This window comes from Eulemur rufifrons, chromosome 7, assembly GCF_041146395.1.
Source record: "Eulemur rufifrons isolate Redbay chromosome 7, OSU_ERuf_1, whole genome shotgun sequence".
Taxonomy (NCBI): domain Eukaryota; kingdom Metazoa; phylum Chordata; class Mammalia; order Primates; family Lemuridae; genus Eulemur; species Eulemur rufifrons.
Window position 1 is genome coordinate 15,044,210 of NC_090989.1, and position 72,089 is coordinate 15,116,298.

At 38.6% G+C, this 72,089-nt stretch overlaps 1 protein-coding gene across 3 annotated transcripts; it reads right to left on the reverse strand.

Moving 5' to 3' along the window:
• Window positions 1-13,666: 13,666 nt before the first annotated feature.
• BACH1 (BTB domain and CNC homolog 1) lies at window positions 13,667-58,118 on the reverse strand. 3 transcript variants are annotated; one of them, XM_069475003.1, is made up of 5 exons: window positions 58,081-58,118; window positions 35,261-35,556; window positions 30,701-32,044; window positions 28,083-28,289; window positions 13,667-17,293 (listed from the first exon to the last, which is right to left on the reverse strand). In XM_069475003.1, exons 2-5 carry the CDS (start codon window positions 35,492-35,494, stop codon window positions 16,859-16,861), a joined length of 2,220 nt encoding a protein of 739 aa, XP_069331104.1. In that variant the 5' UTR covers window positions 35,495-35,556; window positions 58,081-58,118; the 3' UTR covers window positions 13,667-16,858. The 3 variants fall into 3 exon arrangements, with proteins under 3 accessions (XP_069331104.1, XP_069331105.1, XP_069331106.1); XM_069475004.1 differs by lacking the exon at window positions 58,081-58,118 and adding an exon at window positions 57,270-57,313; XM_069475005.1 differs by lacking the exon at window positions 58,081-58,118 and adding an exon at window positions 44,500-44,539.
• Between the last annotated feature and the right edge of the window lie 13,971 nt (window positions 58,119-72,089).

Here is a 72,089-nt window from a genome sequence, read left to right on the forward strand (position 1 = left end):
ACTACTTACTATGATAAATAAGGCTGTGATGAACATCTTGATACAAAAAGGAATTCTTAGGATTATCTTTCAGGATGGATTCCTAAGAGTACAATTACTGGGTCAAAGATTATGGCTAGTTAACAAGGTTTTAAATAAAATGACAAATTGCTTTCCCAAAGCTTGAAAACTATTTTAAATACTACCTTCCTTGTGTGACAATGCCTATTTGACTACCCCTCATTTTTTTACATGTTTTCTAATTTTATATATTTTCTAATTGTTTTTCTACTTAACACTTTTACATATTTAATGAGAGAATAATAATAATACTTGTGTATCACTTAAATAGTGTGTATGTCAGGGATAGTCTAAGAACTTTACATGTACAAACTCATTTGGTACGTAAAACAATTGTGAAATTTAGATACTATCATTATTGCTGTTATTATCCCCATTTTATGGTGAAGAAACTGAAATATACAGAGATTAATGAGCTTGCCCAAAGATATGCATGTAACAAGTGGAGGAACATTTTTAACCCGTGCAATCTGCCTCCAAAGTCTTTTGAGTCTATGCTTCCTGAATACTCTTGTTTTCCCTTTTCTATTCTGTGAGTCCATGACTGTTTTTCTTTCATCTTTTATAGTTTGGTGTTTTTCTTCTTGAGTATTGTTGAATTTTAAATATTAAATATATTAGCCTTTTAGTGTTGTTTGGATGACTGTTTTAAATCTTGAGTCCAACTTATTTTCACTTTTACCCTTAATTGCTAACATCCAAAGCACCCTTCCTGTCTGTACCCACCAAGGAAAGGGCAGAAGAAGAGACTTGGCCCCAGAGGGCCTCCCTGTCATCCCCTGTGTCCAGGATAGAGCATCACCCATCTCCCTGGATCAGTCACTCCAGCAGGGAAGCATCAGGAAAGAGCAAAATCTGGCCCACAGGGACTAGCTGTAAGGACCTACTGGGACTATGGGAGTCAGAGGAGAAGGAGAAGGATTAGAAGGAGTCCACCAGATCTAGAAAGAGGAAACAAGATTGGTCTTTGGAAACCAGTCTCACATCCTGCTATGGTCTAATGCTTATGTCCCTCTCCAGAATTCATATGTTAAAATTCTTACCCCCTAAGTGAAGGTATTTGGAGGTGGGACCTTTGGGAGCTGATTAGGTCATGGAGGTGGGGGAGCCCCCATGAATAGGATTAGTATTCTTATAAAAGAGGCCCTAGAGAGACCCTTTGCCTCTTCCACTATGGGGGGACGCAGGAGGAAGGCACAGTCTCTGAATCAGAAAGTGGGTCCTCAGCAGACACTAAATCTCCTGGCACCTTGATCTTGGACTTCCCACCCTCCAGAACCGTAAGAAATAAATTTCTTTGTTTATAAGTCATCCAGTTTATGGTATTTTGTTATAGCAGCCCTAATAAACTAAAACACACCCCACCCCAGATTCCTCTCTCCCTAGCCCGATGTTACACAATCTGCACGAGACATGGAGATCCCCAAAACAGTTTTGCAGGAGAAAACAACGTATGTGGTTGGACTATTTAAAGAGCAAATTGCACATCCACACTCATACACCGCACCCTACTTATGCAAACTCACTCTCTCTCTCTCACACACACACACATACCAGACACTACGCACGTAAACACACATACACATACACATACACGCACATGCCCTTCAGTTTTATCTGTATATACCTTACATAATTCAGAAAGAAAAAAGGAAGTAATTATATAGTATCAAGCCAACAGAAAGGGAGCCCTGACTATAAACCAACGTGTTTTCCCATATGCTACCATGGCTGTTTGATTATTTTTGATTTCTCCTTTTTAAATATGCAAAAGATTTTTACTTTTATCTACTAAAATATTTCATATAATTTTATTCCCATTATTTCTACATTTAAAAATTACTGGCATCTTTAAAGGTTTGATAAAGATTTACTTGCATTTTATCTTTCTATAATTTGACTTTTTATCACTTAACTATAACATATCTGAAATTTTTTTGATGGTAATGTGAATGAATGCCTTATCTCCTGTCCCTTACAAAAATATCGTATTAGAATTTTAATTGGAAATACATTTATTTGGCTAGAGCTAACATCTTCATGGTGTCCCTTTGTTGTGTACTAAATTGTGCCTGCCTCTCACAATTTATATGTTGAAGCCCTAACCCCCCATGTGATTTTATTCAGAGAGAGGGCCTTTCAGGGAGATAATTAAGGTTAAATGAGGTCAAGAGAGTGGGGCCCTAATTCCATTGCACTGGTGTCCTTGTAAGAGGAAGAAATACCAGAAAGCTCTCCCTCACTGCACGTGCACAAAGGAAAGGCCATGTGAGGACACAGCGAGAAGGCAGCCACCTGCAAGCCAGGAAGGGGGCCCTCACCAGATGCCAAATCCGCCAGTGCTTCCATCTTGGCCTTCCCAGCCTCCAGACTGTGAGAAATAAATGTTTGTTTTTTATAAGCTACCCAGTCTGTGGTACTTTGTGATAGCAGCCTGAACAGAGTAAGATAAAGTGGCTTAAACAACAGAAATTTATTTCTCACAGTTCTGGAGACTGAGAAGTCCAAGATGAAGGCACTGACAAATTTAGTGTCTGGTGAGGGCTGCTTCCTCGAAGATGGTATCTTCTCACTGAGTCTTTATGTGCTGTCAGGGGAAGGCAGCTCTCTGGAGTTTCTTTTACATGGGCACTAGTCCTCATGACCTAATCCATCCTCATGACCTAATCACCTGCTAAAGGCCCCACCTCAAGATTCCATCACCTTGGGGGTGAGGATTTCAACATGAATTTGGAGAGCCACCAACATCCAGACCATAGCACCCCCAGTCTGTGGTATTTTGCTATGGCTGCCAGAACAGACTAATTCACCCTCTTTCCACTCAGGAATTCAGTACAGCTCTCTATTTATTTAAGCTTTCTTTTATATCTCTCAAAAATAGTTTTTCAATTTATTTTAAATAAGTTCCAGCCATTTCTCACCAGTCTTATTTCCAGAAATGGCTATTTTGCTCTTATCATTATATATGAGAAATCTTTATTGGATATTTTCTAACAAATTGCTGATAAATAGAAAAACTGCTCATTTTGTATATCTTAAATCTAGCCACTTTATTGAACTATTATATGTGATAAATTAATGCAAAAGCTAAGGAGGAAATGGAAAATAAAATAAAACCAGAAATAATATTAAAGCATATTGGTCTATAAGGTTCTATGTAGGTAGAAGTGGGTCTCAAATCTCCTCTGTTATTCAAAGCAAAAAAAGCAAAGGAGGAAATATAATCAGTTCAAAGTTACTACAAGTAGTTGCTGCAGTTGGTCACTCTTCCTGCTTCTAAAGTCTTTCCTACTACTGAAAAGCAATTTTTCTCACACAACATCTTAAAGATGACACAGATTCTTCACCAAAGAGACTATTGTGTTCTTTAACAGGCCATGACTTAAACATGCTGACCCCTTCAAACAAAAGATTGCAGTCTGTTTCCAAAGTTTCTGGTCATCTTGGAGTTCCTGGCAAAAAGGGAGAGATTTGGAATCTTAACCCAAAAGAAAGTCATGCTAGATACACACATTACACAGTTTTTCTGCAGCAACAGGTTTCTCTGCAATTTGAACTCACAAATATTTGACTTAACCTCTAGAGAGGGACGTTTGTAGAAATTTCAACTCATCGCTTTATCAGAGCAGTGTGTCCACATTTCATTTGCTTTTTTCTGTGATGATGCAGTTGATGAACAGTCTACTAACTCCCCTGAAATCACATCTATGCTCCATCATTTCCCCAAAGTGGAAAGCCCAATCCTACATACATCATGCTCATTGCCTGAATCATTCGGCAGTCTTCCTTATTCCAATGTCACTATTTCATTATGAGGAATGTTTCCATGGAGATGGGCAGCACATCAGCTCAGCAGTCTTCGGAGACTTCTCTAGGTTTGCATCAGTTGTGGTTCCTAAAAATGGACATAAATCCCTCTCCTGAAAGAATGCAGCAGCTAACAGATAAAAATGCACAGCAAGATCTATTGTACATCATGGTGACTATAGTTAATAACCATGTATTGTACACTTGAAAGTTCCTAAGAGAATAGATTCTAAATGTTCTCATCATGCAAAATGATGTAAGTATGTGAGATAATGCTTATGTTAATTAGCTTGATTTAGCCATTCCATGATGTATGTATATATCAAAACATAGTGTACACCATAAATATGTACAATTTTTATTTGTCAATTTTAAAAAAATACACAGCAATATAGGAGTCAATGGAGAAACATGCATAATTTTTTTTCCTTATTTTAACTCAATACTAATTCTATATATTCATTAAATTTACTCAACTGCATCCCACATTCACCCTCCTAAAACCAAATTAATTTGTATTTTATTTATAATTTCCTATTAAAAGCATACTGTTGTTTTTGCTTATTCTCGATACTTGTAACAGTCAACACAGTATCCCATAATTTTTAAAGTAATTAATACTAGAACCATCATGATTTTAAAACCACATTAGAACAGATGAATGGACAAACAAAATGTGGTATATCCATATAATAGAATATTAGCCATAAAAAGGAAGAAAGTTCTGACACATGCTACTACATGGATGAACCTTGAAAACATTATGCTAAATGAAATAAACTGGACACAAAAGGACAAATATTGTATGACTCCACTCATATGAGTTACCTTGAATAGTCAAATTCATAAAAACAAAAAGTATATCAGTGGTTACCCAAGACTTGGGGAAGGAAAGAATGGGGAATTATTATTTAATGGATATAGAATTTCAGCTTGGATTATGAATATGTTCTGGAAATGGATAGTGGCGCTGGTTGCACAACACTGTAAATGTACTTTATACCAATGAATTACACACCAAAAAATGGTTTAAATGATAAATTTTATGTTGTATACATTTTCCCCAATAAAAAAATTTTAAAAATAAACCCATTGTAATATATAGGGAGTTCCCTAACCTAAGCCTTGTCATTCTACCATCATAACACCATTACATACAGTTTTAGCCATATTCCTTTAACTAGACCATAAGATATTGAACAACCTTGTGAATAATCTTTAAACATTGTCAAACCATCACCAGGAAGTCTGTACAATTTACTTCTCAACTGATAGTCTTCTTTCTTCACACAGTTGTTGAAATTAAGTTTTCACAATCTTTGAAATATTTCTCTATAAAACTTTAGTTTTATTTTCATTTCCTTGGTTATCAGTTGAGTTCGAAGATCTCTTCACATGTTCATTGGCCACAGCAGACCAAGTGTCTCTACACACACTGTCTCTGCTCTTGTACCTCTCACTTACGAACTCATCTCATCCCACCTCGCTGCAAGCTCACGGGGACCACCTCATCACAAATGGAGATGTTTAATCCTTATCTCTGTGGCCTTTCTCCTTACACTCTCCTTCCTGACACTGCTCTTCCATGTTACTTTTGTCTGCAGATTTTCCTTCTCCACTGGTGCTCTTTCTTATCTCTTTTGTGGGTTTTTTTCCCTAACCATCAGTATTCCTTTGGAGTCTGTCCTGGGCTATCTTTTCTGTTCACTGTACACTCTTCCTAGGCAAGCTCTTCCATTCACACAGCTTCAAAAGTGGGTCACATGTTAATGGCATGAACATAAAGCTTTGGCCCAAATCTTCCTCCTGGGCATGAGTCATATATCATTTACCACATGGATGTCACATGACATGTCACAGCTGCTGTACTCTGCTCACTGAACTTCAGCATCTGGCGCCTCAAGCCAGCTTTGACCTTGTGTTCACCATCTCATTGAATAGCACCATTTTCTACTCTGTTATTCAAGAATGAAACATGAGACTCATCCATGATTCTTCTATCTTTTTTACCAGCACTTCTTCCCTACCTCAAATCAGTCACCTCCCCCATGTTTCATGAATCTGGCTGCCATTTTACTTTCCCACAAGCACATTCCTAGTCCAGCCACCTTGCCCTCTTCATTAACTCCAGCCATAGCTCCCTACTGGTCTCTCCCATCCCACTCTTCCACTCCACAGTCTGCTCTCCTCGCTTTTACCAAAGCAAACTTTCTGAAACACAAGATTGATCATATCATACCTTTCAAAAGTTTCCCATTGTCCTTAAGATATATTCCAAACTCCATAATATTTCTAAGAAATTTGGACTCTTCTCATCTGTCTCCCAGCTCATCATATGTCATTCCTCCAACCTGGAGCCATCATCTCCCCCAATCACAACAATCAACCATGCCAAACATCTTTTGGCTCTACAAATAAATCACAAGAGGCTCTCTCTCATCCCTCAACTTTTGCAGATGCGATTTCCTTGGCTCAAAGCTCTTCCCTAACCCTCCTCAGCCAGCTTCCTGCTCATCTTACAGATCTCTGTGGGTTGGCCACTTGCAATCCCTCCTCAGCTTCTGCACCTGAGGTTAAATCTCAGCCTCTTTCTTTTGAAGCTACCTCCCTCCCTGCCAGGAGCCCTCTCGTATAGCAGCCCTTTGGAAATTACCCCAGACAAATAGTCCTCACTTGGGTTCCACATCTAGTGGCTGGAACCCTACAACTCTGACCCCGACCCGTGCCAATCCCACTTCTTCCAAAATGCTGCTCCGTACTGCTGCCGCAGGTGTTTCATCCAGCTTCTATCCAGGCACTTTTTGTCTTTTTTCTTTTTTATCAGTAAGGTGCCAGTCTTTTGTGTCCCCCCAAACTGTAGGTGACCTCATGTCAAGGCTTTCTTACTGGGCCTCTCATAGCCTCTTTCACTAAGATTAAGATTAGAGTCCCAGAGCCACCACAGCTTTATCTAAAGAAATTCTCTATCTTCCCCAAAAAACTCCTCTTGGTCTTTTCAACCACGTTTGTAGGCTGGAGGTGGGTGGTTACCTAGAGATTCCAAATGCATTTCTTGGCCAGTTCCTTTTCAAACGCTGCATAGGAAATGAAGATGAACTTTAACAAGTTGGAGGAACAGAGGGTACCTCTGTCTGAAAGGTAATAAGAAAAGAAGGCAGTGACGTGTAGCTAATGGCCACTGTATCACATGGCACCATTCTATATAAGAAGAAGATGAAAGCCTATTGCATGCTAGCTATTATGTACTAACTGAGCCTTCTAATAGAAACTTTTCCTTACATTATTTCATTTGATCCTTACTACAACCATACAGGATTGGTATTTCCTCCATTTCTACTTATAACATAGTCAAAAATAATTTGCAAGGTATAACCAATTAAAATTCGCTTCTCCCCCTTCAGGTCTTTATTCAAGTATCACCGTCTCAGTGAGATCTTCCATTGCTACCTTATTTAAAACTGCAACCACTATCCTTCTTCTGCACTTATTTTTCTTACGTCACTTTTCATCATCTAATATATGGTTTATGCTTCTGTTTATTGCCCATTTATCCCATTTGGTGAAGGCAGAGATTTTTGTCTCTCTTTCTCTAAAGCATCCCTGGAACCCAGAACAGTGTGTGGCTCCTCCCAGGTTTCATAGATATTTTTGAGTGAGTAATAAGCTGCCTTCTAGAGGGAGCAGACCCTGCTCCATGAAATGCCCTTCTGTCCTGCTGAGTCCTTGTGTGGATTTATAAGTGAAGATGGTGGAAAGCCAAGCTCAGAGTCTGAGACTGGGGAGAGATGAACTGCTCCACGTATTCCAGGGAGAAAAATGTGGGGCCCCTAGGGGTAGTCAAGGAGTGGTAGGGAAGAGAGTGGAGCCAGTGGGTGGCATGAAGCTGAAACACAGCCTGGGCTTGGGCAGCCTCTGAAAATCCCCCAATAGGAAGGGAAGATCTTAAGACAGGGCTATCTAATAGCATTCACTTGCAAGCTGTCTGTATTGCTGTGCTATAATACAATAGTTCCCAAAATCCCAATAAGTCTACTCTACTCATAAATGTCCAGTGCCAGAGGTATATGAATTATTTCTTTATTTACCTATTTATAATATTTATTTTGGTGAAACTCAAAGAAGTGGTCAAGTTTCATGTTTCTATCAACAATGTATAAAACATAGAACAAGACAACTAATAAGCAGAATGAATTTAATGGAAGCAAGCGCTTCAAACAAAGGGACCATAAGATTCCAGAAATCTTCCCCCATCCACTGCCCCAAACTAGGGAGAGCATGAAAAAAAAAAAAACAACTGTGTGTGTTGAATTGATTTGGATTTTCACAGGGTGTGAATGGAAGTTTGAGTCAGTCAGTCTTTGACTTCAAGGGCCAAAAGATCCCAGATGAAAGGCAAACATATAAGGAAACTATACCTGAGAGACACTAAGTGATTTTCCTGTGGCTACAGAGTGGCTAAGCATCAAAACCAGGTGGGAACAGAGCTGTCTGAGCAGGTAGCAGAAGCTCTCAGAATGGTATGGAAGCCTTCTTGGCAGATTAGATTTTCCAAAGAACCTTGAAACAGACCTCTCAAATGTCAGATGCTGAGCATAGTGGTTGAGATCTTCTAAAAACCAGATTAGAAGCTCAGATGAGACCAAAACATGGTGTGTGTGTGTGTGTGTGTGTGTGTGTGTGTTTTTAAAGAATTCTTTCCTCTGAAAAATTTATTTTAAAGGTAATAGTAATAGTCCTGTGCCCAGCATTTAAGGTTATCATTTAAATCAAAGCAAGCAAAGCACAAGCATGCCTATGTCACAGAGGAAGATTCTTTGAGATTAACATCCTAAAGCAAAAATATTGTCAGTTTCCGAGGTAGACCAAAGAGGTATTACTTTAGAAAGATTAAATTATAGTGGCTATTTTCATATGTAACAGCACTCTGAGTATTATGAATAGGATCTCCTTGCAAGAGATTAATTTATCACATGAGAAACCTGCATGTCAAAATGGTATCTAGACAATTATTTAGGTCCAGTCTCCTGAAAGAAGGAAATTAACCATTTAGGAAATAGCTGAGTTTCTGGACAATGATTAAATGGAAACTAAGAGGGGAGAGGGAAAACAGTGACCACTGAAAAGATGGCTATTTTTATAGGAAAAGGGAATGGTCTGTACTCCATTTTTAACATCTTTTCCATGATCTTTTCATTTATACCTCAGGAACAATGTAGGTAATAGAAAAGAGGGAGAGGAAAAAGAAAATGTTTTTGCAGTTAAGTACAAGGTCAGACTTTGTTTTTAAACCTGAACGTATGTTCCCACTAGGGGTGGAGTGTGCGGATGAAAGGGCAAGTTCATGGCTTTCATTGGGGCCTGCTCCTCTTCTCTAGTATCTTGCTGTTTCTCCTCCTGCAAACATTTCAAAGCCTCCAGACCCGCAGCCTCCATACAATTCTCTCCACATTCTTCTCTTAACCTCCTGCACTCTGGCCCTGGGGGAAGATCTTCCCTTAGCCTGTTTGCTTATCAGTCCCTGGACAGGTGGAGCGCCCTGGCTGATTGATAAATTTGGGAAGAGTAACTGGTTGTCCCTGCCCGGCACATTCTTCCTCTTGGGATATGTCTGTCTCCAAACAGCACCGGCTGCGCTCTGCTCCGCCACACAGCGTGCTGCCCAGAGCAGAGGCAGAGTGTAGTGATACTGCACTTCCTACGGGAAATCTTTCTTCATGGACACTGGAATAGGAAAAACTTACCTCCCTCTAACAACAGGAAAACAAACTGATAAAGTCAACGTGCCTAGTTCTGGAGTTTGTACTAGGTTCTTACTCTAAGCAACTCTTTTATTAGCAACTGAGGTTCTATTTTGGTTTTCCATCTACCATTCCTTTGTTTTCTGTCTCGAATTGTTCAAAACTCAGGAAATAAACATGAAATGCTCCTTTGGAAACTTATCATTTAGGGAGCAATGTTCAGAGACATTGAAAAATCGGAAGAATATAATTTGGGTGGTCACGTATACATATGACTGGGAATCTCGTGAGCTGAGGTGTGTCCTGGAGGCTGAGACATTTTAACCTTACATGTGGAGGCCAGGTGGGTCTTACAGTAGTTACGCTGGTCTAGGTGGGAGGTTGGTCTAGGTGGGAGGTTTTAAAGCAGTCTCTGTGCATTTTGAATGTGGAGGGTCACTGTGGCTTATGGTGTTTTACCCTCAGAGTGTGCCTTTCTGTGGAGTCCCAACTGCCCTACTTGGGCCTTTGAAAAGGTTGAGTGAGCATCTTTAAGCAAAAGGCTCCAGGACCTCAGCAGAGGTGTAGGTCACCTCTCACTGGAACAGTTCAATTTTTTTTTCAAGGACTCAGAAGTTGAATTGGCTCAATGCCAAGGGTCTAAAGTGACTCAGCGTTAATAATGAGACACACAAGATTATCATGGTATTTGCACCACCTGTTTTGAAAACAAGCCAATCTGCAGCCATTAGAGCAGCCATCCCAGGAAAAGTTACATTCCCAGAGTGCAGCACCTGGTGTGCCCTAAGGCTACGCAAGACACTCAGTGGTATCTGAGGGAAGGAAAGTGGCGAATATCCTTATATCAGCTTCCCTGATGCCTATCAGTCAATGCCACTTCCTAGAATGCACTACCTGTGATCTTAAACACGCCTGGCAGAAATTTCCCCCTCACACCCACCCTGTGGGCTGCAAGAGGCCTTAGAAAGTGGGTGCAGTGTGGCATAAATGGAATTGTGGGAAGTGGGCTTGTGGGGTCCCTCTGCAACACCAGCAGCAGCACAGACCCTCGGCAACAGACCCTCGGCAGAGGCAGGAGCCTCAAGGCGCCACTGCGGCAGTTTCCAGGGAAAAAGGAGCTTTCACAGGCCTTTTAAGTGTAACTGGGAAGAATAATGTGCCTCTTTTCAACTACTTTCAATACAGCTGGGCTCCAAGGTACTACCAAGAGCTCGTAAGGTTCTAGCTTGTAACTGGTAGTGCCAAGCCAGCGCAGCCCAGGCCAATCAGCTGCCCCAAGGAGGAGACAGTGGAACGACCAGCCTCAGACACACGTGGCTCATCTATAGTTGACTCTGGATTGCTTAAATCTATATAAAAAAAGAAACCATCCCCAGGAGGCAACTTTCTTGGGCCTAAACAGCCTCCGTGTCTCAGGCCTGAAAATGCCTGCACACAGGAATGTGGGCTCAAAGCCCCTAGAGGGAGCCCTCACTCAATCAGTCCCAGGTGCCAGAAACGCCTTGCAGGAAGGGGAAATGTAAACGAAGGCAGTAGGCAAAGGTGAAGTCTTTGCCCCAGAAATGATCCACGCATGAGGCCAAATTAAGCCCCGAGAGTCCTCCCAGTAGAGATTAAATCACAGGCTGTGAGATCAAGAACACTGGCATCTCTGGGAAGCTTTTGTTTTTTTCAGGTACCACTGAGTTTGTACTATGGTCTTTGGCAGCACTAGGTACTGAGTTTTGGGAACAAACTTTTGTCTGTGATAACTGCTTTAGTTCCTGGTAATTGGCTCATTTCAAAACAAGTGTGGTCGTGGGGCTGTGATAATTTTGTGGTAACTCTTCAGACTCTAAAGTAAACGTATCAGAGACTCAGCCTTGAACCCAGCTCCTCCCGGGCCCCTGCAGGAACTACCGCTCCAGGAGAGAGTCCAGCTACAGCTTCTGAAACCACCTCAGCTGCACACACGCATCGAGAACTCCTCTGGCTAAGACTGATCCGAAGGAGAAATCTAGCAGGATAGTTTTGGGATTTTATTTTTTGTAAAGTTTTCATACTTTGAACTCAGGTGGGCAATATAACTTGATTTATTTAATTCCTTTAGACTTTAATGTCTTTGGATATTTTAAATCCAAAGGGATTTCATCTCTGAACTGCTTTTTCCCCTAAAAGTTGAACAACAGATTTCTGTTCAAATTTCGATATCATTATATTGCTAGCTTTTTATTATTGGACTATCTTTCACTGCATTTTCATATGGGAATCTATGTTGGGATTTCACTCAATGCAGAATTTCTGATACGCTGTATGGGGCAAGGAGGCAGGAGTGAACTGGAGATGGGAAATATAATAGGAAGGTATTTTTCAGTCTCTGGTACAGAATAGCCTTTGAATTTATTTACTTACTAGTATATTATCGGATCCATTTCAGAGCCTTCTGAGCCCAATATCTACCATCCACTAACAGCTCCAGAGAGTTACAGCTCCAGAGGTTGGTACCGGGAAGCAGCCTCACAACGGAGAGAGTAGATCTGCCCCCTGAAACTGCTGTCTCCTCCTCCAGGCTGTGAGCCACAGCCCTGGTTGTGTAACGAGCCAGTGTTTCAAGTGAACTTAGAGCTGGGGTCTCCAGGGAAAGGGTTTTCCTCTACACACTCTCCTGGCTTCTGTATCCCTTTACTCCCACTGGCCCTGGGGAGAAAGTCTTTGATCCTATGAGTAAACTTGAAGAGTAACTAAGCCTACTTGCCTCAGCCCACCCCAGTCTTAAATTTGCCCACCTGTATACATGTTCCTGCACCTCCAGGGGCTCTGCCCCTTTGTGGGTAGGCTGGGGTGACTGGGTAGATGGCTAAATCTACCTAATCCCTGAAATCACTTCTAGCAAATTCACCGGGCTAAACAGCTAGGAGGCAGTGGTTCCAACCTGGCCTCCATCAGCCATATGGACTTCACCCACCACCTTTTTATTTCTCAAATGGCTCAACATTCTGGCCAGGGAAAGGGTGCTATTAACCGTCTCAAAACCCTCAACACCTGCTACCTACACTTCTGTTGTTCTTAAAGCCCTTACAATCCGACCTCAGCCCTTAATAACTTGATCAATCTGTACAGGGCAATATTGGAGATGCTGGGACACCCTGGTGAAGGACACTTGAGTAGGGCCTGCCGTCATAGAGCTTCATCTAAACTGAGCCTCCTCTTCCTCCCTCCACTGTGACACAACCTCCTCTACTCCATTAACACACCACGCTCATTTGTGCCGGGTGGCCTCCTCTCCCCAGAGACAATTCTCCTCCCAATTCAACTTAAAATCTTTCAAACCTTGGTGAAATTCCACACTTAGCCACGACTCTGCCTCGCATACCTGAGCAATTTCTTACAAGTCATCTTGATGCCATCGTTGGTCTAGTCAGGGCTCCTCCATGTCTGCGTGACCAACATCTCAAGTGGGTAATTCTCTGCTGTGAGGGCTGCCCTGCGTACTGTAGGTTTGGCAGCAGCATCCCTGGCCTCTGCCCACTAGATGTCATATCCTGTATTCTGCACTCACTATTCATGTCTCTGGGAATTGTCAGATGTCAATAAGGTGGCAAAATCATCCCCAGTTGAGAGTCATTGTTACTAGACCAGAAAACCATGCCCTGCGTGGCCCATAGCACTGCTCAAAGCTCAAAGCTCAATGCCTGGTTAGAATGTAATATGGTGGAGTGGACTCAGCAGACAAGTTTTTAAAAATTAGTGACTGATAAATACCCTCTACATCTCTAAAGATTAAGTAAATCAAAAGCAAGGCTAAAATTTGTGCTTCCTAAAACACCTGAGTGCTGGGTTTTTTTTGTTTGTTTGTTTGTTTTGTTTTTAGGCATGATAATCAACTAAGGAAGCATTCTCTCCTATAAATCCAATCATACCAATTATTTATCAAAAGACAAACTAGTAAATCCACAAGAGGTGAGAAAATGAAAATGGAATGTACAACTCTATTCCATTAGAAGCAATTTTAAAGAATTTTATTTGTCAATTTATCACCAACATCTAACATTTATAGTTTTGCTACATTTGGGTAAGCACATTAGGAAGAAAATGTAAATTAAATACTACGAAAGTGTACTTTTAATGAAACATGGTTTTAATAGGATATGGATATATAAGTTTAGTGGTTTTATTGCATTGTTAGAAAATCATTATGAAAGATACAAAAAACCAATGTTATCATTTGTTTCTTTTATAATCAGTATGCCATCTTTTACCACTATGGCTTTAAATTTTCATTCTACCCAACAAGTTTCAAAGAATAGTTTATTACATGCCTTAATAAAACATTTAAAATATTTACAAATTCAAAATAGATGTTTCATAACTGATAAAAGTTCACCTGAGAATTCATTATAACATTGCCATTTCTTTTTTTTCCAAGTTGTTAATGTGGCTGAGTGTCCACATACAACCTGTATCGTCTACTGTATCAAATATATTTAATTCCTTATTTAAAATTGGTTAAGCAATTAGCTGTAGTAAATTGTTATACAACTTACAAATGCAGAACCAAGATTGTACCCACATTTGTTTTGAATATAACAATTTAACGAATGATTTGCTATTGTTACAGGATTCAAACAAAAAATTTTAAGGTAATGATATTTGACTGAATTAGACATAACAGCTTTTTAAAAATCATCAAGCACTGAGAAGACCAGTTCATAAAATAAGGAACAATGATCATGTAAATATGTGATATATAAAGTGAAAACATTTTCAAGACTCTGCATGAAGGAAAAGGCATACACTGTATACACATAATCCTGTCACTTGTCTTCGGCAGCCTCAAAAAAAATATATTGTCTTGAAACAAATTTTTTTATAAAAAACTTCTTTAGAAGTTAAGGTTAAAATAAGCATAAATGTGTAATGCTATGCAATATATAGAAAACTTCCCCACCTTATGGTCAAAAGACAAAGATAAAATCTTTTTTATCTGTCCATCTGTATTACAACTTGAAAATCATGTAGGTATGAGGTAGTGTAGTTACTTGTATTACATGCTGGCTAGTAAAATTAATGCTAAATTTTAAGAAATATTACACTTGGCCAATAATCAGATATCATTAAAATAACCCTTAATGCTAAACTGTTCCTAGGTGGAGAGAAATTTAAACCAAGTGCCTTAAAAATTATACTGAAGGTCTGAAGACAACTAGGTTTTATCATAAAATAAAAAGCAAATATTTACAGTAGCAATTAAAGCAAAAGATTATTTGACATTTGCACATACACAAACTGATATGACAAACAGTTGAGTGTACACTGAGGTAGGAAATCAAGGATTCCATTGGCTTATATAAGATTTTACACTTTGTAAACCAGAAACATTTTTATATTATTTTATATTGTGAAGTTGAAATTTAAAATTACAAATATCAAGGAAATAGCTACATGGGAGATATATGTATACACACACAATTCTTTTTTAGTATGGGATGCATTATCATAATATTATTATTCTCCCTGACAAATTTAGTGTACTTATGGAAGCCACTAGAAAATAAACAAGCCCAACTAGTTTTCTCTTACAACTAAGTCAATAACAAAGATAACATAACTAGCCACAGAAAATATACTAGCAATATCCTCCCCGCACATTGTGATCAAAAAGGGTAACATCTGACAAATGAGTCTGAGACATGAAGACTGGCCCCGACATACACTCACAGCCAAGGCCTGATTTCTTCAGACTCACTCACACACAGTGGGTGGTTGTCACCCACATTAGCTAGACAGGCCCTCACTAGGCTCAGGATGTCGTCTACAGAAGTATCTCCTTTGGGTGTCTGAAATTGGTGAAATGAAGTACTTTTTATTCCAAGCACTATAAACTACTTCTTTGTACCCTTTAAAACTGGGTTCTGCAAATGTTTCTGTTGATGTGAACATATGCATTTTTTTAATAGCTGAGAAAATCCATAGCTTTCATTTGACTGTCAAACCTACAACTCAAGAATGCTAAAAGCATTGCAAAATGTTACAGGATAGGAGCTCAAATTATACATCTATTTTACAACAGGATCAAATAAACACAAAGACTGATTTTTAAATGCCCAAGTCAAAATAATTGCTGTGCCGTACCATACAAGATTTGGGGAAGAGAGAAGGGATTAAACCTGGTTTCCAAATGCAAACCCACAACAGAATAAGGTTGAGTATCATCCTATTTTACAAACCCGCAGAGTTGTTGTAGGTACATTTTTTATCTATAATAATGCTTTTTACAAGTAAACCATGGACTTCAAAAACAGGATGAAAAATGAACTGCACTCCTGGGGAATGTAGGTAATTTTGTTTCTCCCTGACTTCTGGCTCTGTAGCATTGGTGACCTACGCTGGAAGAGTGAACAGCCTTGTGTGTCGGTAAGCTCTCTTGGATTCTGGGAGCCTAAGATAATGCTGCCAGCGCCCTGACTCATGCCACTACAAGAACATCAGGAAACAGAAAGTTCATGATCGGCCCAAAGGTAGCAGGCTGAAGAGAGAAAAAAAGAGGGAGAAGTGACTCTCATCTACTGTTCATGTAGCCAGAATTTCTAGAGTCCATACTGAGGAGGAGCAAAAGCCTCCACCTTAGCCCAACCACCGGCCCATTTACTAATCTTCCCAGTGTAGTGTAAGAGTCACAATGACGTCCAACCTACCTCTGGTTTTAGTAGGAGCCAAAGGGCAAAGCTCTAGGATTCAGGCAAGATGACCTATTTTTCACACTGAAGCTCTACACAAATATTCCCAGTAGCTGACACCCCATTTCTTTGTAGAATAGAACTCTATTAGCATTGCTTGGGAAGAAATTTTCTTATAAACCAGTGTATTGCAATAAAAAGCCAGATTATTAAACTTCTGCAGGCCACTTCTTTAGTAAGAACTATCTGCTGACATTTTGAGCTGTGAAATTGCTATTGGATGTGTTGCAGTTTTCATTTTCATATCTATCTTGAATATTGGGAAGTTATTACTAATAGTTATTATTCTCTAAGACATGAGTTTTAAAGGCTTGCTACATTTTCACATGTGGTTTTTCAGTATCCAGGAGGCAAAATCACCTCTGTGTCTCTTGTGGAAATCAGGGACAAATCAGGGTTGACTTAAGAGATATTCCCTTATGGCAAACTACTGGGCAAAAAACAATATTGTTAAACAACAGATGGCAATATTAGCTTTCAAGGCAATGCCAAATCTTCAGTAGAAAATTAGATGGTGTGAAGAAAGTGAATGCAAGTTTACTCATCAGTAGTACATTTATCAGTCATCTGCTGACAGAAATCTGAGATCCCGCCACCCTGACGACACTGCTGCACAAGCCCAGCTTGCTCAGCGGTGGCTGTGGGCGTCTGCTGGGACTCCAGCCTCTGCGCGCAGCTGGACTCACCGTCTCCTCTCGCGCTGGGCGGCAGCACAGCTGGAGGCCCGTTAGACAAACTAAAAATTGATGGTAAAGCAACTTTACCATCAGGAGTACTTTTTTCTTTTTCAGAAACTAAAAATGAAAGTGGGCAATCTGAGGCTGAGTACTTGGCGAGGATCTGTATCTGTTCTTGACTTAGAGCTGCTTCTTTACAGACTTGCTGGCAAAGTCCAGTTAGATTCTGCTTTGTCTCACCCAGAGTTGATAAAATGTGGTCTCTTTCCTTCAACAAGCTTTCCTTTTCATTTTGCTGTGGAGGGGGGGGGGAAGAGAACACAATGACTTGTGTTTATTAGCTCAATCAACACTTCTAAGATGATCAAACAATATAGTGTCTTCTCTTAAATAAGATCATATGGAATTTACCCTTTCAACTCAATATAAATATACATTAAATAGCAAAAGTCCATAATCTCCCATCCAAAACTCTTGGGGCAAATATCTTTTGGAATTCAGAATATTTTAGATTTTAGAAAGATAATATCGGTGCGCACATACTTCCGCTGAACAGGTCTGGGACAGCACCTTGCTATCAAGTATGTTTGCAGTTCTCTTAAAACATTAAAATAACAAAGAATGCACAAAGTAGGAGAAAGACTCTATGAAGCCTAATGGTAATTTGGGTCAGTTTTTTTGGTCAAAAGAGTTTGTGACAAACTTTCATGGTTTTCAGAGTGTTTTAGATTTGCAGACTGTACATAAACATGTGGGCTTGACATTTTGAATGGCATACAACACAAAAAAGTAAGTACAGTGAACACAGCTTAACTACTGAGACTCAAAACATTGCAAGATTCGACTAATGACTAACATCTGTTGAGCAGTTACTTTTGTGTTAAATGTTTTTAAATATCAGTCTCTGCTATGTAATCCACACAATGACTCTGTTGATTTAAGTAATATTAAACCCAGTTAATGGGTAGAACTGAGTTTAACATGCCCAGAGACAGAAAGTTAGTGGGTTTGTTACTAAAGTGTGAAGAATTTGGGAGGTAAGTTTGGGTTTGTTAATTATTATTTTTGTTATTATAATTTTTAAATGTCATCCTTACAAGAAAGTCTACCACAGAATTTTTTCAAAAGTTTTCCTGGTTCCTGCCCTCCTGTCCAGATCACTTACTGCTACTGACAGCAGGTCGTTTTCTCTCACCACCCCCCTCATTCTTTCTATTCTACTATTTTATTGCGTCTAATCCATTATGAGCTAGGAAACCAAATAATCAAGCTATTTACAAGGTAAGAGCCAATAAACACTGATAAAAAGTCAAAGGTTTCTCTTGTGAAATTTATGACAATTCTTAGCCAATCAGAGGTCTTGTTCTGCTTGCTTTCTGCTCCTTGGCAGGTTCTAGAGAGGTGAAGTTGCCAGTTAACACTGAGACAAGGTATTTCACAGTGCTAATCTACAAAAAATTTTGTCGTTTAGATTCTTTTCTGAAACAAAAATAGCTAAAAGGGTAAAAAAAAACCCAGAAAACTATGCTTTATACAAAAGTACTGTTAATGATTTTATATAAAAGTATTCCTACAAAATTATGTATGAATCCAATTACTGGCAGTTTTTTAATATTTTAAGGCCATCTAATATTTTGAGAGGATATGCTATGAATACAAAGTACTTAAATTTTTATACTGCAAAGTATTCTCCAATTTGTTCACATTTTTATACTTTTTAAAAAGAAAAACTAGATATATCAAGAAACAGAGAGTGTGTGTGTGTGTGTGTGTGTGTGTGCCCGTGTGCATGTGCAGGTAACCAAGACCAACGTTCAGGCAGTTGTACTCTTCTGATAAGAGGAGTCTGCAGGTGCCCAGAGGGCAAGAACAGTACCTACTACTTGGCCAGAGAAGGAACACATTTAATGCAATCAACACCCATTTCTTTTTATGGCCTCTCAGAGGTCAATCCAAATGAGGACGGAAACAAAGCTTCCAGAGGAAAGTGGGAAATAGCTTTCTTCAGTCACAGCACTATTCAGCCTTGGATTCCTCTATCAAACTAGGGATGAAATCTGTTCTAAAGAGCAATCTACAAATTTCAACGCTGGTTGGTTTTTTAAATTAAATGTGGTTAAACAAACTAATGAGTACTTGCTTCCTCCCAGAAACTAGAACCACTACTTAACCTATAGATACTATGAATATTACAACTATTTTACAACTTCTGCATCTTTATACAAATATCCATATGAGCTTTAAATATTCTCACCCCTTCCAGTCCACTAAATTAGGGATGACAACATTCTTTAAGTACATCCCATACAAGATGGCTTGCTTCTTCACAACAACTATTTAATAAAACCAATAGGTATATCCCTGGAACTCCATCATGATTATTTCTATAAATTAAATGGTCCCATCTGTTCCTCTGCACTTTAAGCTAACTCCTACACAGCTAAGTTTCTAGGCAATTAGCTGACGTTTCCATTTCACTCTAATTTTAAAACAAATTTACTACAACAGCAGTCAGCTTAATAACTGATAGTAAAACAAAAATAATTCAACTGTAATCACTTCATAACATCATTACTAAAGACACCTCCCAAACATATTCATTACCAGTGTCCGCTACCTAGTTCCACAATATATTTTAGTTTTCTTACAAAAGCAAATGTATGAGTCATAAGTTTGAAGTGCTGTGCCTTTAATCACAGATCTATAAAATATAGAATAAAAACTGTGTTCTGGTGCCATCCTACATTTTATGCAAACGAAGTAACTTTACATTTAAATCCATATTTTGAATAACTAGTGCACAATATTTATTTAAATATAAGAATTTTTTTTAAAAGATTCTAAATATAACTCACCCAATTAAAGATAAAGAGAAGAATTTGGCACAAAAAGAGCCAGATGACAGTGATGATTGATTTTAAGGTAAAGAGTATTTATTGCTAAAAAATTATTATTAACAGTTCCTAAGTAAAACCTATGGACAGACAGGTCAGAAAAACCTATAAATGGCACTTCAAAACATGAAAAAAGTGCTCAATTTCACTCATAAGAGAGATAAAAATAAAAGCTACCATGAAATATCAATTCTCACTATCACACTGGAAAAAAACCTCAAAAGCTGACAACAAATGTTTTGCTAAGGCTATGGACAGACACACACATACTGCTTGGTGGAAAGCCAAATGTTACAAACACTGTGGAGGGGAATTTATCAATATCTAACAAAATTGCACGTGTATTTAACCTTAATCCAACAATCCCACTTCTAGGAATCTATCCTAAAGCTACATCTCCTTAAACAGGAAAAACAACATATGATTATTCACTGCAGCATCCCAATTGTCCACCCCTAAGAGACAGGTCTGAATTGTACTATATGCAGCCACAATCGAGTAATATGGAGCTGTCAAAAGAACGGCAACCTCTCTGAACTGAGAAAAATATTTCTAGAAACCAATTCTTAAGTTAAAAGAGTAAACTACAGAACCATGTATATAAAATACTTCAATGTAGCAGAAACGGTTATAAGAATACAAATAAAATATAATGTTAACATGTTTCTAGAAAAGAAACGTGAAAAAATCCAGAAACTAATGAAAATAGTTATCTATAGGAAGTAGCTATGAATAGGGTATAGGGAGAGGGCGGATAAAAGTTTTGGAGTAAAAATTTTTTTAAGCATAGTTTTAACTTTTGAACCATATAAATGTTTTACATAAATTAAATTCAAATAAATAATTTAATTAAATTTGTTCCATTTAAACAAAAAATGTAACAAGTAAATCCTACTAATATAAATAAAAACAAATTAATTATATATCAAATTGGTAACATAGGCAAAGAATTACTTCAAATAACTTTAAACTTCCACACTCTGGGATATATTTAAGAACAAAAAAGGCAAATAAATATCAATTTTACTCAATCTGTTTATTGTTAATGGTAACACTGATTGTAATTTTGCAACTATTTTATACATAATGAGTCCTCACTTAATATCATCCATTCATAGGTTCTTCGAAACTACAATTTTAAGTGAAACAACAAATAACAAAACCAAGTTTTTTCTCATCCACTTTATAATGTAACGATGTTGAACAAGACAATGTTAGTTGAGAACCTGCTGTACATCATTTTGCTTAAAGCTGCAGTTTCTAAGAACCTATTGACGATGTTAAATGCAGACTTACTGTATTATCTTAGGATAAAGCAAATAAGAACTATACTAACATAACTGAAGTCAAGATTTTCCCTGCAAGTGATAAGAGATAAAACAAATATATAAAAGAAGCAAAGACAAAAGCTCTATGCTGCTAAATTTGAACTGGAAATATCTACACAGACTCATCATTTCTAATATACTTTCATTTACTGACACTTGATATATACACTGAATGAAATCATGATCGTACACACACACACACACACACACACACACACATCTTTCCTAGTTCTGTCCACTGAAAGGGCCCAGAAGGAGTAATACTTCAGCAACAGCAATGCTTTCCAAAGTCCAACATCTGCAAAAAGAAACCAGGGCGTTTTAGAGAAATGGGTGATTCCAAATCTTGGAATAAGAGAAGTAAAAGGTGAGTATACGACAGGTGTTAGATGGCACAGAAGCTATAATGAGGTCACACTGACAGGACAAGCAGTTGGCTTAAAGTTGGGCTCTCCCCGACCAAATTTGAAAAAATGTCAACATCAAAAAGACTAATGATTATTATTGATTCTAATAAACTGAATCCAAAAAAGTTAACCCATGAGTCCACAGCAACACCACAGGTCAGTAGGGGAAGGAAAAAAAACTTTTTTTTTTTTTTTTTTTTTTTTTTTGAAACAGTTTCGCTCTGTTGCCCTAGCTACAGTGTAGTGGCATCACCATAGCTCACTGTAACCTCAAACTCCTGGGCTCAAATGATCCTCCTGCCTCAGCCTCCCAAGTAACTGGGACTACAGGGGTGCTCCACTATGCCCAGGTAATTTTTCTGTTTTCAGTAGAGATGGGGTCTCGCTTTTGCTCAGGCTCCTCTTGAACTCCTGAGCTCAAGCCATCCTCCGGCCTCGGCTTCCCAGAGTGCTAGGATTACAGACATGAGCCACCAGCCACCACGCCTGGCCAAAAATCCTTTTTAAAGAGGAATGCCAAATAATAAATGTAATCCCCACTGCAAAGGACACTGGCATAAAAGCCAAAGGATGTGGGAGTACTGAGGAACACCACAGTCACAAAGTGCCTAAGTAGCACGTCACAAGTCACTAAGCAATTTACAAGGGTGAAAAATATAGCTTTGAAAATGAAGACATCTGGCTATTTCCACTGACCTACATGGGACCACGGTGACACTGTGTGCCTCCCCAGGTGACACAATACTCATGAATGTTTCATCTCAACTACTCAAACATTTCCAGTTTACATGCAATAAAGGAATGGAGGAATGAGTTAAAGCCATGGGAAAATAATCAATATTAAAAGTACAACATTTTCTGAAAAATCTGGCTTGGACTCTTTGAAAAGTTATTGTCATTAAAAAAAATCAGAGGACTTATTCTAGATTAAAAGACTGAAAAGGCTTAACCAAATATATTATGTGATGATTGAAAAAAATCTATGAAAGATATTTTGAGAAAAGTCAGGACAATTTGAATAAGAACCAGATATAATATTTATAATGTACTGATTTTTTCAGGTGTGATAAAGATATTGGAATTATAGAAAAATGTCTATTTTTAGAATATGCATGTTTAAGCATTTACAGATGAAGTGTCATAATATGGTGGCTTTAAAATGATTTAGAAAATAAAAGCAGAGCAAGAGAACTAGAGAACAAAAAAATAGCAAAATATCAGGACAGGAAGGGACAGTGAGAGATCAAGATCAACCTAGTGGGGTCAGAAAAATACCAAGACTAACTGATGGGGGCACAGGGACCCAGGCACAGAAAGACAGATAAATCGAGGAAGAGACCCGGCCAGAGAGAAAGAGGGCAGAAAGAAAGACACCAAGACAGAGAAATAAAACAAATTTGGCAAAATTTCAATAATCGTTGAATCTAAACAGAGAGTATATTGTTGTTTATTGTACCATTCATTCAACTCTTCTGAAAGCTTGTAATTTTTAGAATGGAGCAGGGGGTGGTGAGACAAAGTGCAACACACTTAAGTCTGGCTCCCTAGGAGACTGTAAGTAAGGACCATGTCTTACTCATTTTTGATCTCCTGGTACCGAACACATTTAACATGTAGTGACCAGCAGACACTTCTAGGAAGAATAGAGAATCCCTTTCTTTAAAATACAACTAGTATTTATTGAGGCCTGACTATGTGCTGGGCAGTGCAAAAACTTTGATCCCTGATCTCATCTGATCCTTGCATCAGCCCTGAAGTAAGTATTCTTCTCATCCCCATATTAGCAATGAGGGAATGTGGGTACTGGAGGTTAAGCAATTTCCCCAGGCCACAGAGCTACTCAGTGGCCAGGCAGGCTTTCCAGCCATTTGTCTCCAAAGCCTCCACCTGACCTCTGTGCTCTACTGCAGTGAATTCTCAGAATTTAATGTACATTACATCTACCTTGGAAGCTTGTATAAAATGCATGCTCTGGGGCCCCTCCCACAGGTCTGGGATGGGACTAAGGAATGTCCATCTTTAAGGGGCACCCCCAGATAACTGATGCCCATGGTACCCAAACCACATTTCAGGAAATGTTGCCCAAGGGCAACACACAATGACAGAGGACAGGTTCCAGAAGGACCATCAGAATTTCTTTTGGTGGAACGGTCAGTAAAATGTGACTGACTGTGGACAAAATACATTTATTTTAAATAAAATATAATCTTGACCACAAAACACAAACCACTAAGGACAGGTGAGATCCTTTTACTTCTGCCGCATCACAATGGACAAGGGTAATGAAACAAATTGGTATCTGAACACTCAACCCAAGGCTCAAGAGCTTTGTGAATGTTCTGATCACTTGTAAGTTGATATCACAACAACATTTGATACTCTCTAAGGTTAAAACATTTTAGTATTAATAATTTATTTATTTTTCTTCAAAAGGCAAGGTTCCCTTCATTTCAGGGTTACATTTGAGGCCAAAATGGTTATCAGAGACACGTATATTTTCTAACTTAGGAATTAATCTTCCAGAAAAGAATAAACTTAGACCCTATATAGAATGCTATATAGCTAAGAGCTTTATAAGCCAAACACATTAACAGAAGTTGAAAGATTCTTCAACTTTGTTCAAAGACCTTGTATTTATTAGTTTAAAAAGTCACGTTTTATTGGCTTGTCCATTATGCATATTTAATCCTTATAGTAAAAGCAGTTCTGAATTAATGCCTAACCTCTAATATACTATAAAATTCAAAATAAATACTAAAGTCAATACTAACAATTTATCCACCAAATAAATACACACTTTTTCTTCAAAGGTTCTATTAGACTCTGACAGAACTTCTTGATGAGAAATTTAATGTATTTGTTGAATGCAAACTAACATCTCCCTGTGACTTTCCCAGCACACTGAGACTAATAACAGTGTCCTTTATACATGACTGTAATACTGAGTCATTCTGCAAATATTTTAGAATGATTACTCTAGTGTAATCAAAACTTTTTTTCATGTGCTGATCCATCCACAGTCTATGATGATACTACTCTCAGGATTAGTTGCAAAAAGTTTTAAGATTTCTCTCTAGGAAAACAAGCAGCCAATAGCCAAAGACCAAAGTGTACTAAAATATGGGGCCTTCTGTCTGATATTACCAGACCTGGACAATAAATACTGTAAGTTTATTCATATGTTAAACCCAATCAGTCATTCACTATATGCAAATGGCTGTTAATTATGAAACAAGCAATTTCCCTTAAATAGGTTTGCTAAAAGACTATAAAGACTGGGAACACTGCCCATCTACTGGCCATGTTTCCAAAAAGTAATATCTCAATGATATTTACATATCTATATTATATATAGATATATATTCACATGCCTCTGTATGCTCAACTCTCCATGCTACTAAATACAAAACTGTGACTGTGACCCCTCTTGGTATACTTTTACAAAGGATAACATCCATAACATCACCCAATAACCAGGGTCCAAGCACACTTCTTAACATAATAAATATCTTAAGCATCAAATTCTGTTACTTCTAGGAGAAGGATCAGCTTTCTTATTCTTATTAGCTAATAAGTAGCACATTTTCTGCTTTTTTTTTTTTTTTGTCTGAGAAAGACATCTGTGGCAGAACAGAAAGCTGCAATGTGCCCCTCACATTCTGTAACTGGAGTTTGCCTATATAGACCACTGTAACTGAGAGCAGTGTGAAGGATCGAGTCAGGAGGCCAAGGAAGCTGAAACACACAGCAAGTCACTCTGATACAAAAACTTCAAAATGACTTCTTTGGGGTTATTTCGGAAGAGGTCAGAGAGTGAACGGAGTTCAGACTGGCCCCTATCTGTGTGCAGGAGACCCCTGTCAGGCTGTCTGCTCTGCCCGCCCGGAAAGGATTCCTCTTAGCTCTTCTGCTATTTTGTCCCTGCACTCTAGGCACAGAAGAGGACACCTGAGTCTAATTAGGCTATTAAGATGCTAGGAATTTAGAACCGACTAAAATCGTGGTCTCTGTCTGGATGAGTCCCTGCAGGAGAGTGAAACTACTCATGAGTTGTGCAGCAGCCACTCTTCCCAGACACCCTTGGCAGCACACAGCCATTCTGTGGTGGAGGGCAAAGCGGGTGCAGGGATGAGCTGAGAGGGAAGACTCCCCGAGTCCCTAGCAGTCTTCCACTTTCTTGTTCCATGTTATTTATGAAGCCTGGCTCCATTCTCTAGCTTCTAAATGAGACACACCTACCTCCTTACAACAAATTCATTCATTCTGTCTCTTGAAGCCAGAGAGTCCAAATTAATACAGTAAGTAAACAGGATACTAACCACTCTGATTTTTGGTTTCATTAAAAACTGCTGAGAAACTAATATTACTTTGTATTGAAAATTAACCAGTAGTTATTCCATTGACCATATGAAAGGAACCTAACTACAATATAAGAGTAAAATCCAAACCCAGAATTTACAGTTTAGGTGGAAACATTAGGAAGGAAGCCAATTAAGAACGAGAAAACTGGAAACTGATAATAATAAACATACAATATTTATTGAGTAATTATTATGGTGTTAGGCACTGTTCTAAGTTCTTTAGATGTATTAACTCACTTAATCCTCAAAATGAGCACCTACTTCATAAAGTAGGAACTAATATTATCCCATTTTTTTCAGATGAGAAATCTGAGTCACAGAGAAATTAAATAGCCTGCCCAAAGTTACTAAGTGCCTGATTTAGAAGCCCAGAATTTTACAGTCTCTCCCACTTCTCTCTTATAATGCAAACGCAGAGGACTCAGAGAGCCCAAAGAAAGTGAGCAAGGCCTTTCGTCCTAGATATCTAAAATTTAGTAAAAATACCAATAATCCAGCAATCCAATGTCCGACTTCAATCAAAAAATATAAATAAACCGTTTGAACCAGGCAATAGTGTAGTTCTAAAGGGCAACAGCTACTCTCAAACCTATTTGTTTAGTATCTATTTATAAAGTAAATTAGTAACGAAAGCCTTGCTTCATTTTTATTTTTGTTTAAAACCCTTTTAGGAGAGTAACAGAACTGGATAAACTCTGACAGCTATAAACGACAACTTGTTGAGAGGAAAGACCGAACTATCAGAAGCAGAACTAAGAACTTGAGTAGTACAATTTTCTGCAGACTTCAAATAGCTTCACATAACCCCACAGTAGAAAAAGCATCTCTGTGTTACCGTACAGAACAATAACTAAAGCTCAAAATGCCATACTCTATCTAAAGGCAGGTAAGTGTTTAATTCAAAGCTGGATAATAAGAAAGAACACCAGTGCTTAAAGGCATGGCTGATACTCTAAAAGCACTGAGTAAATACTATGGAATTCATAACTTTTCCTTTTTAGTCCTAACAACTTTAATTATTCAGCAATATCATACAGATTTTTTTTTATAACTCTCATGTCTCCATTTGTAAAACATCTGGTTTCTCCTTTATCCTTTTATGGTTACATTTCATCTTTTTACATAAAGTATTCGCACATTATATAAATAATAAATTGTTATATTTCAACTTTTCTTGAAGGCATAAAAAGGCACAAGTTTTTCTAAATTGTTGCTGTTTAATTGCCATTCATAGCAAGAATGCTCACACTTGAAAATTTGCTACAATCACAACTTTAAACTTTCACCAATAATTAACAAAGACATAAAACTGAATATTCAAGGAATGCTGTTACTCCTTCGAGGCTGCTGCCCTGCTGTCTTTACCATATTTTGCCCTCAGTGGGCCTGCACGGTCACACCTGTCCTTCTCCATGCAACGTTCCCTTCCACCAACCACCAGGGGAAAAGAGAAACAGGGGAGTAAACTAATCCATTTTTCAGTTAATTTGTGTTTTGATGCTGGAATAGAAAATAAGATTCAATAAGGAGGCATGATTCTCCCTTAGGATCTCATGAGACATTAAAATTTTCAGCTTATATTACCATATCTTACCAGAACTTTTTTCCCTTAGGAAAGATCCTGGCTGATGTGTTTGTTCTGGTATCAGTCAAAATAAGTTACTCAAGTCTTCAGTTGATTTAAACTAACATCTGGAATATTAGCATTTATAGACACCAAATACATCACAGAGAAGTTAAAATGATTTATAATTTCTTTAACCTTTACTCAACCACTAAGGATTAGGTAGATAGTAAAATCCTTAATTTGAAAATCTTTTTAAAAAAGCACCCAGAAATAGTTCAAGTTGTATATCATTGTATGTCATGCTAAAAATGCTAAATACTTATGTAAGTAAAATTTGTCTATGAAAATCCTACTTTTTTCTTTCCTAATCTTTCTGAAAATGCCATATAATTTTTCCTAAATTGGTAATTGATACATATAAAAATTAATATGTAATTGAGCATTATATCTGACCTAGGAATTTAAATAGTAATTTCCTCTACAAGAGAATGGTAGAATTTAAATAATAACAGAAACTTGTCACTTACCAGTTTCTCTATTTCTGATTCAAGGTTCTGTATGCAGTCCAGTTTTCTCTTGCGACAGCGCTGTGCAGCAATTCTGTTTTTACTTCTTCTTCGAATATCGTGGATACAATCCAGTTGTTCTGGAGTCAGCTTGTGCATTTTCAACAAGGACTGAAAATCGTTTCGAGAGAGTGAAATTATCCGTTGTGCATTGAATGGCAGTTTTACCTAGAATGTAAAATAAACATTAGTAATTACTGCTGTAATTATACTTTTGTAATTATACTTTAAATCTAAGAAGATGAAGATGTATATCTAGGCTTTTCAGAGAACTTTAGATTTTAAAAAAGCCTCTATTCCCAATTTCTATACAATCCATTATAATAAAACCGATAATATACTTGATATTTCTGGTCTATTTCAGAAGATAATTAAGCAGATATTTTTCAGCAAATCAAACATTAACACAAGCATTAACATTTAAAATAGAAAGACAGAATTTAAGTTATTTTACTATTGCATGTTAATACCCCACAGATGTTTTTACAACCTAAAAATAAAATCTATTTTATTCTTTGAATATTACTGTGCAGCACTGATTTAATATTGTTATAATTATGCTAGTAATTTCTAAAGCATTTCAGAAAATTTATTTTTCTGTCAAGAAAATGGTAGCCTCACATAACTCATTTTAAAAGCTACACATTTTACTTGCCAATGCAGAAAAGGTTAGAAAAGTCTTATGAATATTTTAAAGTTCATTTTCAACATACTTACATTTGGAAAAAGGAGAAAATAACTTTTTTAAAAATAATAAAATTGTGGAAGTTTAATTATATTAATTATCAACAATGCAAAGGAAACATTGCTCAGTCTGGCAACCTACTTAGCTTGCCTTTCAAGCTTACAGAAATCACAAAAAATGTTTTAAATTTTTAAAAATGTTTTATTTTTAACATTCCTTTCCTTGTATCCAAATGCAACATTTATAAATGTCATAAAAATCTATAGATATAATCATGTATACGTATCAGTTCTTAAATTAAATCACTAACCCATCTTCGTCCAAAGCTAAGGGGAAAAAAAGCTCCTTCAAACCTATGTCATCTAACAGATACAAAACCAAAGAAAATGCTAAAGGACAGGATGTGGAGAAACGAATCTTTGCATACTGTTGGTGGGAAAATGGTACAGCTGCTATGAAAAATAGTATGGAGGTTCCTCAAAAAATTAAAAATATAAGCACCATATGATCCAGCAATCTCACTCCTGAGTATTTATCCAAAAAAACTGAAATCAGAATCTTAAAGGGGTATCTGCACTCCTATATTCACTGCAGCACTATTCACAAAAGCCAAATTATAGAAACAATCTAATGTCCCTGAGATGGATGGATAAAGAAATTATGCTGGGTATATAAACAAATACTCTTCAGCCTTACTAAAAGGAGGAAATCCTGCCATTTGCTACACTATAGATGAACCTGAATGGCATTATGCTAAGTGAAATAAGCCAAACACAGGAGAGTAAATCCTACATGGTCCCACTTATACGAAGTATCTAAAATAGTCAAACTCACAGAAACAGAGAGTAGAAAAGTAGTTTCCAGGGGCTGAGCAGAGAGGAAAATGCAGAATTGCTGTTCAGTGGGTAAAGTTTCAGTTATACGAGATGAGTAAGCTCTAAAGATCTGCTGTACAGCAACATTGTGCCTATATTTAACAACACTGTATTGTACACTTAGAAATTTTTTATGAGGGTAGATGTCATATTAAGTGTTCTTATACAATATAAAATAAAATAAATCCTAAGAAAAGGCAAAAATGCAATGGGTAAAATAGAAAAGTAATTTATAAAAGGAAACCATAAACTGTAACTCTAAAACCTCAACCTTTGAAAAGTAAACAAAAACATATTAAGAAAAAATTGTTTTAAATAGTATTTATAAATTAACAGAACCCTATTACTGGATTTATAGTAATATTCTATAAACAGCAGCTATCAAATATAAGCTTTTATACAGAGTACACAGATCAAGCCTGATATAATTAATATCATACCAGCTACATGTATGTAACTCATGCTAAATTATTAAAACATTCATGAAATTAACAGCTGAAATGGCTAAGGGGGGGGGGAAAAAAATCAACGGCCATAAAAAATATAGGTCCAAAAAATTTCCTGAGAAGCCACATTCCTACAACTAGTCACTGCTAAGCCACTGCTCAGTGACTAGTTCCAGGTCTAGAGATCCTTGTAGCAATGAACTAAATATATGCTGCATTTTTCCAGGAGTTATCATGTAATGACCACAGAATCATTATTCTTTTTTCTTCTGGAACATGGCATTTGATTTAAACAGTTAAATGGCCCATGTGCGAACACAGTCAATGTGCTATGAACCTGCTCCATGGTTAATATAAATATGCCCACTTAAAATATACGAACACACAAGTGCTTCAAATTTCATCTCTCTCTTTTGGTTATTTATCACACAATCTTGTAATTAACTGCATAGGAGTTTCCTCCTCCCTGCCTGGGCCTGCTCATAGCCCTAGTGATACAATGGGAGCTGGACCCAGAGTAAATCCCAATTAGCGGCTATTAAAACAATAAATTAAGAACATACTCCTGCTCACCTCACATTCTTGTTCTCTGGCTGAACAGGACTCACTGTCTCCTTCTGTGTCCGTCTCAGAGTCATCTCCCAAGCTAATTACACAAGCATACGGACAAGGTTCCTGCTGGGGTTCTGAAACATAATCATCGTTTCCAATTTCCAAATTGCTTGAACAGCCTTCGGTACTCAGAGTACTTATAAAAGGGCAGTTGACAGAACTCAACGTTGTAAAAGTCCTCTGACCTGGTTCTGGGCTCTCACTGATCCTGATCCCTAACCAGGGACACTCAGACCGTTTCTGTGAGTAGGTCTGTTCTGAGCCATCTTTGGCCACGGCAGGTGATAACTGTGTTTGGCAAGGAGAGTCTGTGCTGCAAATGTCACTCCAGAAGCCTTTTGCTAGGTGTTCTGCCACTTCTCGTTCCACACTACTCCGATCGCTGGAGGCAAGGCTACCATCTTCCCTGGGGCCTGAGTCAGATTTCAGATGTAAACCTTGACTTTCACCAAACGTTTTATCTTCTTGAACATCTGTCCCTGACAAAGGCTTTTCTGTTAACACTGTTGTGTTTTGCATACCAGTAAAATTCAAGTCCCCATATTGGTCGTATGTGTGTAAAAGAGACAGAGAATACAGTCCATGAGGGTCTGTGGAAGAACTATAGGGGAAAGGAGTCACTTCTGTTTTTTCAGCTGGGCAATGAGAAGCAGGATCTTTCTTCTTTGTTTCTTCAGGTTCCATTGCCAATTTACTTTCTTCACATTTTAAAACCACCTGCAAATCTGCACACTCCTGGGCCCCTCCCAGGCATTCACCTTCAGATGTCTCATTTGGCTGCACAGAAGCCTGAGCGTCTTTGACACTGGATTCCACAGTACGGACTCTGTCAGTTCCAAATGCTTTCTGGAATTTTCTGTATTTGGGGCATAATGATGGCAAAGCTAGAGCAGCATCCTTTTCTAAGCACATGGATTCATACGTTTGACTGGCACTGTCTTGTAGAGGAGGTGAGGCTTTTGCATTTCCTTGAGACCTGCGTAGTTTACAGTGAGGAGTCTGAACATTTTTATTTTCCAGAAATTCCTCCACTTCATCAGTTTCTAGATCCCTCTGGTCCAAAAGTGAAAATTTAAGGTCCGTTTTCTGACAGTGTGACGGAAAGCATTTTTTTCTTGGGCATTCTGGCTGGTCTGCAGTGGAGTCCAAAAACTTAAATTTGAGAAACTGAAAGCAGGATTCCTCAATATTATGCACACTTAAAAATTCCACACACTTGCTGACTTCATCCACATTGTCTTTACTTAAAATCAGTTTAGCAGTGTAGGCAAACTGAATTAAAGGTTCAAATCCTTTAACTGTCACCTGTTAATATACAAAATAAAAACAATCACATCATTTGAAAGATGTCTAGTAGGTAAAAAGAGAAGGGGAATAGAGAGATGTATAACTTACTTGTGATAATTATAAAATATATATTTTAATTTGATAAGAAAAAAATATTCTTCTAGGCAATGTAATTAAAACTAAGGGAGACTGGGAAAGCATGCTTATTACACCATGTTTACTGGAAACCCTCTACTTTATAGATTCCACCCTTAATTGCACACGAATTACGGTTTACTCACATGAAGACATAAGATATTACCATAATGTTCCCATGTTAGCAGAAATAAATCACCTATGAAATACAGCAGGATGGTCACAACTTGCTACACACATATTAAGCTGCCAGGTGTCTGTTACTAGCCCAGCTCAACAACTCCAACTGTTATAAAGTACAAAAGAATTTTTAAGGATAAAAAAAACAACACATATAAAGCACTTACAAAGAAGTCCTGACCCATGGAAAATGCACAGTAAATGGTAACTACTATCTTAGCTCATGCCAAAGATTTCCAATAATAAAATATTAAGATTCAGGTTTTAAAAAGCAATCTAACTGAAGTTTTTAAAATCATGCCTCACTATTGTTCAGTAAAAGTTCATGGACTTTAGGTAACAAAATCTTTAAGCAGAAACGTCCATTTACATTAAACCTGCCTCTGCAAACTGAGGGGCAAATGGAACCTGCTTGAAGTGCAGAGAAAGCCTCACACCAGGTTAAAAACACAAAACTAATTTTAATTCACTGAATTACTGTAAGAGTGATCAAGATATTATTAGTATTTGGGACACTGAAAACATGCTCAAGCAAGGCAGGAGGATCGCTTGAGGTCAGGAGTTCCACACCAGCCTGAGCAAGAGTGAGACCCTGTCTCTACTAAAATTAGAAAAAATTAGCCAGTGTGGTGGCGCATGCCTGTAGTCCCAACTGCTCTTGAGGCTGAGGCAGGAGGATCTCTTGAGCCCAGGAGTTTGAGGTTGCTGTGAGTTAGGCTGACTCCATGGCACTCTAGCCCAGGCAACAGAGCAAGACTCCATTTCAAAAAAAAAAAAGGACAAAACCATGCTCAGCTATGAGTATTTAACTAACTATTAAATGGCTAAAATAAAAAATAGTGACACCACCAAATGCTGGTGAGAACAAAGAGAAGCTGGATCACTCACACACTGGCAGTTGAGAACATAAAAGCAATTGCATCTCTGGTCTTTTAACCCAGAAAAATAAAAACTCATGTTCACACAAAAATCTGCATACAAATGTTCACAGCAACTTTATTGGTAATAGCCCAAACTAGAGTTAACCTGATTTCCTTCAATAGGTCAAAGTATTTTAAAAAAACAACTGGTAATATGAAATACACTCAGCAATAAAAAGAAACTATTGATATGCACAACTTGGATAATCTCAGCAAAGTGGAAAAACGTCAATCCCAAAAAGTCATACTGTATGATTCCATTTAAATAACATTTTTTGAAATGACAAAACTTTACAAAAGGACAGATCAGTGGTTGCCAGAGGTTAAGGATAGAAGAGGTGAGGGAATAAGGGATGGAGGATGGGAAGGAGGAGGAGGTAGTTATAGAAGAACACCACAAGGGATCTTTCAGTGTTAGAACTGTTCAGTAGCTTAACAGGTGGTAGACACACAAACCTTCACAGGGGATAAAACTGTATAGAATTTACACACACAGAGATTAGTAAAAGTAAAATTGGGGCAATCTGAATACTATGGGTGGACTGTATCCACTTCAATACCCTGGTTGTAATATTATACTGTGATTTTGCAAAATGTTACCATTGGGGGACACCAGGCAAAGTGTAAAGAGCTAGGCTGACGCCACAGCACTCTAGCCCGGGCAAGAGTGAGACTCTGCCTCAAAAAAAAAAAAAAAAAAAAAGGGAATTCTCCACATTATTTCTTATAGCTGTACCTGAATTTACAATTATCTCAATAAAATTTTCAAATAAAAAATTTTAAAAACAAGTTAAGATAGCCTAAAAAAGGCCTTTAAGACAGTAAGTTACACAATATTTTCAATCTGTCACTATGATGAAACACTTCAAATATTTGAAAACTGATGATTTACAACTCAAATTAGAATGAATGACTAGATACATGCGTGCATGCACACACCTTTCCTCCTAAACTCATGACTCAAACTTTGCTTTACTTGGAACGTCTCATGAAATCATTTGAAAATATGAACCATAATAAGTATATCTCCATTATGATATGTTATTTCTTTTTAAAAACAATTACTATAGGTTGGCCTTTTATTTGCCATTTTCTTGATACTTCACCATTCATTCCGACTTCTGCCATAGAAAAGACAATCTATCTGTTCCGAAAACTGTAGCTACAACTTCATAGAAGTATGCATAGCCAGCAATAAGCTAAACTGTAGGCACAGTTTATTGAGCTGTATCCAACAGGGCACATCCTACACTGACTTGTGGACCCGTCATACACAAAGAAGTTCTAAATACTTACTCCATATTCCTCTTAACAACTTCTATTTGTGTCCCAATACCAAAGGCTTGACACTCTTAGTTTCAGTACGAGTCAGTGTAACCATCATGCCTCTGCCCGAGAGAGAAGTCTCTCAGAGGCAGGACGTTAACAAAGACACAAACATTTATGAACATGCCAGGGGAAAATAGTATGTAAAACTAAGGTTCTATAAATATGACACAAAACCATTTCTTTTTTCTACAATACATAAAGACAATCTCAAAAAAGAAAAATGGGGAGAAAAAAAGAACACTTACGGAACATCTACTTTTCATGGGGAATGTCGTGGGGAAATGGATGTTTTATAGAACCCTAAACCTAGTTATAGTTGGCGATCACAGGAAAAGGTCCACAGGGAGAGAACGTCACACATGGCCTCTCCAAGCCATAACCTTTCCAAATGTCTGCTATGCACTGTGTGTGACCTCATTTGGTTATTGTATCAAAAAAAAAAATCAGTGGGTCAAGTTATTCAACTGCTCAATAAATATTTTTAACTAACACCCAAAAGTAATGATTTTACAAAATTAATGATTTTTCAAGGAAATGGGTTGCTACAGAACCTGGAAAATACTCCTCAGCCACCTGACAAGGACATTGTGCTTTAGTTTTAACTTTATACACCGTAAGAAACTTAATTAAGTAAAATGAAGTTACAATCACCAGGACACGGCCCTCTCACCTCTTCTGGTAGAGTAATGTTAAGCTCGGCATCAGCCTGGCCTACGATTCGTGAGTGGAAGTAGCTGCTACACGCCGCCAGCACGGACCGGTGGGCGCGGAATCGCTGACCCTCCACGAAGACGGTGACGTCGCACAACACGTCTTTCTTCCTCTGGTCATTGAGGCTGAGCAAGACGTTGGTGCTGTGCACGGAAGACTCATAGGCAAAAACCGAGTTCTCACTCAGAGACATTCTGCATAACAAGTGGTATCCAAGGAAGTTCAGTGGAAAGCATGCTTCTAATTGTCATCAACCTGCAAAGACACACGCAATATTTCACTTAAATAAAATTTTGTTTTAAAATGTTTAAAAAAATGCCAGATTGTGAAATATAAATTAAAATACATACTCATCACTGCAATAAAAATGAAAATAAAATCTTCCAGAGGAACAACCTAGAAGCATTTATTCAGTATACCTCATTTAAATAGGTTCTGGACGGCAGTTTTTCTAACTAATTTTGGATAAAGTTTCTTAGGGTGAGGGAGAGAAGAACTTTCTGAACCGAGTATTTCATGGCTCTCTGAAAGTGAGACATTTCACACTGCGAAAACACTATGAGCAAATAGATGAGGCCAGGAAATTTCTGGGTGGCATTTCAACCCTGTTGCTTTAAGACAACATGGGGGGAGGAAGAGGAAGTCCCCAGAGGTAACACTTGGGGATGAGACTGAACAGCAGAACAGGCATATGGCATTCCACATTCTCTTCGCCCGATTCCCCAACATCTGACAGACAGTGGGTGGGTTTAGCGTTTTATAATTAAGGGACACCATTCCACAAAAGGTAAAGTTCTTCCAACACCAAGAAGAAAATGACTCAAATTTGTCAGTCCAGATCTCAGTAATGAGTCTTTTTATACATTAAGTCTTACTTTACGCTACAAATATAGGCAACAAGTAAAACTATAATACTTTCTCCTTAAGAGCATGGTTTAACATATGCAGAAACATTTGGTTTTCCCAAAATGTTAAAATGTAAGAGAAAGTTATTAAAAATTCATATTTTTTAAAATACGTATTAACATGCCTCCAAACATTTTTTTGATCACATACACACTACTGGCAAAAATGGGGGGGGTCCCCCAGTACATGTACGTTTATCTGTTTTCTTCATACATGTACTATTATTCTGATATATGTGTTCTGAAACACAGAGAAGTTGAAAGAGGTTAAAAGAGACGTTCTAATATTTTTTTCCAGCCCCCCAAGGCCTGTGGTGAGCATCCCAGGAGTGTGGATCCCACTGTGGCGATCACAGGGACGGAGGACGATAAGCTCCTCAGGGCATCATCCCTGCACCATTCACTTCCACTCTTCTGACACCTTCCTCACTGTCTGGAACATGGGAGGCCCTCAAATGGTCAGTGAATGAGTAAACGTTACTGCTTTCAGATCCACTACCCTCCAAACAAAAATGAAAGGAGAAACAAGGACTACACAAGTTCAGACAGACCAGGCCCAAATCACCAGCAAATTCCACTTCAAAGATAGGCTTAGTTTCAAACACATGAAATGCATCGAAAAATGCTCTGCTTCTTAGTGTTTATTTTTAAAGTCTTCAATATAACTGAATGTTAAGAAACAGTTGATGAAAATAAAATTTCTCATGATGTGGTTAAAATTTACCTAAGGTTAAGCATCACAGTTTGTTATTTACTGATTCAGCATACCACATGAAATCACTGGTGACTTCTAAATTAAAACTAGAACTAATTCAAATTTTGGATTGTGCCCATACAAAAGAGCAGTAAATTCCTTTTAGTAATTGCTATTAATATTTCAGTTACCAACACAAGGAATCAGTGTTAGGGATAATAAGGAAAACCACCATTCAAAGAAATTACATATCTTCTGTAGATGGTACCACACAGACCACTGCTCTCTTCTCTCTCCAAGACTGTACAGCCTGTCCAAAGCACACTGGCCGCCTCGGCCAAGCCAGACTTCACCGCTGATCACCTGCCCTCCTATGTCCCTGCACCCAAGACCCCAGCCTCCTTATTCCTTCCTGGCATCCGGCTGGCAAAGCCTTAAAACTATACTACTCTTGCTTTTACATCTCACCATTCTGCTGAACACAGCACACCAGGAAAAAAAAAAAAAAAAAAACTATGAAAACATGCAGACTGGTGTAACTACAAACTTATGGTGTACAATCTCAGGATCTCAGCACTGTTCATCAATTCTTTCATATGTCTGTGTCTCCTGTTCTCCATAATTGTTTTCCAACTTGCCACCTTTCTCCTCAGTCAGCATCTCTCCCAGTAGACCACCAAAACTGGAACCCAACCTCAAAAAAAAGTCCCTCCTCCCACCTCCACCAGGTTCTCTTCTGTTGAGAACAATACGCAACATTTTCTCTTTTTTTTTTTTTTGGAGACAGAGTCTCACTCTGTTGCCCAGGCTAGAGTGAGTGCCGTGGCGTCAGCCTAGCTCACAGCAACCTCAAACTCCTGAGCTCAAGCGATCCTCCTGTCTCAGCCTCCCGAGTAGCTGGGACTACAGGCATGCGCCACCATGCCCGGCTAATTTTTTCTATATATATTTTTAGCTGTCCATATAATTTCTTTCTATTTTTAGTAGAGGTGGGGTCTCGCTCTTGCTCAGGCTGGTCTCGAACTCCTGAGCTCAAACGATCCGCCCACCTCGGCCTCCCAGAGTGCTAGGATTACAGGCGTGAGCCACCGCGCCCGGCCAACATTTTCTCTTGATCCCATATCATCCTTGCTTCTCTGGGATCCAAGACCTTAACACCCTCTCTCATATATACACAGCCTCTCCCACTAGGCTGGCTCCTTCCCACAGTTTTTGTTCATAAACATGTTTAGGTCTCTTCAAAGACTGTCCTTAAAAAAAAAAAAAAAATCAACCACTAACAGTATTTATTAAGCTCTAATTTTGCACCAGCTACTGACCTAAGTGCTAGACAACACTTTATCTCACCTACTCCTTACAACCACCCTGGGATGTTCTTCTATCATCCCAATTTTACAGATGAGGAAACCAAGGTTCAATGACAAGTATCTTGGCCAACAACAAAAGACCAATAAGACAAAGGGGAATTTCTATCGAGTATTTTTAACTACTCCATCATTCTGTCTCCAGCTAGTGTTAGCTGGGTGCACAGTCTGGAGACCCACTATAGTAATGTGGGGAGTTGGCTATTACTAAAAGGTTATGCTTGAGAATGAGGAAATGAACCTCACAGAAAGCCAGGAACAAAAGAATTGGATCTGACCTTCAGAAAGAGAAGTACTCTAGGCCTTGGACACTGGGACTTAAAGGTTCTTTGGATCCCGAGGTGGCTCCAGCATAAACAATTCCTACACCTTCACTCCAAAGCTGCTGGTAGCCCACCTAAATGCATTTGTGGCCTGCTGCTTCTCATCCTGCTACCAGCTGACTCACTGCTCACCTCCAATTCCAAAGAGAGCCTTTATTCTTGGCTCAACATCTGTTTAGGCAGTTTTCAGTAACAGATCACCTCATGGTTTCACAGCCAGCTTATAGATTTGCTGCTCTTGGGCAAGATGCCAACCCCAAGTCCTCTGAGCTGTAGCTGGGAGAAACTAGAGAATCCGGTGGTAAAACAGCCACCAAAGAGAAGCCCTCCAAGAAGAGCCTGTCTCTGAGTGCGGCATGCACCAGGATCGATGCTGTCTGGGGCCCCCACACTCAATCTCTCACTGAATCCTGCCGCCTCTGCCTCCTAATGCTGAGGTCCTCTTCCCTCCATACGCACTGGCACAATTCTAACTCAAGCCATCATCAGCTCTTGCCTGGACAAATGCCGTTTAGCCATGGCTCACAAGCTCACAAATGTACAAATACAGTTACATAAAATAAAAAGTGAAATCAAGTTTCACTTATGAATATTTTATCAGAGTACTTTGCATTTAATAAGGATATTTACCACTCTATTTAAATTTTAAAAAGAATACCAGTTGTGATCCATTTAATTTCAAGTCCCACTAATGGCCATCACCTCACGCATTAAATACCATGGGCCCAGTGGCTAACGGCTCAGGATTTACAATCTTATACTGTCTGGGTTCAAATCCCAGCTGTCACTTACTAGCTCTACGACCCTGGCCAAGTTGCTTAACCTTGTCTATAAAATAGGGATGACACCACCTCACTGGGATGTTGTGGAGTTTACGTGAGTTGATGAGGCAAAAGGGTTTAGCACAGTGCTTGGCCTCCAGCAAGCAAATAATAAACATTAGCTATTAATGATGATAACAATATTAACAAAAGCCTTATACCCCTCAAGCCCCTCTTGATCTCCTCCAATTTATTCTCTCCATATCAAAGTGATTCTTCCCTTACTGATATCTTCCAAATTACTTATGATCACTTCAAAATCCTTAACATGCTCTCAAGACCTGTGTGGTCAGGTTTTCTACCTATTAACCCAGGCTTACCTCAAGCTGCTGTCTCCCTCCCTTCCTGCTTCTGAGGCTCCACACTCTTAAGATGTCAGGGCCTCTGCATATCCTGTGCCCACCACCTGGACATCTACTTTTCAGCTGGCTTACACCTCTCCTTTTAGTTCTCAACTTAAATGTCATAACCTTGCCTCTGCCATATCCCAAGCATATAATAGATCTACGGTCCCCAACATCCGATTCGTGGCCTGTTAGGAACCTGGTGGCCATTACCACCTGAGCCCCCCAACATTCCCCTCCACACCCCGCCCCCCATTCTGTGGAAAAACTGTCTTTCATGAAGCTTAGGAACCAGGCCACACAGCAGGAGGTGAGCAGCAGGTGAGCGAAGCTTCACGTGTATTTACAGCCGCTCCCCATCACTGGCAGCACTGCCTGAGCTCCACCTACCCACCACCCACCCCACTGTGGAAAAACTGTCTTCCATGAAATGGGTCCCTGGTGCCAAAAAGGTTGGGGACGGCTCTAGAGTATCTGGTCTAATACAGGTACTTGGTGCTGAATGAACTTGTCATTTTTAATACAATTCCAAAACCCAGATCAGCTAAATCTTCTTCCATACACAGCCCATTCAGCTATTCCAACATAGACAAAACATCATGGAGCCAAGCACTCAGAGAAAAGTTCTTAAATGGCTTTTCCAGAGCTACTACGGGCAAAAGGGAGCTCCAGCTCATCCGTCTGGGAGCTAGAAACATACCTGTGAGACAACTGGCCAAAGAAAAGTAACGGTTGGTTGGCAACTAAAAACACAGCCAAAACAACCAGCTTGTGGGAATGAGGATGCATCGAGCAAGGTTCTCATTAGCATGGGGCACTACCGACAGTATTCTTTTCAGTTTCCTCATTCTAATTCCTAAGTGGTCAGAATCCGTTTTTGCCCAATAACTTGACTATGCAACAACACCAGATAAGAATGGCACACAACCTTCTAATGTCCATCAAGCACCTTCTAACTTTTCTCAAACCTAAAAAGTAAAACAAACACTCCAGACTTCCACATCTAAAATTCTATTAATTTGTTAACACCAAATTTTGATTTCTATATTACACCTGAATTTTTCCACATTCTTGGAAATATATTCTACTGTTATAATTCAAAATAGAGGTTTGCTGACCTTAGCAAATTGCCAATTCATTCACTAATGCTGACAAAGGATGAATAGGCATTTTAAAGCTTCCTGCGCCTCAGTTTGGAAATAACTTCTGCTCTCTGCTCAATATACACAATTTAAGTTTTAATACAGTTACCACTTGATGTTTTTGCTTTCAATATGATACAGAAAATAAAACAAGATGCTGTGGCTTTCTCACATTTTAATACTTTAAAGATAATTTACTTAAAAAGAAACTTAAAAACCTAAGGTGAACATCTGATCATGGAGTCAGGTGTATAATACTTCATATAACAGAAATTCGTAAGAATGTTGTATGAGGATAAAGTTCCATGTGTACAAAAGAGCTAGAATTTTACTTACCTCAAATCTCAAAGGACTATGTTGTATTTCAATTCTCAATGTACACGGGTACAGTAAATAATTTAACACCAACGATTCACTTAAAAGAAAAAGGCCACTATCCATTTTTTTATCTCACTGAACAATGACACCTGGTCTTCCTACAAGGGTTTACCTGTGCCACACGATGCACTAGGTGCCATGAAAATACAAATAAAAGACTATCCCTGCATTCAAGAAGACCATAACCTAGATATGGTCAAACAAGAATGATGCCTCAGGGTGAAAGAGACAACCAATGGTCATTATAATCAATTTACACAGCAATATGGACGTTTCTAAACAGTAAGTCTACAAACAAAAACTACTTTCTGGCCATTTTTTTTTTCTGCTTGACAACCTAGAGGGACCAATTTTCATTTAACCACAATATTCAATTACTGAGAACAATTATTTCCACCATTATTCTGTGAGTCAAGGGTGTGTGTGTGTATGGTTGGCTACAGGTGGTGACGTGTGGACATCAGAAATGGAGCAACACAGGCAATTGTCATGGCCTTTAAATAAAAGCCATGTCCTGGATCTGCAGCCTGGTCTACTCCTCAGAACCGCCTTCCCCTTCTTTCGAGTGGCCATCTGAGATTTCCACTTTTTCCTTCTCACTGCTTCTGCCAACCACCTACCACCCCATCGATTACTTTTGCCTCACTCAATTTTCAGGGCAGGGTCTTTAATGGCTCAGAAGACAGGCCAAATTCTTCTTACCATGGCATCTTAGCTCCAGTCCAAGCTTCAAAATCTCCTAAACCAGTTCCTGTTACAACATACCCAAGATACCCAGAGTTTGAGTGTGGTTCTGAAATTTGGTGAACATTGCCTTCAGTGTTCCAAGTGGATGGCAAAGACCCAACATGTGTATACACCTCTGACTTTCCTTTAAGGGCCTTTATTTTAAAAATTATTTTAAATTTAAGGTGGCAATGCCCATAAGAAAGAATCTTTTTAAAGCCATGGTTTTTCTTTCTATCACTCTCAATTCTCAAAGAAACTTTGCATCAAAAAGTCTGGAAATTTAAATCAGGACAGTAATTTAACAAAGCATTCTTCCTAAGGTCCCAAGACCTGCCTCACCTGCCAGGAAAGCCAAGAAGAATAACTCAGTGACCAAGACTTGCTATTTTCTTTAACCTTTTGTAGGCTTAAATATCACAAGTGTTTAAACATCTGTTTTTGACAATCACATTTTCTAAAATCATTTCTCTCAGTCTTAAGAAAAACTTTAAGTATGACTGGATAAGGCACACAAATATATTTTTTAAAGGCTAAATGAAAACGGAAAACAAAGAAAGAGTTTGAACTAAATACACAAGTGCTTACAGCAACAACAAAAATGATGACCAGTAAATGACCTGATAATTTATGTTAAAACTATATATAATTAAAGATGCCATAAATTTTTTAAATGGAAAAAAAAATTGCTACAATTTTTGCAGCTCAAGATTACTACAATACTATTTGAGGTCCCATACAGGCAAAGTTGTGTTTTTTCTTTTTTCATTTGCTTTTACTAATATTAAATATTATATATTAATAGTTAAGTCATGGATGTTTGTTATATTTTCTGGATCTAAAACCAAATTTGAAATTATAAAACTAGGGTTAAGCTTTAGAGGAGTTTGAACTGTTACAGAAGTTTGAAGAAGTTTTTTATAGACTCACCTACTCAGAGGTTAGAAACAAAAGGTTTTTTTACTCCCAAATCAACAAATCTAACTTCAATAATTCTGGGTCATAAGTTTAGAACAGCTTGTAAGAGAATAAAGGAAGAAAGATGAGAAGGAACGTAGGAAATCCAAGCTCCAGAACAGAAACAAGACTAATGGATTCCACTGTCATACCTTCTTACTACAAAGAATTTAAGAAACAATGAAGTCTTTTATTTGCTTAATATATTTGGCAGCTACTTGATTCTTAGGATTGTTACATCTTTGTTATGAAAATAGAAACTAGCAACTAAAATTGGTCCATACCAACAAAGCTTATTTACTGCATATGTATTTTATATCTAGCATTTGTCAGTCACTATTTCCTAATCAACTTTGAACTATGATTTATATATTAATAGAATGAACTGCATCTATTTAAAAACACGCAACCAAATGAGCTTTGACAATATTATATGTGCATAAAAACACTACCACCACCACCACAATCAAGATACAGAAATTTCCATTACTCCTCAAAATTTCACACGTCCCTTCAAGTTCTCTCCTCTCCTGTGCTTCTGGCTCCAGGTAACCAATGATCTGCTTTACATCACCACAGATGAATGTGCATTTTCTTTTTATATAATTGGAATCACACATTATCTACTTGTTTCAGATTTCTTTCACTCCACTTAATGATTCTGAGATTCACTCATGTTGTTGTATACATCAGACGTTTGTTCCTTTCTATTGCTGGATAATATTCCATTATACGGATATGCCACAATTTGTTTATCCATTTGACTGTGATGGAGTACTGATATAAAGATTGCATTGTTCTCAGTTTGAGATTATTGTCATAAAGCATCAATGAACATTTGCATGCACATATTTCATATCTCACTAGAACTTTAGTTTGCATTTCCTGATGAGTAATGATGTTGAGCATCTTCGTAAGTGCTTTCTTAGCCATTTGTCTTTCTTAGCCATTTGTATATCTTCTTTTGTGAGATGTCTGTTTAATTCACCTGGGCTTTTTTATTCTTAGTATTGAGTTATAAGAGATGACAGAATTTTGGTTAAGATTGCAATGAAAGAATAGATCAATTTGGGGAGAACCAATATTTAAAAAATTGAGTCCTCCAGTACATGAACATGGCATCTCTCTCCATTTACTTCTTTCATTTCTCTCAGAATTATGATCTTTTTAGTAAAGAAGGATTGCACAATTTTGTTGTATTTATTCCTAAGTATTTTGTGGTGGTTTTTGTGTGTGTGTGTGTGTGTGTGTGTGGTTACTGTAAATAGAGTTGGTTCTTAAAATTCATTTTCTGTTTTTTTGCCACTACTGTGTAAACACAAATTATTTTTTAAAATATTAACCATGAATTCTGCAACCTTACTTAATTCACTTACTAGTACTGATAGTTACTTTGTAGATTCCTTAGGATTTGTATGTACACAATCATGTTGTGTGCAAACAGAGATAGTTTCACTTCTCTCCCATCTTTACGTTTCTTAGTTCTTTTTATTCCCGTATTGCAAGGACTAAACGGTGAGAATCGTGACAGTGGTTGTCCTCACCTTATTCTCTTACAAGGATAGTGTTCAGTATTTCACCATTAAATATGACATGAACTGTAGGTTTTCTAAGATGAGCAACTAATGGGCAGAGAGGGAGGTGCAATAATTACTACCTCAGTTAACTTAAGGCTCCTGCAAGAAACTCAAAAGGGAAGAAAAAAAGGCAAAGAATGAAAATTCCCAAAAATTCCCCAAAAGAGCAAAATTCCCCAATTCACTCAGCCTCCTCTAAGGCATGCCTACATCATTTTCTAAACGTTTATACCTCAGATATCCCTAAAAACTCATCATCAGAGGCTAGAGATGAGAAAGACAGAGAGTTGTTGTCAGAGAGCACACAAAAGGATTTAAAGACTCTATCAGAACCTAACTAACGTAACAGCTACCTGCTCTACAAAAAACTAGGAGTGGACAGCACAAAATTGTGGTTTATAACTTGCTAACTCCCCTGCCAGTTGAGCAAGTTACTTTACATCTCTGTGACAATTTTTTTCCTGGCAAATTAGGAACAAGAATAGTACCTTTTGTTGGAAAGTTCAAATGAAATAATATATATACTCTTAGGGCAATGCCTGGCATATAATGAGTGCTCAATAATCATTATCTATTATTTGAATTTGATGCTAGAAATGTTTTTTGAGTAGCTGCAGGCAAAGAAGTGTGAGCGCAACTACCTAGCTCAGTGCCCAGCACTGACACAGCACAGGGATGGTAACAAACACTGCTAATTGGCTTTCAACTTTCATAATAGAGAAATAATAGAAGATTTAATTATCGTTACAGAATAGAATGTAAATATTATTAGCTTTGACAAAATAAGAGTAAAACTGACAAGGCTGGGAGATGGAATCAGAGAGAATGGAAAAGTAGTATTTCCATATGGCTTACCACGTGCAGGGTCAAAATACTGCCTTAGATTAATGAGACCAAAACACACACACACACACACACACACACACACACCCCCCACACACACAAGTTTAGAGCTGGAGGCTGGAGTTTCAGGTGACCAAGAGCAGAAATGAAAATGATATGCTTATAAATATAGGTGGGGAGATGGTAGAAGCAAACAAAATCATCATCCATGGTAACAGGAAGTCTACAGATAATGTCTTAGGTTGATAAACTTAGGTATAAACATCTTAGAGAAACAGAAGTAGCCACCAAAACAATTAAACAGCAGAAAAGAGTAAACATCGTATACATCTATGAAGCAGAATGAGGGGAAGCATGAGGCGCAGTAGATAAGGTTGCTCTCTGAACATTTTTTAAAGCCAAGAACATGTATTACTTTGACCAAAAGCACAAACTTAAAATATGTTTAGATAGTAAACAAAACTAGCAAAACTTAGTTAAATCTAAACTGCTGTCAGTCAACTTGGTTTTGAGTCTTAATGCAACTTTTTAAAGTTTCTTCAAGTAAAAAGGCACTTGATAGAGAAAAATCAATCCTGAACTAAAATCTTGGATTTTAAAAAAACTAAGAGATGGGGAAGGTAGAAAAAATACAGTAAGATATCTTCTTGTTTGGGAACAACGATATGCATACTATTTTTTAATATTGATAGATGGCAATAACAGGTTCTTTAAAAATCTAGAAAAATGAGCTCTGAACTGCCAATCCACTAGAGCACTGATTCTCCATCTTACAGAATCTGATGAAATCTATTAAACTTCCATGAAGAAAATCATTCACATAATAAAATTTTGCATTTGCTTTTAGTAGAATTGATGGATTAAATCAAGAGCTGATTCTTTGAGAAAACCAATAAAACTGACAAACTTCTACAAAGTCTCACCAAGAAAAAAATGAAAAAGAAATGAATATATAGCATTCCTATCATCATATAAAATGTACCATAATGAATCCTCTCTTAAAATTTCTTGACTCTCCCTATACCCCTCCATCTATAATTCTCTGTTCCTCTTGATATAGAACTCCCAAAAGAACCATTTATACCCACTCTGTCTCCACTTCCCTCTATTCTCAATTTCATTTAAGCCCACTAAATTCAGGCCTTTCCCCCCTCTCACTCCATGGAAACCATTTCATGAAGCTCAATGTCCTCCAAACTATGAAATGGCAAACGTTTAGTCTTCTTACTCAGCATTTCAGCAATATTTCGCAGGTTGGTGATTCCCTCCCTGAAACTTTTTCTTCACTTGGCTTCCAGGATATCACAATCCTCTGGTTTCCCACTTACCTTAAGGGCAGCCACTTATCAATTTTCTTGGATAGATCTTCCTCCAAACTTCTAAATCCTGCACAGCCCAGGGCTTAGTCCTCCGACCTCTCCTCTATATTTGATCTAATTGCCACTTCTCTCTTGAACTTCCTACAAAATGTATCCAACTGCATGCTCCAATTACTACCTATATGTATAACAGGCATCTTAAATTGGACATATCCAGAAATTTTGGTTGCCACCCCCACACACACCTTCTTCGGATAGATATCAAAATATTGATAATGCTTAGATCTAGGTAAATTTTTTTATTGTTTCTGCATTCCAGTTCTTAACCATAACACATACTACTTTACAATCAGAAGAGTATTAGAATAAATAACTATGAACAAAAAAAAAGTGTCCTGGTTAAAAATGTAGTTCACATTTATTTCGATTGTCTTGAAGCCTCCCCCAAAATGCTGATTACTTTCCCCCCCTTTATAACAGATGTTTCCTCCAGTCTTCAGCAGATATTGGTTTGTTACTATATGGTAAATTCATGGGAAACTCTAAAACAACAGTCTCTTCATAGTCATCACTAAAGATTAAATTTTGTAGAAACTCAAAATATGACAATGTTGGAAAAAAGAGAACCCTACCACAGGAAAATAAGGGGGAAAGACCCAACAAGGTAGGTCTAGCCGTGTGAACGAGGTCAAACACACCTCTGTGCAACTGGAGTAGATAGCTTAAGTAGGTAGCTCTTGCCCTACTTGTCTCACAAAGCCCTTTGAAAAGTATGAAGTGTTAAACTCATAGAATTATGAAAGCAAAAGGAAATCAAGTTTTAATTTAGGTTACTGTAATACTACCAGCAGCAATGGGATATAATTAAGGCTCTGCTGATATCATCTATATGATCTTCTGTAAGTTACCTCACAATTCCTATAACAATAAAAATTCAATAAGCCTAATAAGGATCTCAACATGGTAAAAAGAAAATATTAAAACTGCACAAGTCTGCCCAAGATAATTGCTAATTTCACAAAGCTAAACAATTTCTAATTAAAAGAGCACATTCATTTAGGGTGACCCGCTTCTGTTACAGATAAGGAAACTGAAGCCCTGAGAGGGTCAGTAACTTAAAGGTTGAAAAGGTCTCTGCTCCCACGTCCAAATATTACAATTCAATTCATGTTACAAGACCCAAGTCGTATGTGGGGGGCGGGGTGGGTACAAGTGAGGAGGTACGGAAGAGCAGGTACAGGGAAATGCCTCAAATATCCTGTGTGTAATACAAACGAACACTATTAGACAAACAGATTAAATGGGCATTCATGGAATAACAAATTTTCTCTTATTATTAAATATTTGGTGACTTAATTTCTAATTAACACTTTTTGGATTATATAACCAATCTCAAATATGATTTAAAAGGAATCTGAAACTAAACTACACTGAATGTAATCTATAATTATACATTTCACCAAAAGTTGCTTTAAATACAGAGTATTAAGTGTCCATGTCCTATGTCTATAATAAATTAAAGATTTTTCATATGTCATTTTGTTTTAAACTGTAGAAATTATTACCATAATCCAAATTATTTATTTTCAACTCCCTAGAGGAGGTGAAAGCCCTAAAATTAGTTCAAGGTCAGAATGATCCTCTGTAGGTTTATGAGTTGACACACATAGTACGCAAAGTAACTGAAAAAAAAAAACAATAAAAAAGTGCCCTTCAAATTCCCAACCATACACCAACTCATAATAAACTTGAGTCAAAAAGGGAGAGGGAGGAGGTTAAGAGTGAAAAGAATGTTAAGTAACAATTTTAATTAAATAAAGCAGCGGTTATAGTAGAGCAATTAGTGTATCACATGAATCACAGACTTGACACTCTTTAATTCGAGCCTAGGTACTAAATTAAAAGGCCTTATTTTAAAATAACCTAACCACTAATCCCTAACATAGGGCTATGGTGTCTCAATGTATTATACCTAGCTACAACTAAAAATTGTTAAGTCCATTTTTTATGTTACCTTGAGAGTCAAAATAATCATTTCTAAAATGGAGATTTCCAAGCTACAGAATTTCCATCAGAGCTCTCAATAACTACTTTTCATTATATAATAATCACATAAGATTCAGTCAAATAAGTAATAATTTGGGGCCTATAAATAAAGCTAAAATATATTTCAGTTCAAACAGTATCTGAGGAACTACTGAGTAGGTAAATATGACTGCATTTTATCAAGACAAAAATTATTTTGGCAGTATTACAAGTCTTTCCAAATGTTATCCAAAAACTAATACCACTTCAGAAGCCTACACTGGCCATTTATCACAGTCTATTAGTTTCTCTCAAATATTAATAGAAACTATTAGCAATTAATTTCTATTTTGCAACACTCAAGTGTTTATGTGTTTACATTATTTATGTGCCTTTCACATAGCAAACAAAGCACCAAAACCTGGGATTGAGAAGAAGGACGAAGAATGAAACATAAAAGTTCTTTGCACAGCGGCCATAGTTAATAACGTATACAGTAGCCACCTTTATCCCTGGGGGATACATTCCAGGACTCCCAGTAGATGCCTGAAACTCCAGATCGTAAGGAACTCTATATATACTGTTCTTTCCTCTACATACATACTTGTGATAAAGTTTAACTTATAAATTGGGCACAGTAAGAGATTAACAATAATAAAATAGAACAATTTTAACAATGTATTATTATAAAAGTTATGTGAATGTGGTTATGTCTCAAAATATCTAGTAGATGTAATATTTTCAGACTTAGTTTGACCACAGGTAACTGAAACTGCAGAAAGTGAAACTGTGGATAAAGGGACAACTACTGCCATTTCAAAATGGCTGAGAGAGCAGATTTAAAGGTTCTGGACACAAAAAATAAGGGAGGTGATGAATATGCTAATTAGCTTGGTTTAATCTTTCTACAATGTACACATTTAGCAAAACATCACATTGTACCCCATAAATATATACAATTATTATTTGTTAACTAAATAAATGTTTAACGTACTTTGAAAAGTTTAGGTGTGCTACAAGAACACTGTATAAACTTAAGGTGGCATTATTCTTGAAGTCCAAAAATAATGGCAAATAAGCTGATCTCGAACAGCTCTCCCTTCTAGGAGAGGAGTAAGTGTGTAGAGAGGGAAGGAGTGATCCTGTTTGCATCCCTGATTCAAGAATTTGGGTTCTAAAGAATCCTGGCCCATCTAGTCAATGAAACTACCATTCTGTTGGAGTTGGGCTAGCTAGCCAGCCTCACCACTCAGTGTGAGTCACAGATACCACAGGTGTGTATGCCTTTGCAGATAAAGAGAGAGAGAGCGCAGTCATCTTCATATAGATAGAATCAGAAAGTACAAGATATAATTATATGTTCTCCTCTCCCTGAAAGTATTAAAAGAATGACAGAGAACTTTTGAAATGTTTAGAGTACTGATATCTATTCCTTCTATCTATACATTTTAGGGCATATTAGGTAACTTCAATTTTTAAATGATTTTTAAAACAAACACCACATGTACTCAGTATTACATTGGAACTAACCAATCAGCATCATGTGCGCAGAAGGAAGTAAAACTCAACAGAAATCACGTAGGTGGAAGGAGGGAAAGGGTGAAATCATACCTAACTGGTACAATGTACACTATCTGGGTGATGGGCACACTTATAACTTTAACTCAAAAAGTACAAAAGCAGTCCATGTAACTAAAACATTTGTGCCCCTGTAACATTCTGCAATTTAAAAAAAATTAAAAAAACATTTGATTGTAAAGGTACTACTTGATCATAATATGAATTATAATGACATATTAAAACAAAAAAAAAAGTCACCCAAAATTCCAAATCCAAAGCCAAGCACATTTTCTTTTTCTCCTCAGAAGCATGTGCCTGTGTGTAGTGGTGGCAGGAGTAGCAGCAAAGACAACACTGCTGACCACCAAACCCAAACCCTGTGTTCACATATCTACTCTCCACCTAAGGCCATGTATTTCTGGGGAAGCAAACCCCAGTCCCAGCCCAAGATGAATCAGGATCCATTTAAGCCAATCACAGCAGTGCTATTTCCCTTGACATCAACTGATTTAGGCAAGGGCTTGTGAGCAATGCTGACCCACAGAGAAGAAAGAGATAGGGTAGCATCTACTATGAGGCTTCTGGGAAAAGCTTTTCTGATAGAAACATCCCAGAAAAAAAAAAAAAAAAGCCAGTGTCTCTCCTTCTTCCAGGAAACTTAGTCATATTTTCTTGTGACACTTGAACTTGTAGCAGCCATCTTGCAACCATAAGAGGAACTAGCCAAGGACAAAACAAGGATGTTGCTTGCATTTTTCAACCTTTTTCCTCTGATCGAAGTTTTAAATATACACACAAACACACAACCTTCCTGACCCAACATCCCCCTACTAAAATCTATTTCTCTCTACTCTAGTCTTCTTCACAGCTAAGCTTCTCAATATTGAGTTGTCAATACAAGCTGTTTCCTCCACTAAACTATGTATTTATTATTAACATTCCTAAGGCTTTCCTAATTCCCCAAAACTCAGGTTTCTAATAGTCTATGCTTTTATATGTTGCTACTACAACAATTAATACATGCTATAGTAATGGTTTATTAGACTATATCTTCTGAAAAGTTCTGTATTACCAATATCTAGAAAAGTTCCTGGCTTATAAAGGCATAAATATTTGTTTCAAAAGTTAAATGTAAACCCAATACCTAACAGGTAGAAATTCCACAAATATTGAAATGAATTTAGCCAACCTACTATCTACACATACCAAAAGTTCAATATGTGTATGTGTGTGAGTTTGGGGGCAGAAGCATCATGCATCAGAAGATAAGAGAACAAAGTGTCTTGAAATTTAAAAATACAGTTATTCCTTACTCTTCATGGATTAGAGATCTGTTCCAAGTTAACTCACCAGAAGAGAATAAGGTGCTTCTACACTGGCATCTGAGGAGCAATGGCAAGACAGCACACTAATATCTAAACTCTTCTGCTTCTGGTGACCACTGCTGCCAACCTGCTCCAGAGAAGAAAAGGTACCCAGCCCTTCTGGGGTCTAGAAAACAGACGAACTAGGCTAATGACAAAAGGCCTTCCCTCAGAGGCAAAACATATTGTTCAAAAATCTAAAAAATATGCCTATAGCGTGATCAGCACTTATGACAGTCCTTTCCCACAAAAGGACAACTAAGCAGGGAAAGTGAATAGTAGCTACAGACTCATCCCCAACTAGCATTTCCTTTGATTTCTCTGGATGACAGCTGAAACTGAAGGCATGTCAGCAAAGAACCCTAGTCAGCTGGGCAAAATGCTTTTCTACTTCAAAGTCTTCTACTAACGTGAAAAAAAAATTGTAACAGCTAATAGCTTTTTTCCTTACTTCTGTTAATTTAAATGATAAATCCTACCTAGAAGAGAATCCTGAGCCATGCTGGTAACACTCCTTAGAAAAACATACTAGACAGACATTAGATACTTTGGAAAGTGAAGAGTCCTGGGCCAAAACCTTATAACCACTTTATATTTTTTAAAATAATCTTTAAGTATAAAATATACACTAATGAAATTACTAATCTTACCAAAAAAAAAAAAAACCACTTACTCCAAAATTACCACCTAATTACAGGCTCATAAATTTATTAAAATTAATCTTTTATAGCTACACATTTATAACAAACTGTCCGATGGACAAGTAACTGCACTGATTTAGAGGACTTCCAAAAGATGCTGGCACACTTTAAAGGAATAAGGCAGTAAGTATGTAAAGATACCAACAAGCAAGGAGTTGAGTAGGTAGTTCTCCCCATTTTTTCAACAGGGCCCTGAAGAGTTCACCTCCTTAGGCCAAAAACACTTCCCCTGGGAGTCCTAGAGGCAGACAAGCCAATAAAAAGAAGAGATTAATGGAAAAAAGGTGTGTAGGAACAGAGAGGGCTATTTCCCTTACTACACTATTTAGTCTATAATCTTGGAGATGAGCTATTACTAATGTTCAGGCTACAAAGGAATTGAAAATACTTCTTAGTGTAATTCCACTTTATTGAGGGATGAGGAAGTGGAGTGTAACTGTTCCACTATGAGTCTGATCCAATCTAAAAAATAACAAATAAGAAAAGTGAAAATAACTTTACCAGATAGAAACTGGTAATAATTATTTTACTACAAAAATATTCTTTTGAATAATGAGTTTCTCCTGGCATTAACAAAAGGATTTAAATTTATTTTTAAAAGAACATGATTTGCACACAGTTTCAGCTGCATTAAGGTAACATTTTCTGAATTGTGCCAGTACAGAGAAAGGAAATGAGCAGCCAGCCAACTTCATTGCATGCCCACTGTGCTCACACAACAGCCATTAACAACCAAGATTCTGGCAACCACTATTTCTTTGTTCCTTATGTTTGCTTTGAGGCAATTATCTTATTCACATTTTCCAAACTGTCCCTGATCCTAAATAAAACAAAGGATCTGTTCTAGAGGAGTGATGATATTGTAAGTATTAGATATATAAGATGACTCAAATTATATTTTGCTCAATTCAATTCTGAGCCAAATATGGGTAAAAATAAGTCACAAGTTTTCTTTCTATCTTAGGAGATGAACTAGAAGAATGACTTAATTACAGCTGCTTCCTCAATAATCACACGAATGATGAAAACAGAAAGTAGAAATTTAAATAATCAAGAGTTTCAACTCAGTACACACTTAAGAGGTACAACACATAATGTTCTCTCCTTCAATCTGTTAAAAATTCCCAAGTTTCATAACCACTGAACTAGAACGAACTCATATTATACCACCCAGTGGAGCAACCAATAGTTTACTGAACAAACAGACAAGGCACATTCAAGGCCATAGGAAATAAAACAGAAAGACACAGATCTTCACCATCAAGAAACTTATACTCTACTTGAAACGATGGCCAAAATGTTTGACACAACCTTTCTGAATTACTAACAGGTACAAGAAGCTATATGATAAATGTGTCTACTGTATTCATATGCATATCCTGTATAATTTTTCTATATTAGTATAGACATGTCATCTAAAGAAAACACAATACTTAGAAGTAGTAAATAACAGGTAAAAATTTATGTTCCAAATGTTCCCAACAAACTGTATAGCACCCAGGAACATGTATTGAGAAACTGAGTTCTGTCCTGATATTAATAAGCAGGAAGGGAGTGGACAGGATACTAAACCTGCTGGGCCACATACGTCAACTATAATGTGAAGAAGACACTGGACTAAGAATGGCAAGTGTTTTTATTTCTCCAAAAGCCAATTTCAATTAACTGGTAGTAACTGCCTCTAGAGCACTCTGCTGAAACTGTTGGAGTCTTTTAAATAAAGAGCTATGTCCTGGGTTCCTTGCCCTCAGAAGTTGGGTGTGTTTGAGATGGTGCTACTGATTTATCATCAGAGCATTCACTTGAGTTGTTTTTCCAGCAGCAGTGACCTGGGGCACTCCTCAGTCTCACTTGTGATCAATGGCTACAATTCAACTCTGGGAAGCTACAAAATGTGGCTGTGTAACTAAGTACTTCCCTGATTCTGAACAAAAGATAATAACACCTAACATTTGTTGATGTTTAACACATTAACTGCCATGCAAGTTGTATTTAACTCACTAGTTTTGAGCCCTGGGCCTCCCTCCTAAAGCATAAGCAGTTAGTTCCTGAAAATCTTACTTGTAAATAATGTTCTTATTGTTACAATGAATATTGACAATTTAATTGCATCTAACTCATGCACAGAAAACAATAAAAAATAACAAATTTTTCATTAACTTAGGATCGTTTTATTTTCGAAGTTTTTATTCTATTTTTGTAATAAAACACCATTGCCCCAAGGAAAAAAAATTTTTTTCCAGTGAAGCAGTCAATGTATTAATACAGAGCTGATCCTGTTCCAACCACATCTTAACCCATATTAATTCATTTAATCCCCACAACAATCTCTATGACATAGATTCTATTATCACCATCCCCGTTTTACAGAGGAGACAATGAGGCACTAAACACTAGGTGGAACAGCTTGCTCAAGGGTTCAGAGGGGGTGACACAGCCAGAACTTGACCTGAAGCAGTCTGATCACTTACTTTTAACCATTTTGCTTACTGCTTCTCTGTCAACTGTACAGAGATCACATTTGGGACTTCAGTTCTGTTAATGCTACACGTTCAGTAAGCCAGATGCCCAGACTTCGCAGTGGTACAACTCAGTATATTATCTGTAGTCCTAAAATGTTTACTCTCTCTCTCCAAGAGGCCCGCATTCTGGCAAAACACTAAAATTACTGGTGTATTACCTTATTTGGCATATTTTTTAAATACAGGAGAGGGGGACAGAAGGCATATGAAAGTCAACGGAATGCTAAATATTAATATTAACCACCCCCAGCACTCATAAGACGTTGATTTTCTTAATAAATGTGACTTCCCAAGAGATTTGCTAAATAAGTAGTCTTATTAATCCTCATTAAGAATGGCTGTAAGTTTGTCAAAAAAAGGGGCAGACTTCAAGGAGTAACAGAGTAATTTTTAAAAGAATTTGCTATATACATATTACACTCCAATGTGTAGATTATCTTCAAATGTTCCCATTACACCTTTTTACACATCACTACATACATTAAAAAAACCAATTGCTGGGCTTGTCTCCAAATTCAAAATATGTTATCAAATGCAACTATTTTTTTCTATTTCCATCTTCAACATCAACAATGTAACAAGAAATGTACATTCAAGCTTCTAATCTTTAAGGTACAATATAAAAAGAACTACATATGAAATAAAAATTAAATGGAATATTAAGAACATTTTGAAAGAACTATAGCTCTTAAGATGTAATCAGAAGCTTTTTAAAAAGCATTTCCATTATTGAAAGAATGTTATTGTCAGTAGTTAACACTTTTTATGTTTTCCAACAGAAAAGGGGTAGGGACAGGCACCCAAATTATATAATATGCATGCTCTACTTTTAGTCTGTATCTTTAAGCTTAATGTCTTTCTTATTTCACATAAAAGTAAATTTAAAAATCAAAGTTTTAATATTTTCTTCCCAAATAAATCACCTTCACCCCACCTTCGAGTCCCTAATAACTAAAAAATTCATAACTTCTAATCTCCTCTATTCCCAAACTTAAAGCAACAAAATTAATCATTTTTCCTAATTCAAAATGTTTTAAATTACCTACCATCAATAATAATCATTCTTTTGACCACAGGTCAGGGCCAAATCCGCCCTCCACATTTCCCATTCCTGAACTTTATTATGAGGACTCATATGTTTGGGTTGTATCCTCATTTTTTAAGCAAGCAGCAATGACACAAGATGTAAAGACAGTAGCACCATATAGCAAGAGAATGAGACAGATACGTATGGTTTGCCTTTCATTAAACAGTTCTTTCTAGACTTGACCCAATGAGACCTGTCAATTCCACCTATAGTCTCCCTACCCTCCTCCCTCCTCTCAGACACCAGAAACTACTTGTGTATGCATGAAAAGCCAAGGTCCACATCAAACAGAACAAGTCCCCTTCTGTGTTCTCATAAAGAAATTTTTATGAAGAACAAAGTCAATTCACTTTTTGAAACTTATAGACCACACAACAAAACCACAAAAAGCAAACAAAAAACTAAGTACAGTAAAAGTACTAAATATTTTTGTTACAATACTGCTTACTGGGTTACTCCTAGCTGCAAATTTCTTCCCCAGTCTTAGTTCTCTCCAGCACAAATTTATTCTCAGGCACTAGGTCATGAGGATACCCAGTGTTTAACCACCACCTCAGTGCCACTTGGCCACTATGAGTGCTATTGCACTTCACCCACTGATTACCTGTATCAATACAGGCAACCCCAGCTGAGTCCCCTTCAGCCTTCTGAAGCAACCCCTTTAGAGTGCTCCTTGGCCTTTTATAGTGGAGGCATGTGACGCGTGTCTGCACCAGCTGTTTCTAATTACCTCTCTGGCTGGGGTGAATGACTCAGCAACCCAACTTTTTTAGAGTCATCCCACCTTGTTATCCAACAAACATATTGAAGAATGGTAAACCACTTGACAGAACCATAGGTTAAACGACAATACCCGACGCAATCACTACACGGAGGCCACTCTACTCCAAGCTGACTCACCAGGAGCCTCTTTTCCCTAGGCTTCTTTAAAAGGGCCAAAGGCAGAAGTGGCAAGTGCCTTCAAGCCCAGCCCAGCCCTTGCACCACTACCCCAAGACCAGGAAGAAACAAACAGACCTCTTCCCATTTCTCTGGTTGACCATGTGAAGCACTAAAGTGCTCTGCCACTAACAGGTCTAAGGTTTCCGCCCTTTCTTTCTAACCGCCTTACCTGCAAACCCTCTGGGATGTAAGGGACTGTTCAAGTATACGAACAAAGACCTAGTGGTGGCATCCACCAAGTGTAACAGTCCTAACTAACACTCAGATAATTCTCCAAAAACAGTAGCATCCTACAAAACAATCTTTGTTCCTCAAAACATGACACTGTGGCTTTTCTCCGCACTTGTTCTTTCACAATTACTACTGCACTTTACCTTGAATCAGCCCAAGTTTAACGCAGAAGGCTCACCGCATAAAAGCATTCCGCACAATTGTACTCAATGACAGGAAACTGCCGTGGAAGAATGAAAAAGCAATGGCACACATGTTACATTACACGAGCACAAAGCTGGCGTCTCTATAGTCAACACCCACTCTCACCATATTGTGAGAATCTCAATTACAACGTGTGGGCAAAACTACAACAAAGGGAGCCCTGGGATCTCCAGTCCCCAAAATCAGTCTTCATTAAATCCGGCTCAGCAAGGTGGTATTGTCGCTCCAGCCACGAACTCGGCCTCCCTTACGTGGTTACTCGCGCGACACACACCCAGGCCGTACCAAAGACGAGAGGCAGCAGCTCTCCGGACGCCGCGGCAGCGGAGGGTGGTGGCAGGGGGCGGGAGGACAACACGGGCCCGGGCCGCGAGGGCGGTGCTGATGTGTCACAGCCCCGGCGGGCCGCAGGCTCGGGTGGGGAGCGGGAGCCGGGGACCCCGGACCCCAGCACGCCCCGGCCCCCGCCCCGGGTAAAGTGCAGCGCGGGCCGGTAAACAACAACGCAGGAGCCACGGGCACCGACGGCTCGCCCTTCCGGGGGACGCGGCCACTTCCAGGAACACGGGCCGCGGACGCCCCTGGCAGGCCCGGCTCTGCGCCCCCCGCCCCGAGAGCAGCCGCTCGAGCCCCTCGCCGCCTCCCCGGACCTGCCCGCTGGTTGCCCCTCAGGCTGGCGCCCGCGACCCCAAGCGACGCCGCGCGGATCCCCCCCCCGGGAAAGGGCGGCAGGACGGCCGAGCCACTCACCAGAGCCGAGGCGCGGCGCGGCCCGACTGACGGTAGCGAGCGAGCCCGGCGGGCGGCGCGGGCAGCGGTCAGGTGACTCACTCCCTCCGCGCGGCCGGCCGCCCCCGACCCTCCCTCCCTGCGCTCCGGTCGCCGAAACCCCGCCCGCCCGCCGCGCGAGGCCCCGCCCCGCCGCGCGAGGCCCCGCCCCGCCCCCACCAGAGGCCCCGCCCAGCCGCCAGCGAGGCCCGGGTCAGCGAGCGAGCGCGGGCGGGGGTCGCCGCAGCCGGAAGCCCAGGCGAGCGCTTGCGGGGAGCGGCGCGCGGGCGGGGCGGGGCAGGCCCCGAGGCGGCGGCGGAGGCCCCCTGCCTGCGCGTGGAGCACCCTTCACCAACACGGCCCGTCTCCTGAGCGGACGAGACACCCGGGGACCACCTCCTCCTTTCCCGGCTGAGGGCGGAAAGGCAGGGCTGGCTGACGGCCCCCTCGCCCCGTGTCCCCGGACTCCCTAACGCAGCCAAGCCGCCGCGTGCCTCGGGCGCCCGCGGACACCAGGAGGGAGAACGGGCGCCGGCCCCACGGCCCTCCCCAGGACTCCATAGGGGTCGCCTGTGGCCCCCTCGGCAGAGCTCCTCGTCTGCCTTCCCTTGTGGTGGCCGGGCGCCCGAGTGCTCCAGGTATTTGAGCTTGCTGACAGGGACGTGTCAAGTGCATCCAGGTTTTTGCAGACAGCATCTGGGCAACCGTCCTGGTGTGTGACAGTGAAACAAGGGCGCCCGCTAACAGGTGTTCCCTTGCGCTGTAGCTGCCAGGGAGCTTCCCGCCAGCTTCGGCGCGCAGCGTTTTCCTCCTTTGGTGTTTCTCCAATTGACAGTTTTAAAGTTATGTCCCCAAGCCCTTTAACACCTCTGGAGTTTAAAGCACTGTCTCTCTGCGGAGAGGATTGGACGTAAGACAACCTTATCCGAGTTCCTGGGCAGGTAGCACCGACCCTGAGGCCTGTAGCCTTCGGATGATCTGTGTGAAGCGATTTTGTTGTTGGCTTTGGGATTCAAGTGGAGAGACATGAAGAAAAATTGGAGGCTAAATAGTAGCAGCCCCAGAGAGTATGGACTCGTTCTTGAACACAAGAACACAGCCCTCCAGCTCCCAGGGCAAAAAAAGGCTACCAAAATAATAAATTCAGGTATTATCACTAATATGGCTGTATTTTTACCCACAGGCTGTGGGACTTTGGGACGTCTGACTTACATCCAAAACACATGAGAAAATGACATAAGTGAAATTGAACCGGAGGGCAAGGTGATACACTGTGACCTAGAATCAGAGGCAGCTTCCTGGAGGAGGTAACATTTGTATTGGGTCTTTGGAAGAATGGGGCCCAGCAGTCCAGGGAGGGTCCAGAGGTAGAAGGCAGATGGCATCCTAGGCTGCCTGAGTTCATGGTGGGAGTACAAATATTTAGTAAAAAATGAGGAAAGGACACTTGGGAATAGTCCATGAAAGAAGGATTGGGGTTCTTACAGAACTGTGAGAGTTTCTGAGGCTTCACTCTTCTTCAACCCTGAACCAATAGAATTATATATTCTTCTTTTTCCCCATGCCTGTGCAGTTTCTTCTAGGGGAAAAACAGACACCTCCCTGTTGGAGAGGAATTCTTGCTTCTTTACTCTAGATAAAGGTGATGACATTTTCTAGCCTGAAAATTATGACATATACCCTGATATATTTAATTATTTAACAAGTTCTTACAAAGGTATACCAAGATACTGAGACTATCAAGGTAGTTAGGAATGACTCTCAGACTTCAGAGTGCATCAGAATATCTGGGGTGCTTTTTAAAATGCAGGTTCCTGGGCCCTGCCCCCATAGATTCTGATTTTGTAGGTCTGAGTGGGACCTAAGGATCTCCATTTTTAATACTGACAGAGATGGTCTTTAGATCACACTTGAGAAGTACTGAGTTAGAGCTTATGGTGTATAGTAGGGATAGGATGGAAAATGAAATTAGAGAATGAAACAAAACCAAGTCAGAATGGGAAGGGCCTCATGCACTGTGCCTACAGTTTGGACATTACCCCATGGGCTGAAGGGAGTAAGTAGAGGTCTTTAAGTCATGTGATTGTTTTTAAAAGCTAATTCTAGTGTGGAGAAGGAACCAACAGGGGGAGGGGAAACATTGCAGGTTGAACAAAAGAATGAATGAATGATGATGCAGTAAAACATTCAGTAAATGATGTGGCACTTTTTGTTTTCAGTATTCCCTTGCTTTAAACAAAACCACTTAGAATATCTTTCTTTTAAAGGCTGAATATCAATGCAGACATTCACAAGTGACTTTCTGTTCTGACCTATGCCTTCTGAACTTCCAGAGTTAGCATTAACATTATTAGCTGCCAGGCCAACAAAACTTTGAGTAATCCTACTGTACTCAGAATCAAGAAAAGAGTCTACTTAATTGGTCAACTGTTAAGAATATCAGCCTCAAGATCTTTTACATTAACTCACATATTTATTAAAATATCTTAAACAGATTTTTAAAAATTTTCTTGTGGTTATAATGAAACATAGTGCCTCTGCCCAATTCCGATTTAAAAAAAGAAACTTTAATATTCTGGGGCACAAAAAAAAATGTATAATTGCTTTCAATTGGTATTTGATAATAGTTTGAAACAGAAAATTAGCCTAGTGGTGCAACATGAAGATTCTGTGCTACTGTTTCACAGTGATTGGCAATTAGTGATTCTTTGTCACATAGTTTTGTTTATACTACATTATTTTTTAGGAGGATTTATCCATGAAGCATGGGAATCACAGCTTACTGATATGTCCTCGACTCACACTTCTCATTGACTATGAGAAGTGATGACAAATTTTTCTGCTGGGAGCAGTGTTTGTCAATATGCAGCACTGCTCCGAAGATTGTTATGTATGTACCATGTCACATTTCTTTCAAAAATGATATTCCCTTTTCAAAATTTTTCCGAACATATTCTCTTTCTAGTCATTGTACTGATTTTATCACCAAAATAAAATCTTATCATTAAATTAACTGAAAACAATTTAACTACAGGCCACAAGTCAGGGAATGAGTTTTAATAAAAGCTAGAAATATACACTATCATCTTCTCCTCCAATAACAATCAGATTGCCTTGCCTGGCTCTCAAAATTGAGAGAGCCAAGTTGTATAGATAGGTGACATGTCGATGGCTATAAGGAACAATATGGCATAACATTTGGGCCATAAGACATGATACATATCCTGGGAAAACCTTAATGTGTAGTCACTGTAACTTTTGTCCCCTCTCTCTACCCCTTCCTAACCTCAGGAAAGATCCACAAATCTGCATTTATCCCCTATCCACCTTTAGTTTTGTATCTTCCTTTCCACAGATGCAACATGACAACGGTAACCCCTACATGTCTTTATACCTCTACTGCTGCCCCAGAACTTCATTTGCTGCATCTCCATCACTGTAGCTCCTTTTGTGTTTAAATATTCACTCACTAATTCAATCAAAAATTGGGGGAGGGATGCAAAAAACTAGGGTTTAAACTGTGGGGAATTACCAAGATAAAATAAGCATAGGCCTCCCCAACTTGAAGAACTACCATTTGACGCCTCTTCCTTCAAAAGTGATTATGGATTGAAATAGCACCCGTGCCCCCAGGCTGGAGGGTTTTTGTGGAAAATTAACATATTTTATTAGAAGACAATGAGAACTTCCTGGAGCAGGACAGGTAAACACACTGCAGTGTTTACCTGATAATTGAAATGAATGATAAGGTGAAGGGAATGTAGCCTCTGGTTTGAGATGTTACAAAGTCTAAAATCAAGATGAAAGGGAAAAAAGATAATACTGGAACAGAAGAACTCAGTGAGATGGCCCAAACTGGCAAAGGAGGTACTGCTCAAATACCAGATTTAATGACAACCAAAGTGGCTCAAATATGGAAAAATTCTGGTGCTTCTGAAATCCAGTAGGAGGCTGTAGTGGACTAAAGATGGCCATAAATTTTTTGTCATTCTCCCTGTCAAGAATAGTTTATTTTCCATCACCTTGAATCTGGCCCTGTGACTGCATAGCCAAGAAAACACTGCAGAAGTGATGCTATGCCATTTCTGGAGCTAATCTTTTGGAAGACTGGTAGCTTCCACTTCTTTCTTCAAATGATTTCTCTTGGCACACTTCCTCCCAGAATCAAGCCACCATGCTTTGAGAGACCCAGCATGGGACATGTGTAGCCTCTCCACTCAGGAGCCCCAGCAGAGGAACCAGCCAATAGTCAACATCAAATGCCAGTCATGTGAGTGAGCCATCTTGGATGTTCTCTGGTTTAGAGAACATAAACCCTTCTCTGGTTTATACAAAAGAACCTTCCAGCTGAGTCCAGCAGATTCATACAGAATTGTAAAATAATAAAATCATTAACGCTTTCAGCCATTAAGTTTGGGTGTATTTTTATATACAGCAATAGATAACCAAAATAGAAGTTAAAGAAAATATCTAATGATGAAATGGAGCATGAAAATGTAATTAAATTTAAAGAAAGACCACAACCCCAATGATCAAGACTTAGAGGAAAGCTCAGGTAAATAGAACAGAAAATTGGTGGACGAGACTGTTTAATTTTAAACCTCTGTCAAGCTCCTAGGCCTGAAATGACACTTGAGATTTTCTTCAATTACAAATTCATTGTACTCCAAACTTTGGCAGGTGTTATAAGGAGCTCAGCTGTCTCCCTGGAGGGCCATGGGTTGGCTGTGGCTATATTCCTCTACCAAAGCTCCCAGCTCCTGCCAGGCAACCCTCACCTAGGGTTATAGCCAAAGCAACCTCACTCGGCGTGATGGTGCCTCCTCACTTCTGCTAGACCCAAGGTATGTCACCTCCTTGGTAAGTTTCCTGCCTTCAACCTTGTAAGTGGTCCCATCTGTTTCCTGCCAGTTCCTGACTTATTTATCAGGTCAAGGCTTGGGGGTAACCAGAGTAAATGTACTAACCCATCTAAGGAAAGAATGTGACCATCATAAAAGAAGTCAAGAAAAGAGAGAGCCAGAGGTACAAACGGGTAATAGATCCCTTGCCCTGCCTAGGGGTGGAGGGGCATGGCCAAGGAAAGAATTTTAGTCCTGGCCCTGTTATCTGCAGGATATGTGCAGGACATGGGGAGGATGGCAGTGCAGGATACCATGGCTTGGTTCTACTAGATTACCCATCAAGATCTTCGCACTCACATCCCTCTTTGATATCTTTCTACTGATTATTTGGCTTCACGTGTGTCTTTGCCTATAGAAAGAGATAGGTTGGTTAGTAAGTATCAATATTTGATATACTTGTTAGCTATATCCTCATTATAAATTAATAAATTATCTTTTCAATGTTCTTCCTGCCTCTGCAATTTCAGGTGAGTCTGCATCTGAAAGCAAGATGACCGTTGATGTATCTACAGTTTGAGTTTCTGCATCACCAAGTTCAAAATCATGGTGAGCTTGACAAGTAAAAGCCTGTAGTTGCCGGTCCAGGTGGTCCCTACTTCACAGAAACACCCCTGGTATTTGTCATGAGTGGCTTCAGGACTGACTCTTAGCTCAGGGATGCTTTATTCCACATTCTCTTACCTCCCTAAATCCTTTTGTGGTAAACACTACTAGTTGCCTATCCATTTCTCCTTCTCCCTTTCTAACATAATTCTGATTAAATGTGCAATGAACCCATTTAAAAACACTTTCTCAAACTCCCTTACCCATGTGACCTAGTTCTGCTCAACCAGACATAAGCAAATATGCGCTTGATGGAATTTCCAGGAAAGCTCTTACTTTCCTGGTAACAAAACACTAAATCAGCTGAGCTGGTATGCACCTTTGCTCTCTGCCCTCCTAACCTGGAATGACTTTAGGAGGAGCTCTTTTCCTTCAACCATGTGGATGAAAATCACAGGCTAAGGAAGCTCAGGTGCTTTATGACTTTCTTGAGCAACTTAGCAGCCCTAGTTGCTGGTTTACTCTTCTTACCATACCAGAGAAAGAAAACCCTGTTCAGTTAAGCTTCTAGAGTTGAGTTTCGATGACACGAAGCCAAATTCAGTCTTAACTGATACCCTTTCTTAATCTCAAGTCCCTCATATCATTCTGTATAAATGCATGTGCTGAGAACCCTGAAGTTGTGCATTCTAGGTTATGTGGCAGTAAGTGGACTGTTATGAAAATATTCAGTGTAATAGATTGAATGTTTGTGCCCCATCAAAATTCTCATCTTAAAATTCTAACCCCCATTGTGATGGTAGTAGGAGATGGGGCTTTTGGAAGGTGATTACATCATGAGGGTGCAGCTCTCCTGAATGGGATTACTGCCCTTATAAAAGGAACCCTAGAAAGCTCTTTCTCCCCTTCTGCCCTCTGAGAACACAGTGAGAAGTTGGCCATCTGCAACCTAGAAGAGGGCCCTTACTGAGCCTGACCATGCTGGACCCTGATCTTGAACTTCCAGCCTCCAGAACTGTGAGAAATAAATGCTGGTTGTTTAAGCCACTGTGACATTCTGTTACAGCAGCATGAATTGACTAAGGCACTCAGCCTGTACACATGACCCTGGAAGCTAGCAATGAATTGCAGTGAATAACAGTGTAATATTGTTGAAAGTAATGGAAGAACAAAAAATGGATCCTGTTATGAAATTATGAAGGATATTATTATTGACCTCAGTATTGCTACCCACCCTTGCATATAACTAGGTCACAAGTAAAAAACAGAGATGCAGATAAGCCAGTAAAAATACTCTGATAAAGTTGCAGGAAATGGCCCTTTTGAAACATAGGACAGCTGCCAAAGAAGAAAAAAAAGGAAATTAAAATCTTTCACAACAATTTCATGGATTTTAGTTCTGCAAAAACATGGAAGAGCATGAGAAATTGTACAGAATAATTCTGATATTCCAAACTCTTTTATTGTGCATTTTATAACAGAATAACTAATAAAAGATCTGCATCATAATTAATAGATTATATAAATTGAAAAAGATAGATCCACTTAAAGTGGCCAAAATAAAGAAACTAAATGTATGTTAAATCCATTGCTATCGAATGAAGCTATAGGAATGAGGAGATGCTGAATCTGATTTGATAAAAGGAGATACCTTTTTGTACTTACAATTTGAGAATTTTACCTAAGTAAAAGGAGGCTTTAGTATTAATATTAAGCTTAGAATTCTAAAAGCATTTAAATTGATTAGAATACTGGAAAATTGCCCACCGGCTAAATAAGATTTACAGAGGAAATACTATTGAAAATGGGTTTTATATCCCTTAGGATAAACAGGCTAAAGAAACAGAGGGCATATCTCTAATTAACTGCATGTGCCCCTTGGGTTTCCAAAGACAAGCTCTAATAAAATTTGATTCTTTATCCTTAACAATGAGAAGTCAAGCATAAAACCATTTGTAAGCACCGTATGATGTGGCATTGGAAAGAAAAGATTAATCATATACATTTCTATCACTTTTTAATAGACCAAAAACATCCATGTTTCTATTAGCAGATACAAACAGATCAGATTTTGCCTTTATTACTTCTCCACTTGGTGCCTGAAATCCCTTGAAGATTGATTATTTTGAGAGAAGGTTTTTTGTATTCAGAAGTTCTCTGTTAAAATGCAGATTCTTTCAGAGGGCAAACACATTAAGCAACATTTAAAGACAATCACAATCACTCTAGTCAGAAGAAGCTTATAAAAGTACTCATGGTGAATGGGATTTAAATGCATTTTGACAAGAAAAGGGAAAGAAGTATCTAGAATAGGATTCATGCCACTTTAAGGTCCTGAGTTTGGGGGGCTGGGGAGAGCAGAAGAGGGCACTCAATGCTAAATAGTAGGAGGATCACAGAGACTAATTCAGAATTGTTGCCAAACTAGCATGGCTTTTGGAAGCAAGTGTCACCAATTCAGTAAGATTTTTATTAAAAATCCACTTTCAAGTATGATATTGAAAATGAGGTCCTGAGAAATTATAAATTCATCATGATTAGTAGAAAAATAAAGAGCAGCATATGTCATGAAAGTGCAAAAAGCAGGAAAGATTCAGATACATCTATCTACCATTTAATATTCTAAATGTATTTTTGTGTATTTAACACTTATTAATTTATAAACAATTTTTATAGATTTTGTTTCACTTGATGCACCACCCTCTCACATAGATAAAACAGGAATTATCCCAAAGGAAGAAGTTGAATTTTCAGGCCAAAAGCTAGCAAAGGTTACCATGCAGCTCTCTGGGCTCACAGACCTAGAGCCCTTTCTTCCACCTGAAACATTTCCTGAAGATCTCGTAAATAAATAACAGGTAAATAAATGTGACACCATGGATTTCAATATTGTCTTCTTACATCGATGTATATACATGTTTAAGAGCTTTATATTGTGCAATGTGCAATTATAGTCTTTATTTTTTAAGTGTAATTTGTGATCATTTTTATAAGAAGTCTATCAATTCTGTATTATAGCATGATTAGTTGGGTGGGAGTATTTTGATTTTAATCAATTTTATTTATGATGGTCAAAAATGACAAAATCCTGCCCCCTGTGGGCATCCTGCTGGGAAAGAGTATGAAGCAAGCCAGGGATGGCCTGGAATAGAAACTGGGAGGAAGCTAAGTTGTGCTTCCAGCTATCTGAATCACCACCTTCAGGGACAAAGTATTTACTAGTCTTGAGTACTTATTAGTCCAGTTGAGGTTGACAGGGAGTCACTGATGAGAAAGTGGATGGAACACAAGTCAATGTAGGCTGCCTTTGGAGGGGCTCTTGTCCTCATGGAGAGGCGGTTCATCATAGTTGTTTCTAGCTTGGACTTCAGACCAAGACTGTTTGAGTCCCAGATCAGCTACTTACCCATTTGTGTTTGTTTCTTCAACCATTAGTAGAGATTATGCTGCCACTTATTACAACAGAGTTGTTGCAAATATTAAATGAGTTAATGTGCAAAGAGCATTTAGAATGGCACATAGGGAGAATTATATAAATATTAGCTTTATTATTCTGGAAGCCAAGAATATTGTAGACGAAAACAAGGACAAAGCAGAGATCAGGTCCTGCACAAGCCTAATTTGCTGATTCTGAAGGAGGACTAGATAGCGTGAAGAAATAAGGTGATGGCACAGAGGATTTTTTAGTTTTGAAGTTATGTGGTAGGAATATTAATCATTCATTATTGTAAAAGTATCTAGGAGAGCTTACCCTAATTTAAATCTCAGTTATAAACTAGTTTGATGATTGTCTTCAAAATAGAGAATATATGTGTGCTTTGAGATAAGATACACCTCTTCTAACGTGAAAAAAAATCCGTAAGAACAACTTCATAGGGACTAGGTTGAGATCATAGTGGACAATGTCAGTGACCTGCCTAGGTCCTTCAGACCCCTTTCACCATTTTTGTGCCCCTCTCTGGCTTCGGTATGCTTTTGTGCCCAGTGGCCAGCACCTGCAGCCCTTCTTTAGAAGACTTCCCTAAGTCTACTGAAGCTGCTGCTCACTCCACTGCACGTCTGATTCAGAAATGCCTTCAACTGTAACTCTCCCTGTGTGGTGCTCAGCTGATGGGCCCAGGAGTATGAAAGCCAAGCTCTTTTGCCTTAGATTATTCTTTAAATTTCCCTATGGGATCAGGCCGAGCCTGCCTTCTACAGGACTTTTGTCTGAGATTGCACCTCGTTTGGCTTCTTCCTCTTCCCTATCCTTCTTCCTTCATGTCCTCCCTGATTTCCCCTGGGAGGAAATGAGAAATAATAAATCACTTGCACCTGAGTCCTTCTCTCAGGGTCTGCTTCTGTGGAACTTAACTGATGTGATCTAAATGTTTGTGTCCCCCCCAAAATCCACATGTGAAAATCCTAACCCCCAAGGTGATGATTTTAGGAGATGGGGTCTTTTCAAGTTGACTAAGTCAGGAGGGCAGAGCATTCAGTTATCGTCTTTACAAAAGAGACCCCGAAGAGCTAGCTAGCCCCTTCCGCCATGTGAGGACACAGAGAGAAGACACCATCTATGAACCAGGAAGCAGGCCCTTGCCAGGCATAGAATCTTGGACTTCCCAGCCTCCAGAACTGTGATAAATAAATTTCTGTCATTTATAGGCTACCTGGTTTATGATATTTTGTTATGGCATTCTAAATGGACTAGACACTGACTTAAGACAGAAGTGAAGATATATTTTGTCTTATTTTATAATATTAATAAATGGTTGGTAATTAAGGTAATTTCTGGGGCCATAAGATCTGAGTTCAAATTTTATCTTGCCACTTAGCTGTGCCAACTTCTATGAGCCTGCTTCCTATCTGTGAATGTTTTGTTTATGTAGTATATCATTTCTTCTTAATATAACCAAGAACTATCTTAGATTTTGAGTTGCCTAGGGAGAGGAACAAACCAACATTTGCTGAACACTGGACATAGGGCTGGGCTGGGTTCCATTGACATGTAACTTCATCTACTCTTCACAACTACCAGAAGGAGCATGTATGCCATCCCTGTATCATGATGAGGAATTTGAGGATCATAGATGTTAAACAATTTGTCCAAGATTGCACTGAATGAGTATTTAAATGCAGGGAAGCTTATATAGAATGTGGAATTATAAGAAGGAATCACAAAAAAGATAAAAATTTCATTATATGCAACTTAGTGCCATAAAGAAAATCTGCTTGCAAGTTTGTAAGGTAGACTGCAGTCAAAAATTGAGAAAATGAAAAGATACATGAAGCAGATCTCACTGAACATCATGCTGAAAAATGGCAATTCAAGGTTTCAAGAAGGAGAGAGAAAAGGGGGCAGATGAAGAATGAGCTACTAAATATAGCTGGCAGGAAAAAAAATTAAAGAAAAGTGGGGGTGGTGACTCTCAATGTTAAAATATTGTGGGAAATCAAATGAATGAAGTCAAAAGGAACCACTGGAAGAATGGAGAGAGACTTCTAAGGAAAACAGTGGTGAATGTCAGTGCCCTGATATTGGGGCCAGGAAAATCCCTCTGCAAGTTCTCATTGGCATGTTTGCCAGGGTAAACTGAGTAAGAACTCAAGGATGTTAGACCAGGTCCTCCAAAATGCTGACACTAAAACAGGATTAAACATGCAAGGATTTGATTAGAAGGAATGCCTAAGTAAAAGGAGATAGAGAGGGAGCCAGAGCCATAAAACTCCATTGCAAGTCTAACTTCAAGCAAAGACAGGAGAGAAAGTTGCATGGAAGCATCTCAGAACTGCAGAGAAGTCTAATACAAAGCCATCAGAAAGCCCTTAAGCCTAAATTGACACCAGTAGGAGTCTCACGTCTCCGTGAATGGGTCTGCCTTAGTATCCCTACTACAGCCCTTAGTATCCCTCACTTGCAGGGAGCAGCCCTTGGGAGGTGGGGTCTTGAACAAAGATGCCAATGCATTTCAAAGCTTAGCAGCTGGTTGCATCATAAATTATTATTATGCCCTGCAGTAGAAGGTCTGGGAGGTGTGTTCTCATGGCCCCTTTATCAAGTTCCCAAATAGTTTCCCTTTGAAAGTTACAAAGTAACATCCCTTTTATTCTCAATGTTTTACAGAAAATAATGCAACTAGTCACCTTTTACTGAGCCCTTATATGCACCAATCACTGTGCTAAGTACTTTGTAGATTTTTTTTCCTTTATAGTCCTCACAGCACAGTGAGGGAGATGTTATTCCCACTTTACAGATGAAGAATCCAAGGCTTCAAGAAGTGAAAGAACTTCACCAATAATACAAATGAAGGAGTAATAAATACCAGGATTCAACTCAGGCATGCTGACTCCTATTGCAGGTCTCCATATTGTAACCCATAATAATAATACCAACTATGCCATTAGTAGGGTTGTTGTGAAAATTAAATAAAATAGCTCATGTAAAAGCCCATATCATGTTGCCTGGCCAGGTAGTAAGAGCTCAAGGAATGTTGTTGTTATTCAGTAGTTGAGCCAAGATGCAGATCCAGCTCCAATCAATGCCAACGTCTGTTCTCCTGGTCACTGATACAGAACAGCCTTCCGTGTAAATTCAGTATTTCAATCAGATAGTATCGAGATTGGCTAAAAAGGCATTAAAAAAGAAAAAGGAGGGCTGGAACTAAACCTATTTTCAAGAAATAGTTTCAGTCACACAGATTGAATTCAATGATAGGAGATACTAGAAATGTAAGGTATGACTTCCTTTGGTTCCCCGGGGAAGAGAGTCACACAGGTGTGGCCTGTTTATCACTTATTCATAAATAAAAGTATGTAAGATTTATCAGACAAAGTGCCAGTGGGAAAAAGATGAAACAAGTTACTCTCTACACTGTTTTAAAAGAAAGCAGAAAGAAAAAAAAAAAAGACATTTACAGAAGAAGACACCTTGACTTTCTGTTTATCACCAAGCTAGAGTAACAGGGACAAGATTTACCCTCCCACCAGAAACTAAAAAAAATCAGAAAAAAATGAAACAATGGCTTTTAGACATTGGATTCTGCCAACATAGGGCAGTGTTTCCTGAGAGTGAGGCAACAAAATGAGTGTATGTGTATCCCAGATTACTACTGCCCAACAAGAGGGAACAACCCAGGTGTAGCCTAGTGGTCAACCTGAGTTGGGAAGCTGGAGCTGGTAATCTGGGAAAACTAAGGCAGTTGGAATTCATGGAGCAGAATGCTGAAGAAAGGGAGCCATACCCAGAGAGAGAGAGAGAACTCCAGCATTCTGCAGAGTCACCTTCATATCCTCAGCTTAGTGATGGTCAGTGCATACCTGTGAGGCAAATGCTGATGAGTGGGGAAAGAATCACCTAAAAGGAGCAGAGGAAACAAATACTGGAGTTCACACAAGGCTGGAAATAGTTTAAGAGTCTCCCAGCCAGAGCAGAAAACCTCATTCGTGGGGCATTGGGTAGAGTACTCAGAAAGCTATTGCTTCAGTAATGGGGCAAAATTAGCCCTAAACTAAAGGCTACTCAGGTCCCACATAACAAAGCTTAAAAGTTTGAAAGGATCAAACTTTTTATAACTGCATCCCAGTAAAGCTCAAAAATATTTATGGGAATACAAAATTATCCAGAACTCCCAAAAGGTAAAATTTACAATGAATGGCATCCAGTCAAATATTATCAGGTATACAAAAGAACAGAAAAATGTGACAATCCATACTAAAGAGAAAAATTAATCAAGAAGAAAATGAATCCAAAAATGATAGGTCTACAAATGATAGAATCAGTAAATAAGGCATTAAAACTGTTGTTATAATGATGTTCCATATTTCCAAGAAGACAGAGAAAAGATTAAACATGTTTAGTAAAGATTTGGGATATATTAAAATCACCCAAATCCAACTTCTAGAAATATAAAATACAATGCTTAAATGAAAATTCCATCTGTTAGATGGTATTAACAGCACATTAGGCACTGTAAAAGGATGAATTAATTAATTTGAAGATGGCAATAGAAACTCTTCAAAATGAAATTGGAAAAAAGACTGAAAATAAATGAACAGAGCATCACTTAACTGCAGGATAACCTCAAGCAGCCTAATATAATTGGTGTTCTCAAATATGGGAGGGGACAGAAAAAATACGTAAAGAAATAGTGGCTAAAAATTTTATAAATTTGTTGGAAACCATAAGCATATATCTTCAAGAAATTCAATAAATCTCAAGGACAGAAAAAGGCATCTTACTGCACGATGCAAACAACTTTGGAATGATTACACAACTATAAAAGATGCCAAGGTAAGAAGATAAGCCCCCAAATTGTATTCAGAACATTTATTAAGAGCTCTGATGCAGAATGTCCGGTGAAGTAGGAAATCTCTATCCAATCTATTTGAAAACATATGAGGTTATGTATAAGAAGGGAGCAATTAGAAGAGTCAAAGAGATAAAAAGTTTACATACCAGACCAGAGAAATCCACTGAAAGGATGACCTAAGTACCTCATGTGACAGTGATGGCAAAACTACCTCCTATGATAATGGTGGCAAGAAGATATCTCTGTCCCTAAT

What these genes read in the sequence shown, in the direction of transcription:
- BACH1 (XM_069475003.1), bottom strand. Translation starts at nt 35,494, where the DNA reads ATGTCTCTGAGTGAGAACTCGGTTTTTGCCTATGAGTCTTCCGTGCAC. An exon ending in ACATTACTCTACCAGAAGAG is followed by an intron (nt 32,045 to 35,260) that starts GTGAGAGGGCCG and finishes GTATATTAACAG; the next exon opens with GTGACAGTTAAAGGATTTGA. An exon ending in CCAGAGAACAAGAATGTGAG is followed by an intron (nt 28,290 to 30,700) that starts GTGAGCAGGAGT and finishes TTTACATTCTAG; the next exon opens with GTAAAACTGCCATTCAATGC.